Below are 72,089 nucleotides of genomic sequence, written 5' to 3'. Positions count from 1 at the left end.
GAAGCTGTTCTTGTGTTGGTTGGTACGCGACCTCAGACTTTTGTATCTTTTTCCCGATGAAAGAAGGTGGAAGAGAGAATGTCCGGGGTGCATGAGGTCCTTAATTATGCTGGCTGCTTTGCCGAGGCAGCGGGAAGTGTAGACAGCGTCATTGGATGGGATGCTGGTTTGTGTGATGGATTGGGCGACATTCACAACCTTTTGTAGTTTCTTGCGGCCTTGGGCAGAACAGCAGCCATACCAAACTGTGATACAACCAGAAAGAATGCTTTCTATGGTGCATCTGTAAAAGTTGGTGAAAGACATGTCAAATTTCCTTCATCTTCTGAGAAAGTAGAGGCGTTGGTGGGCTTTCCTAACTGTAGTGTCGGCATGGAGGGAAAAGACAGATTGTTGGTGATCTGGACACCCAAAATCTTGAAGCTCTCGACCCTTTCTACTTCGTCCCCATTGATGTAGACAGGGGCATGTTCTCCTTTACGCTTCCTGAAGTCGAAGACAATCTCCTTCGTTTTGTTGACATTGAGGGAGAGATTATTGTCACCGCACCAGTTCACCAGATTCTCTATCTCATTCCTGTACTCCGTCTCGTCATTGTTTGAGGTCTGACCCACTACGGTGGTGTCGTCAGCAAACTTGAAAGTCGAGTTGGAGGGGAATTTGGCTGCACAGTCAGAGGTGTATAAGGAGTATAGTAGGGGGCTGAGAACACAGCCTTGTGGGGCACTGGTGTTGAGGATAATCATGGAGGAGGTGTTGTTGCCTATCCTTACTGATTGTGGTCTGTGGGTTAGGAAGTTCAGGATCCAGTCGCAGAGGGAGGAGCCCAGGCCACAGAGTTTGGAGATGAGTTTCATGGGAATAATGGTGTTGGAGGCTGAGCTGTAGTCAATAAATAGGAATCGGACATAGGTGTCTTTGTTATCCAGGTGTTCCAGGGTTGAGTGCAGGGCCAGGGAGATGGCGTCTGCTTTGGACCTGTTGCGGCGATAGGTGAACTGCAATCGATCCAGGTAATCCAGGAGGCTGGAATTGATTCGTGCCATGACTAACCTTTCGAAGCACTTCATCATGATAGACATCAGAGCCACCGGACGATAGTCCAGGCTAATAGATTATTCTCAACTCCATTAGCTGTAAAATGTCTCCCACTTTCTATTCCTTTTAGCTTTGACAAAGGGTCATCTGGACTCGAAACGTCAGCTCTTTTCTCTCCTTACAGATGCTGCCAGAACTGCTGAGATTTTCCAGCATTTTCTCTTTTCTCTCTAAAAGCTAGTGGATAACTTTCATCCACTAGCTGTCATCTTGCCTGTTAACACTTGTATGGCACCTTATTCAGTGCCCTTTGGAAATGCAGGGCCAAAGATTTTATGTATAAAGTTTGGGCGCGTGCCCCACCCGAAACCACATTCCAACTTCACCGTGGCCTCAGGTGATTTTTCGGTCACCAGGTGCACGCGTGAGTCGGAAACACGTCCACCAACAATGAAGAAGCCAATTTAAATGAATGAAACAGCCATTGACTGCGATTCTATGTTGCTCACCTGCTTTTCCATATGGTGGATGGGCCGACTGGCCAGGCAGCCTTTACATTCCTGCTGCAACCCCACTCGAGGGTGGGATCATAGAGTCCCTACAGTGCAGAAGGAGGCCATGCAGTCCATCAAGTCTGTCCCGACCACAATCCCACCCAGGCCATCTTCCCGTAACCCCACACATTTACCCTGTTAACCCCGCCTGACACTAAGGGGCAATTTAGCATGGCCAATCCACCTAACCCGCAAATCTTTGGACTGTGGGAGGAAACCGGAGCACCCGGAGGAAGCCCACGCAGACACGGGGAGAACGTGCAAACTCCACACAACCAGTGACGAAGGCTGGAATTGAACCCGGGTCCCTGGCGTTCTGAGGCAGCAGTGCTAACCACTGTGCCATCGTGCCGCAGAGCTCAGAGCTCCAATAAAATGACAAATGCGTTTGGTGACTGAGTTTTGTGTATGATCTGGCTGCCCCGACACCCATTGTGCAGTTTTCCCTCTGAAATGTATGTTTCACAAGTCTGCAGCTCCCTCAGGCAACACCGTAGCGACTGCCCCCCACACTCCCCACCCACTCCCAGAGGGAGCACATTGGAAGCACCATCCAGCACATTCCCTTTTCTTGGCGCCCGCCCACCACACTACAGCGCTCAGCCTCTCACAGAGCTGATTTCACGGTGGATGGATGTTAATTGGCTAGCCAGCATAATATCACATGGACAACATGATCTCGGGTTTCACATTCACTTCCAACCACTGCCACTTTAAGCGCGGCCAGAAGGTAAGATTCAGGCCCTGGTATAGCAGCTCCCCTTCATCCATCTTACTAGTTACATCGTCCAAAATATGTCAAACACAAGTTCCCCTTTCTCAAAACCTTGCTGTGGTTTCCTCAGTGCACTGTTAAGATTTCCTCAATGATAGATCCCAGCACTTTCTCAATGACTAATTTCAGGCTAACTGGCCTGCAGTCCTGTTTTCATAGACTCATAGGATCACTACAGTGCAGGAGGAGCCCATTCAGCCCATCGAGTCTGCACCCACCACAATCCCACCCAGGCCCTATCCCCGTGACACCACGTATTTATCCTGCTAGCCCCCCTGACGCTAAGGGGCGGCACGGTGGCACAGTGGTTAGCACTGCTGCCTCACAGTGCCAGGGACCCAGGTTCGATTCCCGGCTTGGGTCACTGTCTGTGCAGAGTTTGCACGTTCTCCCTGTGTCTGCGTGGGTTTCCTCCGGGTGCTCCGGTTTCCTCCCACAGTCCAAAGATGTGCAGATTAGGTGAATTGGCCATGCTAAATTCTCCCTCAGTGTACCCGAACAGGCGCCAGAGAGTGGTGACTGGGGGATTTTCACAGTAACTTCATTGCAGTGTTAATGTAAGCCTTACTTGTGACTAATAAAATAAACTTTAACTTTAATTTAGCATGGCCAATCCACCTAACCCACACACCTCTGGACTGTGGGAGGAAACCCGAGCACCCAGAGGAAACCCACATAGACACAGGGAGAAGATGCAAACGTCACAAAGATAATGACCCAGAGGCAGCAGTACTAACCCACTGTGCCACCATGCCACCCTTTCTTTCTCCGTGCCTTCTCGAAGCTTTATTGCATCTGCTAAATTCCAATCTGCGAGAACCGCAATAGAATAGAGCGAATTTTGGGAAATCATAACCACCGTACACAGTCTCTGCAGCTACTTCCTCAGAAGCTGATATCAATGTCCTCACTATACTTATTCCCCTAGGCCATCCTTTTTAACAATTATATGAATTATGTTTCCTGCTTTGCATAAAAACAGATAACATCGGTTCCGTGTCTCTGTCATTTCCTCATTCTCCATGATAATCTCTCTGCCTCAAAGGGACCAATATTTCTTTAGCTATTCTCCATTTCACAGACTTGTAAAGGTTCTTTCAATCTGTTTTTATATTCCTGGCTCATTTACTTTCATATTGTATTATTTTCCTCTTTTTATCAACTTCTTTAGTCATCCTCTGTTGATTTTTTGTTTTTCAATGGAATATACTTGTGTTTAACATTTTAAATTGTTTCTTTATATGTTTCCTAATGTATTTTTTACCACCAAAGCAAACCCAGTTTGGAATTCGCCAGGGTCACTCAGCTCCTGACCTCATTACAACCTTTGTTCAAACATGGACAAAAGAGCTGAATTCCAGAGGTGAGGTGAGAGTGAGAGCCCTTGACATCAAGGCCGCATTCGACCGGGTGTGGCATTCAGGAGCCCTAGCGAAACTCAAATCAATAGACCATTGACCAGAAACTCAACTGGACTCACCACATAAACACAGTGGTTACAAAAGCAGTCATGATGTGGAGATGCCGGCGTTGGACTGGGGTAAGCACAGTAAGAAGTCTCACAACACCAGGTTAAAGTCCAACAGGTTTATTTGGTAGCAAATTTGCTACCAAATAAACCTGTTGGACTTTAACCTGGTGTTGTGAGACTTCTTACTGTACAAAAGCAGGTCAGAGGCTAGGAATACTACAGCGAGTAACTCACCTCCTGACTCCCCAAAGCCTATCCACCATCTACAAGGTACAAGTCAAGAGTGTGATGGAATACTCCCCACTTGCCTGGATGGGTGCAGCTCCAACAACACTCAAGAAGCTCGACACCGTCAAGGACAAAGCAGCCCCGCTTGATTGGCACCACATCCACAAACATTCACTCCCTCCACCACCGCTGCAGTGTGCAATATTTACAAGATGCACTGCAGCAATTCACCAAAGATCCTTAGACAGCACCTTCCAAACCCACAACCACTGCCATCTAGAAGGACAAGGGCAGCAGATACCTGGGACCACCACCACCTGCAAGTTCCCCTCCAAGCCACTCACCATCCTGACTTGGAAATATATCACCATTCCTTCGCAATCGCTGGATCAAAATCCTGGAATTCCCTCCCTAACGGCATTGTAGGTCAACCACAGCACATGGACTGCAGCGATTCAAGAAGGCAGCTCACCACCACCTTCTCAAGGGCAACTAGGGATGGGCAATAACTGCTGGCCAGCCAGCGACGCCCATGTCCCACAAATGAATAAAAAAAATTCTATCCCCTCAATCAACCTTAGCCAGTTCTGTCTATGTTGTTGGTTCCTAATTAAATTATATAACTGGGTCCTGTCCCTCTGTAATAATACACTTTCAGAGACTTCATTCATTAATAACAAAGTGTTTATTTCCATGAACCTACAAGAGCAGCAGCATGTCTGCAGCTAGTTACGGAATGCCTCCAGCCTTAGAGAACTCCTTTCCCTGGCGTGGTTCCCCACTCAGAGTCCCGATTGGTCACCCAGGTCAGGTGACCCTTACTCTGCTGTGTTTCCCTTAAAGGGGCAATCACTACAGCCTCCCACTCCAAGGTTTCTCCATCTTTGTGTCGATGTCCCTAACCCTGGCACCGAGCAGGTGATACAACCTCTCGGGTTCCCCATTGTGGCTTCAGGTAACACTATCGATTCCCCAATTAGACAATCTCTCTGCACTAACACACTCACCTTTGCTTCTCCCATTTGCCTGGCGACCTTGACCATGGTGCTACGGTCCATTTGTTTATCCACCCTGCAGTTTGGTTCTCATCCACACAGGGAGTAAGTACCACATACTCAAAATCAAAGCCAAGGATGCGGGTTCCTCCAGCACCCAACACTGGAACCCAAACTTGTCTGGCTGCTCCTGACAGTGAACTAACTCTAACATTCTGCCCAACCTAAAGGGCGTGACTGCCTCTTAGAACAGAGTGTCCAGGTAGAGTCATAGAGTCATAGAGGTTGACAGCATGGAAACAGGCCTTTTGGCCCAACTTGTCCATGCCGCCCTTTTTTTTTAAACCCCTAAGCTAATCCCAATTGCCCGCATTTGGCCCATAGCCCTCTATACCCATCGTACCCATGTAACTGTCTAAACGCTTTTTAAAAGACAAAATTGTACCCACCTCGACTACTACCTCTGGCAGCTTGTTCCAGACACTCACCACCCTCTGTGTGAAAGAATTGCCCCTCTGGACCCTTTTGTATCTCTCCCCTCTCACCTTAAACCTATGCCCTCCAGTTTTACACTCCCCCTACCTTTGGGAAAAGATATTGACTATCTAACTGATCTGTGCCCCTCAATCATTGGCTGTGCAGATCAGTTGATGTCTGCGGGTCAGTGTGGGAAGCAGGCCCGAGAGGAGAGAGCCATGAGTCGGATAAGCGTCTGAAAGAGAGATGTTAAAATATGGATAAAAAATAAAGCTTAAAAAGCTGGAGAAACAAAATGGGAAATGAAAAATAAGTGAACAAAATTGTTACATGGTCTATCTTTTAGGAGCATAGCATCAAAATAGAGGGATGAAGCTGGTGAATTTTGTTAGAGTTTGTTTCAACATTGCAGTGTGTGAATGTTTATTAAATGTTTATTAAAGAGTTGGCAGGGAGACAGACTTTCTCCTGATACTGTTGATAGCTCCTGTGCTGGTATCAGATCTGTCAGATCACATTTCAGGACACTTTTAACATTGAATGAGGAACATGCCTTTCCCTCAGTCAAACACAATGCACCATTGTTTATGGTTGGTTGAGTGTATGTCAAGTGCCTTCAGTGTGTACGTATGTATCATACTGCTATCATAAACACTAATCAATTTATAACTCTTCCTTTTGAACTGGCAACTCAGTGACGTAGCAATACGTGCAGAAAAAGTTATTCTTTATTTGATTTGCTTTCTTATTGTCACATGTATTGGCACACAGTGCAAAGTATTGTTTCTTGCATGCTCTACAGACAAGGCATACAGTACGTAGAGAAGGAAAGATGAGGGCGCAGAATGTAGTGTTACAGTCATAGCTAAGGTGTAGAGAAAGATCAACTTAATTCAGAAGTCTGATGGCAGTAGGGAAGAAGCTATTCTTGAATCAGTTGGTACGTGTCCTCAGACTTTTGTATCTTTTTCCAGGTGGAAGAAGGTGGAAGAGAGAATGTCCGGGGTGCGTGGGGTCTTTGATTATGCTGGCTGCTTTTCTGAGGCACCAGGAGATGTAGACAGAGTCAATGGATGGGAGGCTGGTTTCAGTGATGGATTGGGCTTCATTCACGCCCTTTTGTAGTTTTTTGCAGTCTTGGACAGAGCAGGAGCCATACCAAGCTGTGATACAACCAGAAAGAATGCTTTCTATGGTGTATCTGTAAAGGTTGGTGAGAGTTGTAGCTGACATGCCAAATTTCCTTAGTCTTCTGAGAAAGTAGAGGCGTTGGTGGGCTTTCTTAAATATAGCATTGGTGTGGAGGGACCAGGACAGGTTGTTGGAGATCTGGACACCTCAAAACTTGAAGCCTTCGACCATTTCTACTTCTTCCCCATTGATGTAGACAGGAGCATGTTCTCCACTACACTTCCTGAAGTCGATGCTGTACTGCCTGAACTCATCAAGATTGGGAAACCAGGACTCATGCAATATCTGCATAAACATCTCTGTGGATGCTGGAGGGAGGGGTAGCGCCTCAAAAATTGTGACCTGTACAAGATCAAGGGCAAACGCAGCGATCACAAAAATTATCATTGCCTCTTTGAGCATCATGGCAAAGGAATTTTCTCTTGTTGCCCTAATCAGACTGCAAGTCTTGGCTGAACACATCTATCCCCAATTTCAGTGTGGATTCCCAGACTAGCAGCTGCAAGAGAAATGGAATGAACAAGGGTGACCATTGTATGTTGGGGGCAATACTCCCAGCAGCGCAGTAGGCCAGGAAAAACAAGCGGATGCTATTTAGGGGGTTCCCCGCTGGGTGCCATGGTCTCCATGAGTCTCCGGCTGCTGGATTTCCAGCGCCGTCAACTCAGTGCCAGATATCGGCATGAAGCTGAATAAATTTTTATACTAATGAGGATTTTAATATCATTAGTGGGCCCAGGACTGAAATCTCACCTGCCAGAGTCTCCCCACCTGTGTCAGATATCCTTGGGTACCAGCAACCTTGGGCACACTTAGTCAACTCTTAATACAAACAGCACTAGACACCATGCATCCAATGAAAGCTCTTTAATTACTTGTGCACAAGGAGAATTCCTGCCCCCTCCATCAAAATGGCGAGAGTAGTTCTGACGTTACAGAGAAAAAGTTATAGTCAATTACAGCAAATCGGGAACATTTGTTCACATCCTTCCTTGACATACATGTTTGCCAATTAAATCCTGGCTTTTCGCCCTTTCTCATTTGATGAAAAATTGACTTCTGTTAATCCTTCACTTCCATAGCATATCCCCATATCTCGCCTTTGGTATTTGTTATGGGAAAAAATCTGGTCTCATTCACCCTCTGGTGAACGTCAAAAAGCAGAATGTTATGAGCCCTATGCAAAAAAAGACTAGTCTGAAAGTCTGCAACTGGTAACATTCTCGCTAGCTGTTATAGAGAAGGCAACCTTTTTTTAAAATCTGAGCAGGAGGTCAGGACTGCAGAAGAGGGGGTGGGGTGAGATCGGCACTGCCGGTGGGGGTGGCGGTGGCGGGGGGGTGTGGGGGGTTGAGGCCAGTGATCGGGGCATTGGGGGTTTGCACGGCCAGCAATGTGGGGTCACTGGGCTGGCCAACAATCGAGCTGGCCAGCGATCGGGAGGCCGGCAGTGCGGGGCCACTGCGCATGTGTCAATCTCGGCACTGACAGATTGGCGCATGCGCAGTGGCCCACTCAGCACTATGCTGCCGGCCCCTCCAGCGGGAATAGGCCCCGCCCCCTGGTTTTTCACGTGACTCACGCTAGTGCAGTGCACAGAGTGTGGGAGATTCATTTTGAAAATCCCGCTGAAAAAACCAGCGGGATTTACTCCAGTTTTGAATTGAAGGAAATTCAACACTTAGAATCTTTTTGGGAGAATCCCACCCGTTGTGTTCATTGATTTCAGCAGGAAAGTTCACCATGCGAGCAGAGACAGTTTATTCAGACTGCGGGAGACAATTGGCTGCCTACTGAAGCTGGTCAACGTGATCTCCTCACTGTAACAACATGATGGGTAAAGTCAGCCATGACAGAGCAACACCAGAACCTTTAAGGTCCGCAATGGGAACTGTGTTCTGGCACTGATGCTCTTTGGCATTGTCTTCTCTTTCTGGTTGTCAAGTGCCTTTGGGTCATTGACAGTGGGTGTAATTTAGACAATAGACAGAAAGCTGTTGAGCCTTGATCATCTGAGCTCCAAGACAAAGGTCCATCAAGTCCTCATCAAAGAATTGCTCCACATTGACAATGTTGCTATATACACATTGCATGTGGAGGAACACATTCAACAGTCTATCACTCCTGTAAAGAGTTTGATCTGGTCATTGGCATCAGGAAGTCAGATCTCATGGTCCAGGATGCTGCCATACCGATATCTATCAGCATTGACAATGCGATGGAAGTTGTTGACAGCATCGCATACCTCGTCTCCATAACCACCAGCAATCTGTCAATTGATGCTGAAATCAGTGCACACATCACAAAAGCTGCAGCTGTTATGTTCTAGATGAGTAAGAGAGCATGGAACGACAGCAAGCTGACAGAGAACACCAAGCCTACACCCTCAGCACACTGCCCTACAAATGTGAGGCCTGAACAACTTTTGCCATGCAGTGCAAAAACGACTGAACAATTTCCATCTTTGCTGTCTCAGGCAGATATTCAGCATCTCTCAGCAGAGCAAGGTAACCAACTCAGAGGACCTGGAGTATGCTAATTCCATCTGCACATGCTCATTGCTATGCTAATGCTGTCTGCTCCGGGGCTCTGCCACATTCATCAGATGCACGACAGCCATATACGCAAAGACCATCACCATCGGCACAATGAACTGGCCATGAGCTCAGACCTCCTGGTCATCCATAACATCGTCACAAAGACTCCTTCACGCGAGATGTAAAGATGGCAGATATTGCCATTTGGGAGAAAGTTGCTGAAAGCTATGACTTCTGGACTGCTTGGGAGGGCATTGGAAGAGGCGAGCTGAATTATTTTTGGAGTCCTATCACCAGAAGCCTCCTGGCAAACACAGCAGCAATTCAGAGATTAAGAAAGGCAGCAAATGTATTTGTCTAATTTCCACAGAGTTAGTAATAAGATGCATCAACTAATAAGTGGTAAATCTTGACTTGAACCACAAGTAAAATGAACTTTTCAGCATCAGGGTGAATTCTTGTTGTGTTACAATAAAGTTCACCTACTAAGGCATTACTGCAACCACATAAATGCAGCAGCCATTTTGGACTTGACAAGGCCTATGAAGAATGAGCAAGTAAGTTATTTTTGAGTTGGTTGGGTTAGGGTGCTGGACCAGAACCTCGGATTACATGAGGACACCAGACTGGACCCTGTGGTGAACCATAGTTGGTTACCACTATGAGTGCTGAGCCATGGATGGTCATCACTATGGGGGTTTGTAGATATGTTACTGTTGTCACTGTTGGGGTTAGGGTTGGGCTGTTCTACATGTTGATATTGTTCTGTGGTACACTCCAGTTGGCACCGCCTACCAGGGGAAGTATAAAGGTCACTGCACTGCCTGGTGACCCTTTCGTCTGGGATTGTATTGTATATAGTGTGCTCCATTCTTGTTAGTAATAAAAGCCTTTATTTCCTGGGTACAATCTAGCCTCCCGAGTGATTTAATCGCGCATCAATTTTATTACTAACAAAATTTTGGTTAAAAAAAACCATGGAGCAAATGTTGAAACCCGATCGGCTTACTTTAGATCCACGTGCGGCAGGAGCGTCGAACACTTTCGACCAGTGGTTAAAGTGTTTTCAAGACTACATCAATGCCTCAACAGCCATTCAAAACAACGCCGATAGACTGCGGGTCCTCCACACGAGGGTAAGCGACACCGTATACTCATCAATCCGCGATGCCCAAGACTACAAAGGGGCCATCGAACTACTTAAGAAACTGTACAACAAACCGCCAAACGAGATTCATGCTCGACACCTTCTAGCCACTCGACGGCGGCAGCCCGGCGAAACGACAGGACAGTACCTGCGCGAACTTCAGCAGCTAGCCAGAGCCTGCAACTGCAAGCCAGTGTCGGCGGCCCAGTATACGAATGACTTGATCCAAGATGCGTTCGTGGCGGGAATCGGCTCATCGTATATTCGCCTTCGGCTGCTAGAGCAAGGTAACCTAGACCTCGCTAAGACGGTAGAATTGGCTGACACAATGGAAATGGCCTCCAGAAGTCTAGAAACGTACCCCACTGACCACGTGGGAACATCGTGGCAAGTACAGCCACTGACTCAACTTTACCCAGCGGCTCTGAAAAACTGCGCGATTGTGCTTTCAACCTCGGACCTGATGACGGCGGCAGCTCCAGGAGGCCCGCGGTGTTACTTCTGTGGATTGGCGAAACACCCTCGGCAGCGATGTCCAGCTAGAACGGTATTTTGCTCCGCGTGTGGAAAGAAAGGGCATTATGCCAAAGTCTGCAGGACCAAACCACCATCCAAGCATTGCAGCGTGGCATGTGATTCTCCAGAGCCTGTCTCCTTGTCTCCAGCTTCTTCGAGGTCTTCCACCACGTGCGATTCCAGAGCGCCGCCATTCCTGACGACGAAGACGCAAGACACGTGCGACCTGCAGGGGCCGCCACTTTTAGCGCCACCGACCACGTGCGATCCATGGCGTTCATGTTCAACAACACGTTACGGGGTAAGATCAAAAATGATAAAATCTTGAGGTGGAGAATCGAACTCTCCACCTATAATTATGATATCATGTACCGTCCGGGGAAGCTCAATGAGCCCTCAGACGCCCTGTCGCATGGAACATGTGCAAGTGTGCAGGAGAATCGATTACAGGCCCTCCACAATGATCTCTGCCATCCGAGGGTCACTCGGCTCTTCCATTTCGTAATGGCCCGGAATCTACCCTACTCAGTGGAGGATGTCAGGTCCATAACCCGAAGCTGCCAGGTATGTGCTGAATGCAAACCGCACTTCTACCGACCTGACAGGGCACACCTCATTAAAGCCACTCGCCCTTTTGAAAGACTGAGTGTGGACTTTAAGGGCCCCCTTCCTTCGACAGATCGGAACGTGTACTTCCTCAATGTGATTGACGAGTACTCACGATTCCCTTTTGTCATTCCCTGTTCTGATACGACCACTGCCATGGTCATTAAAGCATTACGGGATCTTTTCACCCTGTTCGGTTACCCCAGCTATATCCACAGTGATAGGGGCTCGTCATTCATGAGTGACGACTTCAGGCAATACCTGCTCTCACTCCTGTGTACAGCAACCAACGCTACTCCACATGAGAGGATGTTTTCCTTCCCTAGGAAGTCTTCCTCTGGGACCTCATTACCGTCTTGGTTGACACACTCAGGACCTGTCCTCCTGCGGCGGCATGTTAGGACCCGCAAGTCCGACCCTTTGGTTGAACAGGTCCATCTCCTCCACGCCAACCCTCAGTATGCCTATGTGGCATATCCTGACGGGCGAGAGGACACGGTCTCTATTAGAGATCTGGCGCCTGCAGGGGACTTGGAAACCCCAGTCGCTCCCACACCCCTAGTTAGGGACCCCTTGACCTTTATCTCCCCTCCTGACACGGCGCGGGCAGTATCGGGACCACCACTTAGTCCTCTTACTCCCGTGTACAGCTTGCCTGAGTCCAGGAGATTGTTGCCACCTCGAGGCGTGCTCGATTCCAGTAGATTGTCGCCACCTCGTAGTCCACCTGTCCACGAGGAACTGGAGGAGTCACTGGACACCGTCTTGGAGAGAAGGTCACCACGGTCACCAGAACCGGCGTTACCGCCAGTGTTGAGGAGGTCGCAGAGACGGTGCGGTCCTCCAATAAGACTGAACTTGTGAATATATGAACAGTTGTTCTGTTTTTTTTTGCCCCGCCGACCTTTGTTTTAAAGGAGGGGTGAATGTGGTGAACCATAGATGGTCACCACTATGAGTACTGAACCATAGATGGTCAGCACTATGGGTATTTGTAGATATGTTACTGTTGTCACTGTTGGGGTTAGGGTTGGGCTGTTCTACCTGTTGGTATTGTTCTGTGGTACACTCCAGTTGGCTCTGCCTACCTGGAGAAGTATAAAGGTCACTGCACTGCCTGGTGACCCTTTAGTCTGGGATTGTATTGTATATAGCGTGCTCCATTCTTGTTAGTAATAAAAGCCTTTATTTCCTGGGTACAATCTAGCCTCCCGAGTGATTTAATCGCGCATCAGACCCCAACAACTTTTCTATTTTGGCATAAATGTGAGGATAAAATGCTTCACTCGAGGAATGATTCCACTGACAAATTAGGGATATTTTATCGTAAAACAAACTTTATTTAATGACAGAGTTTAAATATAACTCTAATACACAAAGTTATTATTGACTGTTGAACAATATTTAAACATGAAAAGAAACAATTTTAATTTTTAATTTATCACTATTTCAGTTCCAAGTAAGCATAATTTATCTTACAGACTTACAATATCATTTTAAATACAGTTAGCTCCAATAAATATACTTGCTACACTGAGCATAGACATTTTGAGGCTTTCCGAGAGAGAAAATTAGTTTCAGCAGTGTGGTGAACCATCGTTGGTTCCCACTGGATAGTACTGAGCCAGGGGCTGGCCAGTACTACAAGGATGTACATATGTTACTGTTGGGTTGTGCTATTGTTGCTGTTGGGGTTAGGGTGGGGTTGTTACACCTTTGTACTGTAGTGTTGTGGCGCATCCCAGTCGGGCTCCGCCTCCTGGGAGAGGTATAAGAGTCCCTGCTCTGGCCGGGACCCCTTCAGTCTGGGATCGTGTATATAAGTACTGGCTGCTTCATTACAGTAAATAAAAGCCTTTCATTTACCGAGCATCAAGCCTCGTGTTTGAGTAGCGCATCAAGCAGCTTGCAGACAGCCTCTGTCTCCAAACAATTCCCAGCCAGAACTGACAAAAACTATTTCTCTGTTACAGACCTAGCTCCTCACACTAACCACATCATCACATGATCCTGCATTGTGTAAAGGTCCTTCCACTCCACACAAAGACTGGTCTCGGATGCCACTGATAACTGTGGGTGTCTCTCTCCTGCCTGTGTTCAACTCACAACCCGGAAGTGTCACACTGGGACAGCTTCGCAAAAGAGAGGGAGAAAGACTCACTGTTTATCCCTGGCCAGTGAGCTCACCCTTATGCCACACGAGTTACCCTGGCTGCCACCTACGACTCTGTGTCTCTCTATCTTGCAGGTAGTAAAATACAACCCAGAAGTGCCACTGGGACAGCTTCACAAGAGAGAGAGAGACAGAGAGGGGCCATTGTTTATTCCTGACTAGTAGACCCCCTTGAGTGAGCAGTTTTGAAGTGCTTGGCTCCTTTACGGTTCTGTACACTGGATTTATGTTCTGGCTTTTTAGTGACTCACCAAGATGGACGATGAGAGAGAGAGAGAGACTAGAGAAAGTTAATTTAAAAATAATTTATTCAAGAATAACCCCAGCCAAACTCAGTCAGTAAAACACAGACACTACAATACTATGCTATGGAAAGAAAACTCTAATGGCACAATGTAAATTCTTAGCATTACGTGATTTACACAATTTACACAAAAACAAGAATAATCCTAGATCCCTCTTCAACCTTTACATAATTGGGGAATTTCTGAAGGCTCAGACAATATACTCACCGCTCCTCGGATCGTTTTAAAAGCAGAAGTCCTTGTTGCTGCTGAGAAAATATTTGATGTCTTGCCTTACTGCTGGATCTTCCTTGTTCTTTCCTCTGCCATGAAGTAGTTGTTTGGCTGGACACCTGAATTGACTGCTTCCTGACTTCACAGCCCTCTTGCCCCGAACTTCACAGAACTTCTTTCCGAGTAAACTGCTGAAAGGTCAACCACCTCTCCTCCTTGTGTGTCCTCCTTGGCCAGAGTTTGATATTATTTTAAAAGACAGTTCCTTAATTAAATTGGCTGACTCCTCCCATCGGTCAGTTTCAGAACAATGGGGTGCAAAGTGTTTATGGGAGTTTCAATGACAAAGAACCCAAACTGTTTTAGGAGGTATCTGATGGGCTGCTAAGTGTCCCAAGGTGGTTTCCTGGATCTGCTAAATGTTTTCCCATCAGTGGAGGCATTATTCTATATAGCTGGGGTAAAACCCGTCACCATTTCCATTGTCTCTCTTGTAGTTGGTCGGGGCTATCGACACCCCTCTGCATAATCTTGTCAGATAGTTTCGCCATGACTCATTGTTCACTCCTTGAATGGTCTGCTGGTATTGTGGTGAACCGTTGTTGGTTCCCACCAGGTAGTGCTGAGCCATGGTCTGGCCAGTACTATGAGTCTGTAGATATGTTACTGTTGGGGTTAGGGTTGGGCTGTTCTACCTGTTAATATAGCCCTTATGGTACACCCCAGTCGGCTCTGCCTCCTGGGAGAGGTATAAAGGTCACTGCTCTGCCTGGTGACCCTTTAGTCTGGGATCGTATACTGTATATGGTAGCTCTGTTATTGTTGGCAATAAAAGCCTTTATTTCCCGAGTACATCCAGCCTCTCGTGTGTTATATCGCGCATCAGGTATATATTCCGATGTCTGGTTTGCAGCCATTTTGCTTGAATGTAACCTTTTAAAATAATACAGTCTTTAAAATGTCCATTGTTCCACTTGAAATTGGCCATGCTGTGTCAGGTTTAACATAATGTCCGTGTATCCTATGGAGTTCACCCAAATGCTGGATTTGCTGCATCTTACAGATGCTCCCTTTGATACGATCAGATCCCAGTCAGACTGTATCATGAAAAATGATGAGCTACTCTATCAGCCTCAGAAACCGTAGTCCCAATGACCCCTTACTTCGAATCTAAAATGATAATCAAATAGAATAATAGTTCCTTATTTACACAGTAAATACATACAGGTAGGGCAGGTTTCATTATAGGGTAAAGCCCACGAGTTACATTGGTAAATGGATGCTTTAGACTGGCATAGTCCGCATAAGAGAAATTGACAAAGTTTATTTATAATGGTTTTAATCATATAGGCTGAGCTCTCTGTGTGGCTCAGTTAAAGGTTTTCTGAAGTTTCGCTGCCTTCCTCAGCCATTGGAATCTGCAATTTGCTTTTAACAAATATATTACAATTAACAATTTGATTTGATTTGATTTATTATTGTCACGTGTATTAACATACAGTGAAAAGTATTGTTTCTTGCGCGCTATACAGACAAAACATACCGTTCATAGAGAAGGAAACGAGAGAGTGCAGAATGTAGTGTTACAGTCATAGCTAGGGTGTCGAGAAAGATCAACTTAATGCGAGATAGGTCCATTCAAAAGTCTGACAGCAGCAGGGAAGAAGCTGTTCTTGAGTCGGTTGGTACGTGACCTCAGACTTTTGTATCTTTTTCCCGACAGAAGAAGGTGGAAGAGAGGATGTCCGGGGTGCGTGGGGTCCTTAATTATTCTGGCTGCTTTGCCGAGGCAGCGGGAAGTGTAGACAGAGTCAATGGATGGGAGGCTGGTTTGCGTGATGGATTGGGCTACATTCACGGTCTTGGGCAGAGCAGGAGCCATACCAAACTGTGATACAACCAGGAAGAATGCTTTCTATGGTGCATCTGTAAAAGTTGGTGAGAGTCGTAGCTGACATGCCAACTTTCCTTAGTCTTCTGAGAAAGTAGAGGCATTGGTGGGCTTTCTTAACTAAAGTGTCGGCATGGGGGGACCAGGACAGGTTGTTGGTGATCTGGACACCTAAAAACATGAAGCTCTCTACCCTTTCTACTTCGTCCCTATTGATGTAGACAGGGGCATGTTCTCCTTTACGCTTCCTGAAGTTGATGACAATCTCCTTCGTTTTGTTGACATTGAGGGAGAGGTTATTGTTGCCGCACCAGTTCACCAGATTCTTGATCTCATTCCTGTTCTCTGTCTCGTCATTGTTTGAGATCCGACCCACGACAGTGGTGTCGTCAGCAAACCTGAAAATCGAGTTGGAGAGGAATTAGGCCACACAGTTATTGGTGAATAAGGAGTATAGTAGGGGGCTGAGAATACAATTGGAAGGCAACTAATAAATGGGAGGTGATTGTGGTGGACCTCAGTTGTGCCTTTGTCCTATATGGACCACCGTTGTGTGTGTTTGTCATACCTGGACACATCCCCTTCCAGTTTGGTTCCTCCCCTCAGCACCTAGTATAAAGGTGGCTGTCTCCTCCGCCTTGTTCAGTCCAGGTCGGTTAATTGTTGGGATCTGCTCCTGATTCTGTTGTGAATAAAAGCCTACACTTATATTGGCATATCGGTAGTCTTTCGCCTTATTGATAGCGCATCAGTGATTTGAATCCAGGCTGGGATTACCAACCACGCCTCCAAGTCCCACTAGTCTCGTGTCTTAATATTTTCTAAATACTTTGCTATGTCTATATCCTTCTGTCCCAGTGTGTAGGAATGTTTCTGTGACAGCTCGACTGCAGCCAACAGTTCTGTGAGCTTTTCCTTTAAGGGGGGAATGTCATACCCAAAGTGAGCAACGTATTCTTGTAAATTGGTGAAATTTTCACGTACCGTGATGTGAATTGAAGAAGGTTCTGGGATGGTTACTATTTGTTGGTGTGTCACATGAACTTCCACTCTGGGTTTCAAACAGAAACTGCTGTGCGGTATTGGGCACCACTGCTGTAGTCCTTGCTGATACCGCCAGGCACTGGTGGTGACACAGTAGGTCCCACTCCCTATATATGCAACCTGTGGGGGGACATGGCTGGTGGCCAGAGCTTCCATTGTTCAATTTATAGGCTCTGCCCCAGCAGTCCTGAACCCACACTGAGGTCTTGCATAGGCATTCATCTGCTGGGGACACAGCATCACTTGTGCTCCCCTGCTCTGACAACCGGAGAGGTCGGTGCCTGTCACCGTGTGCTCCCACACTATGGCATATGGCGGGACCTTTCTGTAACAAGCATGTACGCCCCCACAAATGACTCTCACATTCTCAACGCGGTACAGAGGTGCTGGCTGTGTGGATGTTCCCATCACCGGCATTCTTACAAGCACCCCCATAATTGTGTGGTTGGTCTTCCCACAATCAACTGGCATTGGGTACGCCTCTGAGGCCACACAAAGCTGGCAGGGACTCAATGTGCTGTTGTAAGGGTGTAATGCCGCTAGGTGCTGGTCACTGATCCATGAGGGGACCTGCCCCTGTCTCAAATCTTCCAGATTGTTTCGTCCCTCTCCCAGCAACCAAGCCCCATATAGCCCACACACCTCATTCTGGGCAGTTTGATCGGATGCATTCCGATCCTCTCTAATCAGTTCATTCATCGTTTTAGCATGGGTCTCCAATTGTGTTATGATTTGTTTTAGATGTAGAGTCATCACTACCTCTTCATGTAACCCCGAGCCCACCACAATGTTTTCATCCCCCAACACTTTTCTGAGCTGACTTTTTAATCTGTCAATCTGTAGAGCCAGTTCAACATCATCCATGCTGTTTATCATAGATATGCCAGTGTTAAAAGCCATGAACCCGTCGTTAACAACCCCTCGCCACTGCTTCCCTGGTCCCTCAGCAAAATCATACTTAAATTTATACGAATCACGAACATTAATATCACCAAAATCTAAATTGTCGCATTTGCGGCACATTTCTCTCAATAAGGCTTGATACAACAATTCTGTTTTTTGAGGACACCATGCAGGTAACCGTACCTCCGTTAAATTTAAAACTACTGATGCCACCGTGTAATGCACCCCCTGGCACAATAGCTTCTTAGTCGGGACTAATATCAACCCATTCCTGGATCCCCGAGTGGTGGTCAGACAGTTGTGAAGGTTGATCGGTTGGGCTGTGGGTAGGGGCTTCTTCACCTGAACCAGCAGTTTGGTGGCTTTTACTGACATCCCTGAATGGGGGGCTACACATGCTTCCCCGCTACGATCCCAAACTATACCGTCCCCGGCGTCCAGCCACCACCTTACGAGTGCAATCGATGCCCCTTCGGGACACACCTTGACAGACCCCCACAAATACAGCCCCTGGTCATATGCCCACCATTTCTCCCAACATACCGTGACTCCTCCTGGTGACCCCGTGATGGTCCGGTAAGGGTCATTGTCTAATCGTACCCAGTCCGAGGACCGGTCCCTCATGTCCAGGCTCAGCTTCCTGAGCCACCACCATCTCCCAAAGGGTACGTCCCCATTACAAGTTAAACACACCCTCCTGCCCTCAGGCACCCTAACCCTGGCAGTCACTACTTTGATTTCGGAACAGGGAACCGATGCTTCTCCATTAGTGAAGCTCTCATGGCTGGAGAATCTGGTGGAGTTCGATCCCAGCTATCCATGCCATCTCCCCTCATGGACGTAACTGGCCAGGCCGTCCGTGATTGGGTTCCCCTGCCCGGTGGTCACAAGGGGTGGCCTGCCCCCCCCCGGAGCACCCGTAGACAGGGACTCCTCAGCGTCCCCGTGGCGTCCGGTGCAGATTTCCAGACAGACCGCCAGTATCACCTACATTGTCGGGTTTCTCAGCTCCATCCTGCAAAACAGATCTAAAAAAACCTCGCCTTCCAAATTCTACCTACCCCCTATCCCAAAACGCACCCACACCTTATTTAAAGAATATACTGAAATCATTCTCTCCAGGGAATACTATATACAATGCCACCTGTCTCCAGGTGGCCAGTTTCAATCCTGTTTTCACTCAGGCGCGGCCAGTCGTCTGGCTTGCCGTGCCCTGCTGGCCTGGATTCTCCTTTCTGTGAGGTCTGTTTGCCCCTTTCCCCTTCTTCCATTATTAACTCTTGGGATCCCCATGTGCCCCACATTTAGGCTGGAGCCCCCCCTTCAGCACCATACAGTACCTTGACTGTTTCTTTTCCTGTGTCACCCCTGTCATCCGTTGATCTGGTCCCAGCTCCAGATGTCAGATACACTGGGGACCACACTTACTTTAGGCTTTATTACCCTACTGCTCCTTCTTCTAGCTGGGGGTTCCCACACCAGGGGTGACACTTCTGGTTCCCCTAATTCCTCAATGTATGTTGTACCTGTCTCCCTATGGCAGTTTACCCTGCCTGCTTGTGGGAGGCTGGGGTCAGTCTTATTGCAAGGGCTTGCAGCCGGTACTAAAACTCTTTAAATTCTCCATCTAACCCTCGGACTGTCTGGCAGTGGCAACAAGCCATCTTGGGCTGTAGGACGGCAGGGCTGGCTGCCTCATCTATGGTTTCCACATCCATAGGAGCCTCCTCACTGCCCTGTTCCCGTGTCCGTACCTCTCGTTTACTTTTTGGGTCAAACAATTTACACTGGTTGATGCGGAACCACTTTACCCTGCGGCAAAGCTGTATCACATAGACCATTGGACTGGCTTTGCCCATTATGCTGGACGGACCGGCATACAAAGGTTCAAAAGGTTCTACTCGGGCATAACTCCGAACCATGACCTGATCACCCACTGCCCACTCGTGATGGGTGCGGGGCTCCAGTAACAGTTTATTTCTGCGGTGTTGGACCCCCATATTCCTGGCAGCCTGCCAGTGGATTTGACTGAGCTACTCAAACAGTCTTTTAGCAAACCGGTCCCGATGTACTTCTCTGATCCGGCCTGTCAGGGTTGGGATCATTACATGCACAGGAGTTCTCATGGCTCGACCAGTCAGATGTTGGTGGGGAGGATACCCTGTGCTTCTGGGCTGACTGGCTCCAATCCCCATTAGTACCAAAGGTAAAACCTCCACCCAACATGTGGCTGAATCACCTGTCTCTTTTCCCAATCGTTCTTTAATTGTGCGGTTTAAACATTCTACAGGACCTGATGATTGGGGATTAAATGCCACATGCCATTTGGCTTTTATGCCCAGCACCTTAAGGGTAGGCTGCATTACTTGTCCTGTGAAATGGCTCCCCTGGTCAGATTCTACAAACCTGTAGGAGCCCCCATCTGGAGAATACTTCCCACGTCAGGATTTTTGCCGTGCCCACTGCGTTGGCTGTTTGGCAGAGGAAGGTTTCCACCCATTTGGAAAATACATCGACTAGTACTAAACAGTACTTATAAACCCCTTGGGCGTTTGGTAGAGGTCCGAGGCTTTTTATACATATATAAAGAGCAAGAGGGTAGCCAGGGAGAGGGTTGGCCCACTCAAGGACAAGGGAGGGAATCTATGCGTGGAGCCAGAGGAAATGGGCGAGGTATTAAATGAGCACTTTGCGTCAGTATTCACCAAAGAGAAGGACTTGGTGGATGATGAGTCTGGGAAAGGATGTGTAGATAGTTTGAGTCATGTTGAGATCAAAAAGGAGGAGGTATTGGGGTTCTTGAGAAACTTTAAAGTAGACAAGTCCCCAGGGCCTGATGGGATATACCACAGAATACTGAGAGAGGCCAGGGAGGAAATTGCTGGGGCCTTGAGAGAAATCTTTGTATCCTCACTGGCTACAGGGGAGGTCCCAGAGGATTGGAGAATCGTCAATGTTGTTCCTTTGTTTAAGAATAGTCAATGTTGTTCCTTAGCAAGAATAATCCAGGTAATTACAGGCCGGTGAGCCTTACACCAGTGGTAGGGAAATTATTGGAGAGGATTCTTCGAGGCAGGATTTATTCCCACTTGGAAATAAGTGGACGTATTAGTGAGAGGCACATGGTTTTGTGAAGGGGAGGTCGTGTCTCACGAACTTGATCGAGTTTTTCGAGGAAGTGACGAAGATGATTGATGAGGGTGGGGCAGTGGATGTTGTCGACATGGACTTCAGTAAGACCTTTGGCAAGGTCCCTCATGGCAGACTGGTGCAGAAGGTGAAGTCGCATGGGATCAGAGGTGAGCTGGCAAGGTGGATACAAAACTGGCTCGGTCAAAGAAGACAGAGGGTAGCAGTGGAAGGGTGCATTCCTGAATGGAGGGCTGTGACAAGTGGTGTTCCTCAGGGATTAGTGCTGGGACTTTTGCTGTTTGTAATATATATAAATGATTTGGAGGAAAATGTAACTGGATTGGTTAGTAAGTTTGCAGACGACACAAAGGTTGGTGGATTTGCGGATAGCGATGAGGACCATCAGAGGATACAGCAGGATATAGATCAGTTGGCGGCTTGGGCAGAAAGATGGCAGATGGAGTTTAATCCGGACAAAAGTGAGGTAATGCATTTTGGAAGGTCTAATACAGATAGGAAATATACAGTAAATGGCAGAACCCTTAAGAGTATTGATAGGCAAGGGGATCTGGGTGTACAGGTACACAGGTTACTGAAAGTGGCAACGCAGGTGGAGAAGATAGTCAAGAAGGCATACGGCATGCTTGCCTTCATTGGCCGGGGCATTGAGTTTAAAAATTGGCAAATCATGTTGCAGCTTTATAGAACCTTAGTTAGGCCGCATTTGGAATATAGTGTTCAATTCTGGTCGCCACACTACCAGAAGGATGTGGAGGCTTTGGAGAGGGTACAGAAAAAGTTTACCAGGATGTTGCCTGGTATGGAGGGCATTAGCTATGGAGAAACTTGGTTTGTTCTCACTGGAGCGATGGATGTTGAACATAGAACATAGAACATAGAACATTACAGCGCAGAACAGGCCCTTCGGCCCACGATGTTGCACCGACCAGTTAAAAAAAAAAACTGTGACCCTCCAACCTAAACCAATTTCTTTTCGTCCATGAACCTATCTACGGATCTCTTAAACGCCCCCAAACTAGGCGCATTTACTACTGATGCTGGCAGGGCATTCCAATCCCTCACCACCCTCTGGGTAAAGAACCTACCCCTGACATCGGTTCTATAACTACCCCCCCTCAATTTAAAGCCATGCCCCCTCGTGCTGGATTTCTCCATCAGAGGAAAAAGGCTATCACTATCCACCCTCTCTAAACCTCTAATCATCTTATATGTTTCAATAAGATCCCCTCTTAGCCGCCGCCTTTCCAGCGAAAACAATCCCAAATCCCTCAGCCTCTCCTCATAGGATCTCCCCTCCATACCAGGCAACATCCTGGTAAACCTCCTCTGCACCCTCTCCAAAGCCTCCACATCCTTCCTGTAATGTGGGGACCAGAACTGCACACAGTACTCCAAGTGCGGCCGCACCAGAGTTGTGTACAGTTGCAACATAACGCTACGACTCCTAAATTCAATCCCCCTACCAATAAACGCCAAGACACCATATGCCTTCTTAACAACCTTATCTACTTGATTCCCAACTTTCAGGGATCTATGCACACATACACCTAGATCCCTCTGCTCCTCCACACTATTCAAAGTCCTCCCGTTAGCCCTATACTCAACACATCTGTTATTCCTACCAAAGTGAATTACCTCACACTTCTCCGCATTAAACTCCATCCGCCACCTCTCGGCCCAACTTTGCAACCTGTCTAAGTCTTCCTGCAAACTACGACACCCTTCCTCACTGTCTACCACACCACCGACTTTGGTGTCATCAGCAAATTTGCTAATCCACCCAACTATACCCTCATCCAGATCATTAATAAATATTACAAACAGCAGTGGCCCCAAAACAGATCCCTGAGGTACACCACTTGTAACCGCACTCCATGATGAATATTTACTATCAACCACCACCCTCTGTTTCCTATCCGCTAGCCAATTCCTGATCCAATTTCCTAGATCACCCCCAATCCCATACATCTGCATTTTCTGCAGAAGCCTACCATGGTGAACCTTATCAAACGCCTTACTAAAATCCATATATACCACGTCCACTGCCTTGCCCCCATCCACCTCCTTGGTCACTTTCTCAAAAAACTCAATAAGGTTAGTAAGGCACGACCTACCTGCCACAAAACCATGCTGACTATCACCTATCAATTCATTACTCTCCAAATAACTATAAATCCTATCCCTTATAATTTTTTCCAACATCTTGCCGACAACAGAAGTGAGACTCACCGGTCTATAATTCCCGGGGAAGTCTCTGTTCCCCTTCTTAAACAATGGGACAACATTCGCTAACCTCCAATCTTCTGGTACTATACCAGAGGCCAACGACGACCTGAAGATCAGAGCCAGAGGCTCTGCAATCACTTCTCTTGCCTCCCAGAGAATCCTTGGATAAATCCCATCCGGACCAGGGGATTTATCTATTTTCAGACCCTCCAGAATATCCTGCACATCCTCCTTATCAACTGTAATACTGTCTATTCTACTCCCTTGCAACCCAGTGTCCTCCTCAGCTATATTCATGTCCCCTTGCGTGAACACCGAAGAGAAATATTGGTTCAATGCTTCACCAATCTCCTCCGGTTCCACACATAACTTCCCTCTGCCATCTATAAGGGGAAACCTGATAGAAGTCTACAAGATTATGAGAGATATCTATTGAGGGGAAACCTGATAGAAGTCTACAAGATTATGAGAGACATGGACAGAGTGGATAGTCAAAAGCTTTTTCCCAGAGTGGAAGAGTCAATTACTAGGGGGCATAGGTTTAAGGTGCGAGGGGCAAGGTTTAAAGGAGATGTACGAGGCAGATTTTTTACACAGGGAGTAGTGGGTGCCTGGAACCCGTTGCCGGGGGAGGTAGTGGAAGCGGATACGGTAGTGACTTTTAAGGGGCATCTCGACAAGTACATGAATAGGATGGGAAAAGAGGGATATGGTCCCCGGAAGGGTAGGGGGTTTTAGTTAAGTCAGGCAGCATGGTCGGTGCAGGCTTGTAGGGCCGAAGGGCCTGTTCCTGTGCTGTAATTTTCTTTGTTCTTTGTTCTTTGATGTAGCTGATCTGGATCAACTGCCATGGTCCCTCCACCCTTCTGATATGACCCATGGACACCTTCCTTTTCTGTGGCTCCGGGTTGTTAGCTGCACAAACCGGACAACCCGCACAGAAGTGGCAGACGTCTTCTCTGAGGCCTGGCCACCATCCTACCCTCTCCACCCGTTGCCAGGTGGTTTCTGGCCCGGGATGTCCAGCCCCTGGACCCTCATGGGCTAGTTGCAGGAATTCTTTATGGTACAGGGATGGCACTATCCACTTATCCCCATTAAATAGCATGCCCTCACATTTGACTGTAGCTCCATACGGATCCTCGACTTCCTCCTGTTTACAAATAGCAGCCAAGGTAGCCTTCAGGATGGGAACCTGCACCTGGACCGTGCCAGGTTCTGGGGCCAAAGCCACCCCTAAGCTCCCTTTTTCCCTAGGCTGTTCCCTGATGGCCTTTGCTTGACCCTCCTTGTAATGGTCCAGGCCATATCGGTCCTTGCTCCCTCTTTTGCCAAGTGGTCTGCCCGCTGATTCCCCTCAGCCCTGTGCTCAGTTTTAGAGTGTGCTTTGACCTTGTGAATGTACCTGTCTCCTCCCTCCCCTACCGCTACTGCAATTCTCTCTCGCAGGGGTTTGGTTACTAAAGGCTTCCCATCCAAGGAAATGTACCCTCGGCAGGACCAGGTGGCTAGGTACTCGTTACACGAATTACAGGTAAACATACTCTCCGAGCAAATTGTATATGGGGTGGGAAAAATCCCGGGGTGAGTAACCACATACATTCCAGCTGCTAGTTCAGCCTGCTGAGCACTTAAAGTAGAGGGAAGTTTAAGAGCCAACTTTTACAGATGCACCATAGAAAGCATTCTTTCTGGTTGTATCACAGCTTGGTATGGCTCCTGCACTGCCCAAGACAGCAAGGGACTACAAAAGGTTGCAAATGTAGCCCAATCCATTACGCAAACCAGCTTCCCATCCATTGACTCTGTCTACACTTCCTGCTGCCTCGGCAAAGCAGCCAGCATAATTAAGGACCCCACGCACCCCGGACATTCCCTCTTGCACCTTCTTCCTTTGGGAAAAAGATACAATAGTCTGAGGTCACGTACCAACCGACTCAAGAATTCAATTCGCCCCAGTGTCAGGGGGATTAGCAAGGTAAATGTGTGGGGTTACGGGAATAGGGCCTGGGTGGGATTGTGGGTCAGTACAGACTCGATGGGCTGAATGGCCTCCTTCTGCACTGTAGGAATTCTATTATTAAACTGTCAATTCTAGAATTTTGTTAAATTCAAATTTCAGCATTGGCTTTGGTGGGATTCGAACCCTGGCCTCCAGAACATTATGTGGAGTCTCTGGGTTACTAGCCCAGTGACAACACCATTACATCATCACCATCCTGATGCAATGAACAATGCTCATTTTAACAAAAAACACTATTGAAGGGGTTGAAAATACCTTTAGTCACTGGAAGTTGACAAGTGAATTGGGTATTAAAAGTGTACATTAAAAACATGATGTATAAATACTTTCAAAACTTCAGTTTTGGAGCTATACACCTGATTCATTAAATATGATCAGGTGACGGTTGGAATAGTGTCATAAAATTGGTTTTGCAAGCGGACAATACAGGGTTGTGAAAGAAGATAAACATCAAGATAAAGTATTCAAAGTTCATCTGTTAAAAATAGAACTCAGAGTATAGTAAACAAATTAATTCCCACACAAAAGCACACAGCGGAAGGTGGAATCACTGGTGATTGATTGGCAGCGAGATTGCTAACTGCCCCATCACTAACCTGAGTACTCCCACTGTTATTTTTGAGATCAGCACTACACAGGAGTAGAGGCATCCTGGTCAACGAAAGCCAGCAGATAATGTAATCATTGACCTGGGTTCAATTCCAGCCTCGGGTTACTGTCTGTGTGGAGTCTGCATATTCTCCCTGTTTCTGCGTGGGATCCCTCTGGGTGCTCCAGTTTCCTCCCACACTCCAAAGGTTTGCGGGTTAGATGGATTGGCCATGCTAAATTGACCCTTAGTGTCAGGGGATTAGCAGGGTAAATATGTGGGGTTATGGGAATAGGGCCTGGGTGGGACTATGGTCGGTACCGACTCGATGGGCTGAATGGCCTCCTTCTGCAGTGAAGGGATTCTATGGGATTCTATCATTCACTAAGCCATCAAGGAACTAGAAACATAGAATCACTACAGTTCAGAAGGAGGCCATTCAGCCCATCAAGTCTGCACCAACCACAATTCCACCCAGGCCCTATTCCCGTAACCCCTCATATTTACCCTGCTAATCCCCCTGACACTACGGGGAAATTTAGCATGGGCAAGGCCTAACCTGCACATCCTTGGACTGTGCGAGGAAACCGGAGCACCCGGAGGAAACCCATGCAGACACGGGGAGAATGTAAAAACTCCACACAGACAGTAGCCCGAGGCCGGAATTGAACCCAGGTCCTTGATGCTGTGAGGTAGCAGTGCTACCCACTGTGCCACTGTGCCGCACCTTGACTCTTGAGTCTTTTTGTTTCAGGCTCATAACCTTTTGTGACCAATCTGAGGAAGAAGCCAAGGAATATAACATTCTTTATCTGGTAAAATGAAGTCTCTATTGCAAACATGAAGGCTTCTGTATCCGAATATCTTCCAATGACAAAGACAACCATTTGGTTGTATACAATGAGCTCAGTGTATTCAGGAGCAAGTGCTGTTACTATAACAAACAACTGAACATTTCCTCATAGAATCCTACAGTGCAGAAGGAGGCCATTTGGCCCATCGAGTCTGCACTGACCACAATCCCACCCAGGCCCTATCCCCATAACCCATGCATTTACCCTAGCTAGCCCCCCTGACACTACGGGGCAATTTAGTATGGCCAATCCACCTAACCCGCATACCTTTGGACTGTGGGAAGAAACCGGAGCACTCAGAGGAAAGCCATGCAGACACAGGGAAACACCACATAGACAAAAACTCAAGGCCGGGAATTGAACCCAGGTCTCTGGCGCTGTGAGAAAGCAATGTTAACCACCGTGCCACCGTACCGCCCAACCGAGCACATCAGCATATTAATTACATCTCACTTTATGATAGCCTCAAAATGCTTCGCCCATAACGACATGTGGGGGCTGTACTGAGTTTAATACGGTGGGCCTGTTAGAATATGAGCTCCCTGATTGAGGCGGTTAATGTTGTCCAATCCAAGAACCCTGCAGTGGTGTTCAATGTGGAGTGTCCAGGTTACCGGCACTCAGGATGTATTCTTGGTCCAGGGAAGTACCCATCTGAGTATTACTAAATATTGTAAATCAATCTCAGTTTGGTGAACAGACACTGGCCTCAGTGGAGTTATTTCAGCAGCCATTTTACACACAAGATCCACTCAAAAAAAAGGGATAAATTATTAGTTCTGTTTCTTGCTTGGCAGTGGGTGAGATAGAAGGTTGGCCAAAAGCTCAAACATTTAGTCTTCATCAAGCAATGGTTTCTCTAACGCCCACCTGAAACCCAACAAATAGAAAAACTCTCAATTTTAACCTGAAAACCAGCAGGGGTGAGATTCTCTGGCCTCCCAGCCCCGTGTTTCCTGCTGGCGGGAGGTGGCATGTTATTTGCTAGCGGCGGGATTCTCTGGTCCCGGCGTTGTCAATGGGATTTCCCATTGATGTCACCCCACGCCAGCGAAACCCCGTGGGCCGGGGTGCGCTGCTGGCGGGACCGGAGAATCCCGTCGGCGTGAACGGCCGAAGAATTCCGGCCCATCGCTGATAATGCAGTACGCCTCAGTGCCACACCAAAGCATCAATCACAAGCCAAAAACATGAGTACACTTTTCAATCACATTCCTCCGAAAGAATATTATCAACTGAGCCAGACAAGCTCAACAGTGATATTGGACTATACTCCTCAACATCGAAGAATCTTTCTTTAAAGTTAACTGTGAATGAAAGGCTATTAGATGGCACCTTTGTTGAACTCTGTTCAAATTATTGCTGCGGTTGTTTCTTCACTCTGCCAGTTGTAGCAATCAGGAGTGAAATGTGTTTCGGTCCAATGAGCATGAATCTTTGCTTTGATTTGATTTGATTTATTATTGTCACATGTATTAGTATACAGTGAAAAATATTGTTTCTTGCGTGCTATGCAGACAAAGCATACCATTCATAGAGAAGGAAACAAGAGAATGCAGAATGTAATGTTACAGTCATAGCTAGGGTGTAGAGAAAGATCAACTTAATGCAAGGTAAGTCCATTCAAAAGTCTGACAGCAGCAGGGAAGAAGCTGTTCTTCAGTCGGTTGGTACGTGACCTCAGACTTTTGTATCTTTTTCCCAACGGAAAAAGGTGGAAGAGAGAATTTCCAGGGTGCATGGGGTCCTTAATTATGCCGGCTGCTTTGCCGAGGCAGCGGGAAGTGTAGACAGAGTCAGTGGATGGAAGGCTGGTTTGCGTGATGGATTGGGCTACATTCACGACCTTTTGTAGTTCCTTGCGGTCTTGGGCAGAGCAGGAGCCATACCAAGCTGTGATACAGCCAGAAAGAATGCTTTCTATGGTGCATCTGTAAAAGTTGGTGAGAGTCGTAGTGGACATGCCAAATGTCCTTAGTCTTCTGAGAAAGTAGAGGCGTTGGTGGGCTTTCTTAACTGTAGTGTGGGCATGGGGGGACCAGGACAGGGTGTTGATTGTTTCTATCACAACAAACTAGTGTGGTTGTACCAGTGGTTGCCATTAACTTGACTGAGAGTTTAACCAGTTAGATAGAGTGGAGATGGAGTATTCGCCTTTAGAGAGGAGAAGGCTGACTGAGAGGAAGGTTGGTAAAGGTGTTCAAAATCAGGAGGGACTCCAAGAGGGGAAGAGAGAGAGAGACACTCTCCACAGAGAAACTTTCCATCGGCAGTAAGGCCGAGATCCAAAGGATACGGATTTGAAGTGAAGTAAAAGGGTCCATGGCAACATGAAGAAGGGACTTGAAACAAAAAACAGAAAATGCCGGAGAAACCCAGCAGGTCTCAGCAGAACTCTGGTGAGGCCACAGCGAGAGTACTGTGCGCAATTCTGTTCGCCACATTAGAGGAAAGATATGATGGCACTGGAGGGTCAGAGGAGATTTACCAAGGTGCTGGCTGGGATGGAACCTTTAAGTTATGAAGAGAGGTTGCCTCGGCTTGGTTTGTTTTCATTGGAGCAGAGAAGACTGGGTGACCTGATCGAGGTGTACAAGATTATGATGGATATGAACAGAGTGAATAAGGAGCAACTATTCCCTTTAGTTGAAGGGTCAGTCACAAGGGGACAAAGGTTCAAGATGAGGGGCAGGGGGTTTCAGGGGGATGAAAAAAAAGACATTTTTACCCAGAGGGCGGTGACGGTCTGGAATGCGCTGCCTGGGAGGGTGGTAGAGGCGGGTTGCCACACATCCTTTAAAAAATACCTGCATGAGCAGTTGGCACACCATAACATTCAAGGCAACAGGCCAAGTGCTGGTGGATGGGATTAGGTGGAAGTTCAGGTGTTTCTAATGTATGGGTGCAGACTCGATGGGCTGAAGGGCCTCTTCTGCACTGTATGATTCTATGATTCAATAAAGTCCAACAGCATCTGTGGAGAAAGAATAGAGCTAATGTTTCGAGTTGAGACATTGGCTCTATTCTCCCTCCACAGATGCAGTCAGGCCTGCTGAGCTTCTCCAGCATTTTCTGTTTTTGTTTCAGATTCCAGCATCTATGGTATTTCCCCTTTATGAAGAAGGGCTTCTTTATGTGGTAGGTGATTAAGATCTGGAATGCAAGGTCTGCAGGGTTGTAGAGACAAATTCAATTGTGACATTTACAAGGGAATAGAATAAGCGCCTGATGAGCTGGCAAGGGCTTGATGGGCTAATTAGCAGCTGCCTTCTCTGCTGTAACCATTCCATGATTGATTCTATGGTGCAGAGAATTCTGGACTGTTGCGACAGAGGGTCAGGATAAAGCACATTGTTGAGATATTGTAATAATATCATTTCTGTGCATCTGCGTCATGCATACCCATCATGGAAGTGTTGGATGCCACATTTTCGTTGCTAAATGTTCGGAAGCAGCTCTGACATCATTCCCCGATACATATTCACAATATTTTATGACCGAAAACTGCATTCTCAAGTTCCTCAGGAACTTGTTCCTGGGGAGATTAGATCTCTATTACATCAACAAATTGTTCTTACAAGCTCTTACAGGGTGTGACAGGATAGGTGTCGATGAGATGTTTGTCCTGGCAGGTGAGTCTAGAACCAAGAGATATCATCTCAGAATAAGGAGTGGGCCATTCAAGACTGTGATAAGGAGTCTTCACACTGAGGGTGGCGAATATTTGACATTACCAGACCCCAGGGGGCTGTGGAAACTCAATTGTTTCTCTTCCGGAGCTGCCTGACCTGCCGAGTATTTCCAGTGTTTTCTCTGTTTTTGTTTCAGATTCCTAGCATCTGCAGTGCTTTACTTTTGGTTTACAGTTTATTTATCATCATAGAAATCATAGAAACCCTACAGTGCAGAAAGAGGCCATTTGGCCCATTGAGTCTGCACCGACCACAACACCACCCAGGCCCTACCCCCATACCCCTACATCCCTACATATTTTACCCGCTAGTCCCTCTAACCTACGCATCTCAGGACACTAAGGGGCAATTTTAGCATGGTCAATCAACCTAACCTGCACATCTTTGGACTGTGGGAGGAAACCGGAGCACCCGGGGGAAACCCACGCAGACACGAGGAGAATGTGCAAACTCCACACAGACAGTGACCTAAGCCGGGAATCGAACCCAGGTTCCTGGAGCTGTGAAGCAGCAGTGCTAACCACTGTGCTACCGTGCCGCCCATGTCTTATACCCTCATGTCTTAGAACATAGAACAGTACAGCACAGTACAGGCCCTTCGGCCCACGATGTTGTGCCGAACCTTTTCCGAAACCAAATGTCTTGGTAACTTTGATAACAGGGGTTGGTCAAGGTTCTCAATGAATATTTCTCCTCTGTGTTTGCTGTGGAGAAAGACATGAAGACTTGGGATCCTGGGAAAGTTAGTGGTGGTATATTGGGGACAGTTTGCATTACAGTAGAGGAGGAGATGGATGTATTTAAATATATGAAGTTGATAAATCTCCTGGCCCTGACCAGGTATATCCAAGAACACTGCATGAGGCTAGAGAAAAAATTGCGGGAGCCCTGGCTGAGATATTTGCACAGTAAGAAGTCTCACAACAGTAAGAAGTCTCACAAATATCACAGATATTTGCGTCATTATTAGCCACGGGTGAGGTATCAGAGGACTGGAGGGTTTGCAAATATTGTGCCCTCATTTAAGAACGGCTGCAAAGAAAAACCTGGGAATTATAGACCGGTAAGCCTAACATCTGTGTTGGTAAGGTACTAGAGAGGATTCTGAGGGATAAGATATACAGGCATTTGGAAAAAACAGGGTTTGGTTAGGAGTAGTCAGCGCGGCTTTGTGCATGGGAAATCATGCCTTACAAATTGGTTAGAGTTCTTTGATGAAGCGACCAGGAAGATTGATAAGGGCAGGGTGGTAGACATAGTCTATATGGACTTCAGTGAAGCCTTTGATAACGTCCCACATGGTAGGCTGCTCTGGAAGGTTATCCAGGGAGAGCTGGCAAACTCAATTTACAATTGGCTTGACGTTAGGAAGCAGAGAGTAATGGTGGAAGGATGCTTGTCGGACTGGAGGCCTGTGAAGCAGAGGGTAATAGTGGAAGGATGCTTGTCGAACTGGAGGTCTGTGACTAATGATGTGCCTCGGGGCAGTGCTGGGCCCATTGCTGTTTGTTATCTATATCAACAATTTGGATGAGAATGTATAAGGCATGATCAGTAATTTGCAAATGACACTTAAATAGATGGCGTTGTAGACAGTGAGGAAGATTATTAAAAATTGCAGCAGGATCTTGATCAGCTGGGGAAGTGGGCTGAGAAATGGCAAATGGAGTTCAATACAGATAAGTGTGAGGTGTCGCATTTTGGAAAGTCAAATCAAGGTAGGACTTTCACGGTGAATGGTCGGACCTTAGGAAGTATCGTGGAACAGAGGGACCTTGGAGTTCAGGTGCATGGTTTTCTAAAGCTGGAGTTACAGGTAGATAGAGCAGTGAAGAAGGCTTTTGGCATGCTGGCCTTCATCAGTCAGAGCGTTGAGTATAGAAGTTGGGAAGTTATGTTGCAGTTGTACAGGACGTTGGTGAGGCTGCACCTGGAGTATTTTGTTCAGTTTGAGTTGCCTTGCTATAGGAAAGATATTATTAAACTGGAAAGAGTGCAGAAGAGATTTACAAGGACGTTGCCAGGACTCAAGGGATTGAGTTATAGGGAGAGATTGGACAGACTAGGACTTTTTTCTTTGGAGCGTAGGAGACTGAGGGGTGATCTTATAGAGGTGTATACGATCGTGGGAGGCATGGATAGGGCGAATGCACTCAGTCTTTTTCCCAGGGTTGGGGAATCAAGGACTAGAGGGCATAGGTTTAAGTTAAGAGGGGAAAGAATTAATGGGAACCAGAGGAGCAACGTTTTTACACAGAGGGTGGTACATATGTGGAATGAGCTGCCAGAGGAAGTGGGTGAGGCATTGACAACATTTAAAAGGCATTTGGACAGATACATGGATAGGAATGGTTTAGAGGGATATGGGCCAAATGCAGGCAAATGGGATTAGCTTAGATGGGCATTTTGGTCAGCATGGACCAGTTTGGGCCAAAGGGCCTGTCTCCATGCCGTAGATTCTATGAACATATGCTCTTCTTGTCTTATGAATCCCTGATGTAGGCAATAATCACACTTTGAGAGCTCTTTTTCATTAACTTGCCATATATTTTGCCTTGTATGTTAGAAGAACTGGTTTGAACTGGTTCTGTTACACATCATATGAGTCTCCACTGAAACCATGAAATGTATCCCTCTGAACACTTGCACATAACAATTAGTTCCTAGCTAATTAATTCCTAGCTCTATACCATATAGTTACAGATAATACAATATATACTAACTCTCCTGTACCCATTTTTTTGCTGATGTAAACATTCCAGTTATTGAGTTCATTGTTATATAATATGTTGTTTTAATATTGTTACAAAATTATAGGGGCACCAATTCCAGAATTAAGACTCAGAACTGTAACTTCTGCCTCGTGGTGATGAAATGGAGATGGTCAAGGATTTCAAGTTTCTATGTGTCCAGATCACCAACAATCTGTCCTGCACTCTCCACGCCGATATTATAGTTAAGAAAGATCACCAATGGCTCTACTTTCTCAGAAGGCTAAAGAAGTTCAGCATGTCCATGACAACTCTCACCAATTTCTACAGATGCACCAGAGAAAGCATCCTTTCCAAATGTATCACAACTTGGTATAGCTCCTGCTCTGACCAAGACTGCAAGAAACTGCAAAGGGTTGTGAACGCAGCCCAGTCCATCATGCAAACCAGCTTCCCATCCACTGACTCCGTCTACACTTCCTGTTGCCTCAGGAAAGAGGCCAGCACCACTTTACTCACAGACCTACATACTCCTGACATATTCTCTTAAGAACCATAGAGATTTACAGCATGGAAACAGGCCCTTTGGCCCAACTTGTCCATACTGTCCAGTTTTTACCACTAAGCTAGTCCCAATTGCCCGCATTTGGCCCATATCCCTCCATACCCATCTTGGCCATGTAGCTGTCTAAATGCTTTTTAAAAGACAAAATTGTACCCACCTCTACTACTGCCTCAGGCAGCTCATTCCAGACACTCACCACCCTCTGAGTGAAACAATTACCCCATTTGTATCTCTCCCCTCTCACCTTAAACCTACGCCATTTAGTTTTAAATGCCCCTACCTTTGGGAAAAGATGTTGGCTAGCTACTTCATCTATGCCCCTCATTATTTTATAGACCTCCATAAGGTCACCCTAAGCCTCCTACGCGCCAGGGAAAAGAGTCCCAGTCTATCTAGCCTCTCCTTATAACTCAAACCATCAAGTCCCAGTAGCATCCTAGTAATATTTTCTGCACTCTTTCTAGCTTAATAATATCCTTTCTGCAATAGGGTGATCAGAACTGTACACAATATTCTAAATGTGGCCTTATTAATGTCTTGTACAACTTCAACAAGACATCCCAACTCCTGTATTCAATGTTCTGACCAATGAAACCAAGCATGCTGAATGCACTGTCCACCTGTGGCTCTACTTTCAAGGAGCTATGAACCCGTACTCCAAGATCTTTTTGTTCTATAATTCTCCCCAATGCCCTACCATTAACTGAATTGGTCCTGCCCCGATTCGATCTACCAAAATGCATCACCTCACATTTATCTAAATTAAACTCCATCTGCCATTCATCGGCCCGCTGGTCCAATTGATCAAGATCCCATTGCAATCCTAGATAACATTCTTCTATCTTCTTCTGTCGGGAAAAAGAAACAAAAGTCTGAAAACACATACCAACCTCTCAAGAAAAGCTTCTTCTATGCTGCCATCAGACTTTTGAATGGTCCTATCATACATTAAGCTGGTCTGTAACTGCAACACTATATTCTGCTCCCTATCCATTCCCTTTTCCCCTATGTACTTTGTGAATGGTATGTTTTGTCTGTATAGCGTGTATCTGGCATTCACTGTATCCGGCATTCACAACATGCTTGCCTTCACTGGCCGGGGCATTGAGTTTAAAAATTGACAAGTCATGTTGCAGTTTTATAGAACCTTAGTTCAGCCACACTTGGAATATAGTTTTCAATTCTAGTCGCCACACTACCTGAAGGACGTGGAGGCTTTGGAGAGGGTAAAGAAAAAATTTACCAGGGTGTTGCCTGGTATGGAGGGCATTAGCTATGAGGAGAGGTTAGAGAAACTTGGTTTGTTCTCACTGGAACGACAGAGGTTAAGGGGCGACCTGATAGAAGTCTACAAGATTATGAGGGGCATGGACAGAGTGGATAGTCAGAAGCTTTTCCCCAGAGTGGAAGAGTCAATTACTAGGGGGCATAGGTTTAAGGTGCGAGGGGTAAGGTTTAAAGGAGATGTACAAGGCAGGCTTTTTACACAGAGGGTGTTGTTGCCTGGAACTCGCTGCCAGGGGAGGTAGTTGAAAAGCAGATACGTTAGTGACTTTTAAGGGGCATCTTGACCAATGAAACCAAGCATGCTGAATGCACTGTCCACTGTCCCATGAATAGGATGGGAATGGAGGGATATGGTCCCTGGAAGGGTAGGGGGTTTTAGTTAAGCCAGGCAGCATGATCAGTGCAGGCTTGGAGGGCAGAAGGGCCTGTTCCAGTGCTGTAATTTTCTTTGTTCTAGGTTCTTTTTCCCAGTACATATGACAATAATAAATTAATTCAAACCAAAAACAGACAGGGAACGCTATGCCATTACACTCTGGGTCCATTAAAGTCATTGGGTGAGATTTTATGGCCTCGCTCGTCCCGAAACCATAAAATCCAGCCCCTTGCCCACTCCGATTCCTGTGGCGGACGGGGCAGTAAAATTCCAGCCATTGACTCCAATCTTCCGATTAGCTTCAAGCCACTGTGGCCAATGTATAAAAGTTCACACATACCTGGACATGTTTAAAAGGCTCCGACTCCTGAAGCAGCAGTCAGAAGATCTCCCTCAGCGCAGGAATCCACGTTGAGAGCAGTGAAGTTAAACAGGGCATTAGGCACACCCCTTTGAGTGGTAGAGTGGAAGGTGGTAGGTTGCTAGAATGGCAGATGGGTAGGTGGGTCAATGTGTAGTCATGCCAAGTCGAAAGCTAGTCAGGTCAGGTGATGGGGGTTTGGGAGCAGTGGGGATAAATTGCATAATTACCCAGAAATTAGATTAGGTTTTTTCTGTTTCATATTTCTTGGTAACTAGTCAGCTAAGTACATCAGAACTGGCTAAAGTCTCAGCCTCTAGGTCAGAGTCAGAGCATTCTCAGAGGGTTCTGGGGAGCATGGGAATTTCCTATCAGAAGTTGACAGTTTCTACGTAATTCCCATGGAGTCAGCATATTGGGACTTTAAGGGATCATAAGTCCAGCCTTTGACAGTCCAAAGACTGGAAAATCTGGGCCTTTGGAGTGGAAAACCAAGGTTACCAAAACAATGTAGCATTTCCACATCGTGGCTACCTTGTGATGAAGCCGGGATAAGTCTTTCATTTGGCAATTCCTATCTGGGTTAATTGTCTACCACCATTCACACCAAAGATGCCATAGTTGGGAACTGGTGGTGGCAAGGAGATTCACTGGTATCCAGCCCCCAACTCCCCCAGCATTGCAATATACCCTTACCTTCCAATAAGAATGTGGCAGTTAAGTGGATTGGCCACACTAAATTACCCCTTAGTGTCCAAAGATGTGTAGGTTAGGCGGATTGGCCGTGCTAAATTGCCCCTTAGTATCCAAAGAGGTTTAGATTAAGTGGATTGGCCATACTAACTTACCCCTTAGTGTCCAAAGAGGTTTAGGTTAAGTGGATTGGCCATACTAAATTACCCCTTAGTGTCCAAAGATGTGTAGATTAGGTGGATTGGCCATGGCAAATGTGGGGGTTTATGGGAATAGGGCAGAGATGAGGGACTGGATGGAATACTCGGCGAGTCAGTCCAGATTCGATGGGCCGCATGGCCTCCTTCTGCACTGTGGGAGTCTATGGAGTTGAGCACTTAGAAATCTACCCAAACATCTGGTTATGTGGAGAGACTGGAGAAACTGGGGTTGCTCACCTTAAAGCAGGGAAGTGAAAGAGTAGCTTTGATTGAAGTGCTCAAAATTATGAATGGTTTTGATAGATTAAACAAAGAAGAACTTTCTAGTGGCAGAAGTGTTGATAACAAAAGGACACATATCAGGTGATTTGCAAAAGGTCCCGCGTCGACATAGCGAAACATGTTTTGATATGGTGAATTGTTGTTATTTGACAGACTTTATCTAAAGAGATGGTGGAAGAGAGTTAAATTGTAAACATGTGAAGGAGAATTAGATAAGCAGTTGAAGGAAGAAAACCATAAGAGGTCTGGGTAAAGAGTGAGGTGAATTGCATCTCTATCATAGAAATAATCCCAAAACAATTAGTCAAATCGCCTTCTCTGTGCAGCATCATTTAAGGATTGTAGAATAGTAACACATTTCACATGTCTCCCACTTTACAACTTGCTCTCTCATTTTTGTTTTCATAGGCAAATTCGTAACGACTCTCGATAAACGCAAAATACTGCGGATGCTGGAATCTGAAACAAAAACAGAAAAATGCTCGAAAATCTCAGCCACGTTACAAAGGGTCATCCGGACTCGAAATGTTGGCTCTACTCTCTCTCCACAGGTGCTGTCAGGCCTGCTGAGATTTTACAGCATTTTTCTGTTTTTATGTCACAATTACTCTGACTGCCCCCAAAGCCCCTCTCCAATCAACTTCCAACACAAGTCAAAAATCCTTCCACTCTAATTTTCCAGATAACCTGTGGTATGAACCTGATCAAGTTCCTTTTGAAAGTCCAGATAACATCGATCAAATTAAAATAATCAGAAATCCCTTCAACTAATTCAAGAATGTCTTTTATAAAATCATTTTAAGCCATGCTTGAATTACCTTGGTTGAGTCTGGATTGAGCTGTCAGTGTTCAAGAAGCAACAATGGGGTCAATGTTTACCCTGGCATTGGGGTGAACACAGTAAGAAGTCTCACAACACCAGGTTAAAATTCAAGAGGTTTATTTGGAATCACAAGCTTTCGGAGCGCTGCTCCTTCATCAGGTGAGTGTGAGACCTTCACATGGTGTTGTGAGACTTCTTATTGTCCTCACAAGGTGGCCAGCATCACAGATTCACTCTACATGATAGCAAGGAACAGCCGAAGGTACTGGATATGGCAAAGGCAATGGACTCACCAATATTTCAGCTGTGGTTCTTTAGTACTTTGTTGCAAAACTAGCCACAACATTAGTCAAGCAGTTGGAAATATATGCCAAAAATGGGGAAAATTTGGGGACCTAGGTTCAAATCCTGCCATGGCAGATAGTGAAATTTGAATTCAATCTGAGATTAAGAGTCTAATAATAACCATGAAGCCATTGTCAATTGTCCTAAAAACTGGTGCACTAATTTCTTTAGGGAAGGAAATCTGCCACCCTTACCTGGTCTGGCCTATATGAGACTCTGTGGTTGATTCTCAAATTTCCCCTGAAATGGGAGGCAGTTAGGGACGGGCAATAAGGGCCAGCCCAGCCAGCAATGGTTACATCACATAAATGAATAATTTTAAAAATTAAGCACAGTGGCTCAAAGAGCAGGTCAGAGTCTTTGATTTCAACTCCTGGATGTCCAACAGCTACAGGGTTAAAATCTGAATGTACAATGAAAGTTCCCCACTTGCCTGAGTGAGTGCAGCTCCGACAACAGCCAAGAAGCTCGACACCATTCCAGACAAAGTAGCCCGCTTGACCTGCATTCCATCCACCCAGGCAGCAATGTATACATTTACAAGTTGCACTATAGCAACTTGTCAATCCTCCTTTGACTGCACCTACCAAATCCACAACTTGAGCCAACCATGATGCAGAAAGACACCTGACGCATGGTAACGCCACTACCTGCAAGTTCCCCTCCAAGCCACTCACCATCCTAACTTGGAGACGTATCGGCTGTTCCTTTACTGTCGCTGGGTCAACATCCTGGAACTCCCTAACTAGCAGCACTGTGGGTGTACCTACACCAAATGGACTGCAGTTGTTCAAGAAGGTGGCTCACAAGGGTAACTAAGGATGGCTAACAAATGTTAACCTTGTCAGCGATGCCCAGATCCCATGAACAAACATAAACAATGACCTGTTAAGACTCGCATTCCAACCATTATCTTGTAATTGAGTTTGTGTCTATATATGCCTTGTTTGTGAACCCAACTCTTCACTCATCTGATGAAGGAGCTGCGCTCCGAAAGCTCATGCTACCAAATAAACCTGTTGGACTTTAACCTGGTGTTGTGAGACTTCTTACTGCGCCCACTCCAGTCCGATGCTGGCATCTCCACATCATGAACAATGAAGTACGCTGACTGTAATGTGACACAGAGGAACCATTGCAAAATGCAGTACAGCTGCATTTTTGCAGTGACTGAAATTGACTGACCTTTTGATTTGGAAGAGAGGCTATACATCAAAACAAAAAAGGGAGGTGTCAACTTACTCAAAATAACTGTACAGGTGTTATGCAACTTGTCCTGCCTGAGGCATCTGATAATTATCAGAATGCTATTTCTTTTCATAACTTTAACTGTCGTTATTTACCCAGAGCAAGATTTCAAATAGCTCAGCAAGAAACTCTATGTAATAAACCTAGGGCAACTCGATGGAGCTTCATTGTGAACACAGCAATTAACTATATACACAAATAGGGTCTGACAGAAGGTAATGTCACCATAGTCACAGATGACCAGACGCTTCTCTCCCCTTTTGAGGGGGAGAGTTGACTGGTGGTGATTGTGGTGAACCATCGTTGGTTCCCACCAGGTAGTACTGAGCCAGGGTCTGCCAGTACTATGAGTCTGTATATATGTTGCTGTTGGGGTTAGGGTTGGGTTGTTCTACTTGTTACTGTTGGGGTTAGGGTTGGGCTGTTCTACCTGTATTATAGTTATTATGGTACATCCCAGTCGGGCTCCGCCTCCTGGGAGAGGTATAAAGGTCACTGCTCTGTCTGGGACCCCTCAGTCTGGGATCGTGTATTATATATGGTAGCTCTATTGTAGTAGTTAATAAAAGCCTTTATTTCCTCGAGCATCTCTAGCCTCGTGAGTTATATCGCGCATCAGTGATTTAACCTGAGGATCACAACACCTCAGGCAAAGTTGGGGCCTTCGCGACTTACCTCAGCCGGTACAGGAATTGAACCCACGCTGTTGGTATCCCTGTGCATCACGAACCAGCTGTCCAGACAACTGAGCTAACGAACTACCTAATGAAATAGCTAAGCAATTGCACACTAACTGGCTCTAACTGCTGCTCCTTCCCAACCTGGGATATGTGCCCTTGCATTCAATACACCTTGCATCTGAAATACACAGAGAGTCATAGAGGTTTACAGCCTGGAAACAGGCCCTTCGGCCCAACTTGTCCATGTTGCCTCTTTTTTATTAACGACTAAGCTAGTCCCGATTGCCCGTGTTTGGCCCATACCCCTCTATACCCATCTTACTCATGTGACTGTCCAAACGCTTTTTAAAAGACAAAATTGTACCCGCCTCTCCTACTGCCTCTGACAGCTTGTTCCAGACACTCACCACCCTCTGTCTGAAAAAATTGCCTTTCTGGACCCTTTTGTATCTCTCCCTTCTCACCTTAAACCTATGCCTTCTAGTTTTAGACTCCCCTATCTTTGGGAAAAGATATTGACTATCTAGCTTATCTGTGCCCCTCATTATTTTATAGACCTCTATAAGATCACCCCTAAGCCTCCTACTCTCCAGACAAAAGTCCCAGTCTATCCAGCCTCCCCTTATAACTCAAACCATCAAGTCCAGGTCGCATCCTAGTAAATCTTTTCTGCACTCTTTCTAGTTTAATAATATCCTTTCTATAATAGGGTGACCAGAGCTGTACACAGTATTTTCTATAATAGGGTGACCAGAACTGTACACATAATTTCTATATCGCAAGCTTATTGAGAGTGTTCTCCCTGACACTGAAAACAAACTTCTGTCTTTGATGCTGGATCCCTTTTATTAGACTCTTCAGTATCTGGCACGGTGGCACAGTGGTTAGCACTGCTGCTTCACAGCGCCAGGGACCTGGGTTTGATTCCTGGCTTGGATCACTGTCTGTGTGGAGTTTGCATGTTCCTCTGTGTTTGCGTGGGTTTCCTCCGGGTGCTCTGGTTTCCTCCCACAGTCTGAAAGACGTGCTGGTTAGGGTGCATTGACCCGAACAGGTGCTGGACTGTGGTGACTAGGGGAATTTCGCAGTAACTTCATTGCAGTGTTAATGTAAGCCGACTTGTGACTAATAAATAAACTTTATTTAGATTGGCCTTCACAATAACTGTTTTCCACCACAAGCGGTTTACTTGGTTTGGCACACCTTGTAATTTGCTTACACGCTGCTCTGCACATTCAGTCACCTGGGCCAGATCCTACAGCTTTCTCCAGAGAAATTTTGGTTTCTGCCAAGAACTTATTTTGTACAATCAGGCTGTTTATATCACAGACCAAACAATCCCTCACCATTTCTCCTAAAGCTGGACTGAATTTGCATTGCTCTGCTTATCCTCTCAATCAGGCCACTCAGCCTGAGACTGTCTCCTCTGAATCTCGGGCTGCTGAGTGAAGTTTGTACCTCAACATAATGATTGAGGGCCGCGGGTGGAAATGATTCCTCATCAGCTTAATTATCTGATCGGAAGATTGGGTGTCTGGAGCATTAGACGGTGATAAATCTCTGATTAAATTGTAAGTCTGTGGGCCACAAAATTGTGAGCAGAATAATCTTGCCCTTTTCTTCAGATGTTATCTCACTCGCTATAAAAAGGTAACGCAGTTTCTCAATACACTGTTTTCTACTTTGGGGACAACATGTTCTAATTCCCCCATTATAGACATTTTAATACTGTGCCTGTACCTTACTTTTTCTTATCTTCGATGATCCAGTCTCTTCCCCCTCTAGCTGTGCATTGTGATCCCCAAGGAACTTGGGAAGGTTTTCCTCGTCGCCAGTGCAATAAATTGAGGGCGACTCGATGAGGCTTTGGAACACAAAGACTTTATTACCAACACAACAATTAAATATATATACCAATAAGGCCTGACAGAATAACTATGAGACTTCACATTACTCTTCCCTGGCTCCAGCTGCTGATCCTTCCTGACCTGGGATACGCGCCCTCACACTCAATTTGCTCAGCTTCCCATCTCAACACTCCATAGGGTCTGGCCCGACCATATGGCCCTGAGGAAACACCTCCTTAAAGGGGCCATGCTACGCCTCCTGATTGCTTAAATTGGTGCTTCCAGTTAGTCGTAGGGAAGGATGGTTAGGCTTTCGAGACAAGGCTGTGGGTTGGTGGAGGATTTAGACGACATGGGTGGAATCAGGAAGCAAAGTCAGATTATCCCATTCTCCAGAACTGTTAGGAAGGTTATTGGAAAAAACTTAATGGACAAAAGAGAGGACGTTGAGACAAAAACAGAAAGTGCTGGAAAATCTCAGCCTGTCCATCATGACACTTCTTCAGAGCTGAAGAGAGGTAAAATGATTTTTGCTGTTGAAAAAGTGAGGGAGGGTTAAGTGGGGCAAAAGACAAGGTCAGGGATAGGTTAGAAAGTGAGGGAGCTCAAATGAAAAAGATGTAATGGAAGGAAAGGCAAAGGCAATGGTATGGATAATGGTAAAGAAACAAAGCATTGGTCTAGGGGAGGTGTAAATAGCAGAATAAACGTCAGCACCGTCTGAAATCAAAGATATGAGAACAGGATACAGTCTGGCACTTTGCAGGGGGGAGAGGGGAATCAAATAGACGTCAAGCTCATGGTCTGAAATTGTTGAACTCAATTCTGAGTCCTGAAGGCTGTAAAGTGCCTCGTCAGAAGGTAAGATGTTGTTCCTTCTGCTCACTCTGGACTTGATGGGAATATTGCAACAGACCAAGGACAAAAATGTGTTGTGTCCATTCATTCATTTGAATAGATGAGGGGACAGCACTGGTACGAGTTTTCAAATGGTTTTCTTTTATTGAAAAGAACTTAAAGAGTTAACACGAAAGAAGCAGAAAGCGAACTTGGAGACTGGCTTCTCACCAGGCAAGAACTGAACTGAACTGAACTTGAACTGCCACACACACTCTAAAGCCAAAATATATTTCAATCCTTATCTCATTATTGGATGTGTTTTCCACATGTTGTCTCCATCTATAAAAACAATCCTCACAGCTGCTATTATGGGAAACTGTTGTTTGCCTGCATTGTGTACCCTTCAGGAATGCAGTCAATTTTTAGCTAACCCATCATGCCTTCTGATTCTACATGTAGTCAAGCTAGCTATAATTAGTCAGCTTAGCAGAGTTAGTTAACCCCCACAGTCTACATTTAATTGTGCATAGGCAGAAATATCTTAAAATGAAGTCTTTGCATAAACTGAAGCAAACAGGGCTACGCATACACAGGATCCCTCAAACCTGAACAAGGTGGTGAATTAAGATGCCAGATCCGGGCCATGCTTGCAGACTGAGTTCCGCAAGTGGTCACCCAATCTGTGTTTCGTCTCCTCAGTGCAGAGGAAGGGGCAAAGGTTTAGGGATGATTGCATGGGAAGGTGCCGTGGGAAGGGAATGAGGTGCTGAGGTGAAAGATGAGTGAATCAGTGTGTTGTGGAGGGAATGGTTTCTACGGAAAACTGACTCTGTCGACTCCTATCATTGACACTCTATCTTTCAAGACCTGTTGAGATTTTCCAGCATTTGCTGTTTCATTGCAGATCTCCATTATCCACGAGCGTAACCAATCCTCCTGTAATGGCCATGAGCCCACTGGATTCACCATCAATCTCCCCGATGGCTAGTAAAAGCAATCTGGGGGATTTTCAAACAATATTTTAAGCAAACTATGTTCATTCGCGCATAAGCTCTCTGGGCAGACAGACCATTCGATGAACATGGCGGGCGGATTGCATTTCCAGTCGCGAAGCCATAGAGTGAAGATGCACACCCATATACTGCGCTCACAAGCAACACTGCGCTGGGGCTGTTTTCCTGCTGACACCGGGGAGAGGCCACAAGAACTAAGATCAGGAAAACTAGGGGTGGAATTTTCTCACTCTTCCTGCCGGCAGAATCTTCCAGTCCCACCAAAGATGACCACCAAAGGCTCCCTGGCAGCGGACAGGCCAGCCACACACAATGTGGTAGACATCGTTGGTGGCCAATGACGAGCCACCTCTGTTGTTGGAAAACAGGCCACAAGGGGAGTAGGGGAGTGGGGGGGAAGGGGCCGGTGGTGGGGGGGGGCTAGAAATTCCCATCCTGAGGATGAACGTTACTACACCCGAACTTGCAAAGGCAAGGAAAATTCATACTATGCTGCCTAAGCCAGCGTAGAAAGCTGAGAGTCCTGAGTCTCGAGGTAAGGTAGCATTGTTGCCTACTGTTGGGCTTGGGAAATTATGTTCAGCGGCATGATGGCACAGTGGTTAGCACTGCCGTCTCACAGCTCCAGGGACCTGGGTTCAATTCCCAGCTTGGGTCACTGTCTGTGTGGAGTTTGCACGTTCTTCCCATGTCTGCATGGGTTTCCTGGTGCTCCAGTTTCATCTCTCAGTCCAAAGATGTGCGGGTTAGGTTGATTGGCCATGCTAATTTGCCCATAGTGTCCCGGGATGTGTAGGTTAGAGGGATTTGTGGGGTAAATGTGTGGGGTTGTGGGGATAGGGCCTGGTGTGGGATTGTTGTTGGTGCAGACTCGATGGGCCGAATGGTCTCCTTCTGCACTGTAAGGATTCTATGATTCTAAAAGCCCAGAAACAAGCTTCCTTTCCTGCAGAGACTTGTCTCAGACTCACTCAAGTGAAGGTAAGAAGAAAGCTAGTCTAATAATATATACTTGTGGACTATTACTAAACAGACTAATAGCAGGAATGCAGTGAAGGCGACACAGCTCTGTGACTGAAGTTCCATATTGGATGACTCACAGAATACTGTAATACATAAATGGAATGAAATCGAATGAGCCTCTATTTCCTCTTTAGTGAATTGCTCCTTCGATACACTGTCCTTTGCTTTACGGCATTCAAGTTACGATGAACAGATGGCACGGTGGCACAGTGGTTAGTATTGCTGTCTCACAGCGCCAAGGACCCCCAGTTCGATACCCAGCTTGTGTCACTGTCTGTGCGGAGTCTGCATGTTCTCCCCGTGTCTGCGTGGGCTTCCTCCGAGTGCTCTGGTTTCCTCCCATAGTCCAAAGATGTACTGGTTAGGTGCATTGGCCATGCTAAATTCTCCCTCAGTGTACCCGAACAGGCGCAGGAATGTAACGACGAGGGGATTTTCACAGTAACTTCATTGCAGTGCTAATGTAAGCCTACTTGTGACTAATAAATAAACTTTATAAGTTGACACCCTATTTCGACTGCACCAGTCTCAACTTTACGATGCCACACCCTGTGTGCGTATTGACATTCTGCACAACACGTCTCTTATATTTTTATTATATATTGGACCGCTGACCCTGAACGAGCCCAGGGAAGTGGAGGAATCTACCTCTGAGCATTCGGCCCCCAGGATCCTACGGTCAGTGGGCAACTGTGAGCGGAACTGACACCCAGAAACAAGGAAATGGCTTTTGGCCAATAATTTTGGTGCCCTGCGCCCAGGCACTTTGATGCACCGGAGGGTGTTAGCTGGATGCTGCTGACACTAAATGTCCCCAAAAGCAAGTCTTAAACCTGCAGGAAATTGAGTGGTGATTTGCCACTGAAGAAGTGTCCTTGCCCCACTGGAAGCTTGCCCATTGATTACAATGTGACGCTAGCCCCTGCCGTCTGACGCTTTTGCTCTGGAATTGTGTGTCCGATATAGGCTGGGGATTGCATGGTTGGTTCTTGGGGAGCTCTGAACTGAGCACCTGTTCCCTCCTGCTACCCCGTTCATCACACAGCTCTGTTACTGGCACCACAGATGGTGATGACAAGCAGTGAATGGTTGGTGAGGGAGCCTGGCGAGTTGAGCTGGACAATATTTAACTCTCCCCCATAGGTTGCTGCACCAGCCAGTAACCTGGACGGCATAGTGGCATAGCGGTTAGCACTGCTGCCTCACAGCGCCAGGGACCCGGGTTCAATTCTGGCTTCAGGGTCACTGTCTGTGTGGAGTTTGCACATTCTCCCCGTGTCTGCGTGGGTTTCCTCCGGGTGCTCCAGTTTCCTTCCACAGTCCAAAGATGTGCGGGTTAGGTTGATTGACCATGCTAAATTGACCCTAGTGTCAGGGAAATTAGAAGGGTAAATATGTGGGGTTACGGGAATGGGGCCTGGGTGGGATTGTAGTCAGTACAGACCCCAATGGGCCGAGTGGCCTCCTTCTGCACTGTGGGGATTGTATGTTCAATTAGTTAGAGAGAGAGTGAATTGTTAAAGTTGTAAAACTTTAAGCCTTTTACTGTTTGGAATAAAGTTGTGAATTGGTTATTTACTATTGGTTAATGTGCATAGTCCTTTTGCCTGATATATGCAGAGATGTTTCAGTTAATTACACCCAGTGCTGGTTGAGTGAGTCGGCAGGATACAAGAAATACCCAGGACAACAGTTAAAAATCCTGAAAACTGGGCAAAAAGTACGTTATCATTCACCAAATTATTGAACATAAACTCCTGAGATTTAATCGGAAATGAGAAATGGGTAACCAGTAATTAGGGTATCAGGTCTGGCTGTTTTTAGTTCATTTATGGAACATGGGTGTTGCTGGCCAGCCAGCATTTATTGCCCATCCCTGGTTGCCCTTGAACTGAGTGGCTTGTTAGGCCATTTCAGAGGGCAGCTGTGAGTTAACTACATTGCTGTGGTTCTGGAGTCACATGTCGGCCAGACCAGGTAAGGGCAGCAGATTTCCTTCCCTAAAGGACAATAGTGAACCAGACGTGTTTTTCTGACAATAGACAATGGTTTCATGGTAATCATAGAATCTCTACAGTGCAGAAGGAGGCCATCTTGCCCCATCGAGCCTGCACCGACAACAATCCCACCCAGGCCCTATTCCCGTAACCCCACATGCTTACCCTGATAGTCCCTCTAACATTCGGGTCAATTTAGCATGACCCACATCATCAGTAGATTCTTAATTCCATGGTGGGATTCCAACACGGGTCCCAGAACATTAGCTGAGTTTCTGGATTAATATTCTAGCGCTAATACTCCTGAGCCACCGCCTCCCATGAGCCAATCCCCCATTTGTAACTTTATTCCAATGGGAAAATTGGTTCCAACTTAAGGTTCATGAACCAATTGTGTCATAAGTCTGAGCACTGTCTGTATTTTACATTAAAACATAGACATTGGTGAATTAAAAGAGAATACAGACAATCCTTACACTCCTCACCCACACATAATATAAAAGGACAGTCACAGTTTAATCATCCAGCATCCGCGGTATTTTGCTTTTATTTCAGAGGACGTTGCAATATGAGTCAAGTTTGAATCAGTTTTTCTTAAGAAAGTTTAAAAATATATATTTATTTACTCGTGTCACAAGTAGGCTTACATTCACACTGCAATGAAGTTACTGTGAAAATCCCCTAGTCGCCACACTCTGGCGCCTGTTCGGGTACACTGAGGGAGAATTTAGCATGGCCAATTCACCTAACCTGCACATCTCTTCTCTCTTCCAACTTCTTCCATCGAGAAGATGTACAGAAGTCTGAGGTCACGTACCAACAGACTCAAGAACAGCTTCTTCCCTGCTCAAGAACAGCTTCTTCCCTGCTGCTGTCAGACTTTTGAATGAATTTACCTTGCATTAAGTTGATCTTTCTCTACACCCTAGCTATGACTGTAACACTACATTCTGCACTCTCTCGTTTCCTTCTCTATGAATGGTATGCTTTGTCTGTATAGTGCTCAAGAAACAATACTTTTCACTGTATGTTAATACATGTGACAATAATAAATCAAATCAAATCATCTTTGGAGTGTGGAAGGAAACCGGAGAACCTGGAAGAAACCCACGCAGACACGGGAAGAACGTGCAAACTCCACATAGACAGCGACCCATTTATTAGTCACAAGTAAGGCTTACATTAACACTGCAATAAAGTTACTGTGAAATTCCCCTACTTGCCACACTTTGGCACCTGTTCAGGTCAATGCACCTTATCAGCACATCTTTCAGACTGTGGGAGGAAACCGGAGCACCCGGAGGAAACCCATGCAGACTCGGGGAGATCTCCACACAGACAGTGACCCAAGCCAGGAATCGAATCCGACTCCCTGACGCTGTGAGGCAGCAGTGCTAACCACTGTGCCACCATACGGATAAAAAGATCAATTATGTTAACATTCATGTGACAGTCAGCCCTGCCCCAACAGAGAAAACTTAAAAATACACATGAAAAAATACAAAGAAGAGAACAGAAAGATAACTGGGGGGAGAAATTCCTGGATGATGCAGAGGGGCACCCCTTAATCTACGGCCACTGGCACCAGACAAGTGACAAGGAAAATGTAACCATAGAAACAGATGCAAATGTATGCTTTGTCTGCCTCTTGTGCCAAGTTGCATAGGAAAGAGATGAGGTCAGAGATTGTAAGATCAACTTCCAAAATAAACAGTTTGTTCTAAATTTAGAACTACTGGGAATATACTGAAGGTTAATGTACAGAATACAAGATGACCTCATAACATACCTGGTTTCTATTTTAGGATATGTTCTTCAGTAACAATAACAGGAGTGGTTGCAACATTTCTCCATTCAGTTTCTGTACCAACTTTCTTTCCCTTGAAAGAGCCGGTGAATGATTGCCCATTCACAGGGAGCCCATAGAACATAGAACAGTACAGCACAGAACAGGCCCTTCGGCCCACGATGTTGTGCCGAGCTTTATCTGAAACCAAGATCAAGCTATCCCACTCCCTATCATCCTGGTGTGCTCCATGTGCCTATCCAATAACCGCTTAAATGTTCCTAAAGTGTCTGACTCCACTATCACTGCAGGCAGTCCATTCCACACCCCAACCACTCTCTGCGTAAAGAACCTACCTCTGATATCCGTCCTGTATCTCCCACCACGAACCCTATAGTTATGCCCCCTTGTAATAGCTCCATCCACCCGAGGAAATAGTCTTTGAACGTTTACTCTATCTATCCCCTTCATCATTTTATACACCTCTATTAAGTCTCTCCTCAGCCTCCTCCGCTCCAGAGAGAACAGCCCTAGCTCCCTCAACCTTTCCTCATATGACCTACCCTCCAAACCAGGCAGCATCCTGGTAAATCTCCTCTGCACTCCTTCCAGCGCTTCCACATCCTTCCTATAGTGAGGTGACCAGAACTGCACACAATATTCCAAATGTGGTCTCACCAAGATCCTGTACAGTTGCAGCATAACCCCACGGCTCTTAAACTCCAACCCCCTGTTAATAAAAGCTAACACACTATAGGCCTTCTTCACAGCTCTATCCACTTGACTGGCAACCTTTAGAGATCTGTGGATATGGACCCCAAGATCTCTCTGTTCCTCCACAGTCTTCAGAACCCTACCTTTGACCCTGTAATCCACATTTAAATTTGTCCTACCAAAATGAATCACCTCACATTTATCAGGGTTAAACTCCATTTGCCATTTTTCAGCCCAGCTTTGCATCCTATCTATGTCTCTTTGCAGCCTACAACAGCCCTCCACCTCATCCACTACTCCACCAATCTTGGTGTCATCAGCAAATTTACTGATCCACCCTTCAGCCCCCTCCTCTAAGTCATTAATAAAAATCACAAAGAGCAGAGGACCAAGCACTGATCCCTGCAGCACACCGCTAGCAACCTGCCTCCAATCCGAAAATTTTCCATCGACCACCACCCTCTGTCTTTGGTCAGACAGCCAGTTACCTATCCAATCGGCCAACTTTCCCTCTATCCCACACCTCCTCACTTTCATCATAAGCCGACCATGGGGGACCTTATCAAACGCCTTACTGAAATCCATGTATATGACATCAACTGCCCTACCTTCATCAACACACTTAGTTACCTCCTCAAAAAATTCTATCAAATTTGTGAGGCACGACTTGCCCTTCACGAATCCGTGCTGACTATCTCGGATTAATCCGCATCTTTCTAAATGGTCGTAAATCCCATCCCGAAGGACCCTTTCCATCAATTTACCAACCACCGAAGTAAGACTAACCGGTCTATAATTACCAGGGTCATTTCTATTCCCTTTCTTAAACAGAGGAACAACATTCGCCATTCTCCAGTCCTCTGGCACCATCCCCGTGGACAGCGAGGACCCAAAGATCAACGCCAAAGGCTCTGCAATCTCATCCCTTGCCTCCCAAAGAATCCTAGGATACATTTCATCAGGCCCAGGGGACTTATCGACCTTCAGTTTATTCAAAACTGCCAAGACATCCTCCCTCCGAACATCTATTTCCTCCAGCCTATTAGCCTGTAACACCTTCTCTTCCTCAAAAACATGGCCCCTCTCCTTGGTGAACACTGAAGAAAAGTATTCATTCATCACCTCGCCTATCTCTACTGACTCCATACACAAGTTCCCACTACTGTCCTTGACCGGCCCTAACCTCACCCTGGGTCATTCTTTTATTCCTCACATAAGAGTAAAAAGCCTTGGGGTTTTCCTTGATCCGACCCGCCAAGGACTTCTCATGTCCCCTCCTAGCTCTCCTAAGCCCCTTTTTCAGCTCATTCCTTGCTAACTTGTAACCCTCAATCGAGCCATCTGAACCTTGTTTCCTCATCCCTACATAAGCTTCCCTCTTCCTTTTCACAAGACATTCCACCTCTTTTGTGAACCATGGTTCCCTCACTCGGCCATTTCCTCCCTGCCTGACAGGAACATACCTATCAAGGACATCCAGTATTTGTTCCTTGAAAAAATTCCACTTTTCATTAGTTCCTTTCTCTGACAGTTTCTGTTCCCAACTTATGCCCCCTAATTCTTGCCTAATCGCATCATAATTACCCCTCCCCCAATTGTAAACCTTGCCCTGCCGTACGGCCCTATCCCTCTCCATTGCAATAACAAAAGACACCGAATTGTGGTCACTATCTCCAAATTGCTCTCCCACAACCAAATCTAACACTTGGCCCGGTTCATTTCCCAGTACCAAATCCAATGTGGCCTCACCTCTAGTCGGCCCATCCACATATTGTGTCAGGAAACCCTCCCGCACACACTGCACAAAAAGTGCCCCATCCAAACTATTTGACCTACAAAGGTTCCAATCAATATTTGGAAAGTTAAAGTCCCCCATGACAACTACCCTGTGACCCCCACACATATCCATAATCTGCTTAGCAATTTCTTCCTCCACATCTCTATTACTATTTGGGGGCCTATAGTAAACTCCTAGCAACGTGACCGCTCCTTTCCTATTTCTAACTTCAGCCCATATTACCTCAGTGTGCAGATCCCCCATGAAGTGCCTTTCCGCAGCCGTTAAACTATCCTTGATTAACAATGCCACTCCTCCACCTCTTTTACCAGCTTCCCTACACTTAGTGAAACATCTATACCCCGGAACGTCCAACAACCATTCCTGTCCTTGTTCTACCCACGTCTCCGTAATGGCCACAACATCGTAGTCCCAAGTACCAATCCACGCCCCAGGTTCATCTACCTTGTTCCGGATGCTCCTTGCATTGAAGTAGACACACTTCAACCCACCTTCCTGTCTACCAGTACCCACCCTTGACCCTGATACCTTCCCCAATACCTCACCACCCTCACTGACTTCTGGACTACAACTCCCTTTCCCACTCCCCTGACAAATTAGTTTAAACCCCCCTGAAGAGCCGTAACAAATTTTCCTCCGAGGATATTGGTGCCCCTCTGGTTCAGGTGCACCCCGTCCTGTTTGTACAGGTCCCACCTTCCCCAGAACGTGTTCCAATTATCCACGTATCTGAAACCCTCCCTCCTACACCATCCCTGCAACCACATATTTAACTGCACTCTCTCCCTGTTCCTCAACTCGCTATCACGTGGTACCGGCAACGTACCAGAGATGACCACATGTTTCGTCTTGGCTCTCAGCTTCCAGCCCAGCTCCAAAAATTCCTGCTTTAAATCCCCGTCCCTTCTCTTACCTATGTCATTGGTACCAATGTGCACCACGACTTGTGACTGTTTCCCCTCCCCCTTCAGAATCTGGAAAACACGGTCTGAGACATCACGGACCTTGGCATCCGGTAGGCAACATACCCACATGGTCATTACTTTCGTGTGGTCCATGACAATGTGTATAAGCAGGTCCAACTATGGGGAAACGTCACATCTGAGTTCAGCAACTCTCCTATCCAAGGGTGCATGTCCTGATCGGGGCTTGCCTTTTTCCTAAATTGCCACACTGTAATCTCATAAATTGGCAAGTTCTTTTTAAGAAAAATTGCTGACAGTCGAAATCATCACTGCTGTAAAACTCAGTGATGGGGTTTGAGAGAGTGTAGCTATGATGTTCCAATGCTGTTCCATCAATGGAGAGGACAAAGGATTGGAGTCCTCAGCCAGGAAAAGGAGGGACACAGGCTGGAGAGTGATTGACTAATTCGGGTAATGAAAGGTTGTGTACAGATTTATAAGGGACATTTGAATTTGATGGGTTGATGGATAGGAAGCCAATGAGGTTGAATATGGTTAGAATTCTATAAAACACTGATGAGGCCACAACTGGAGTATTGCGTGCAGTTCTGGTCACCACATTTACAGAAAGCACATAATTGCTTTGGACAAAGTGCAGAAGAGGTTTACAAGAATGTTGCCAGGGTTCTATGAGAAGAGATTGGATAGGTTGGGGTCATTTTCCCTGGAAAAAAGAAGTCTGAGGGATGACTTGTAGAGGCGTACAAAATGATGAGGGAAAGACAGGATAATGGATAATATAGTTTCCCTTAGGGGAGAATTCTAAAACCAGGGGACATAGATTCAAGTTAAGTGACAGTAAGTATAGAGGGGACATGAGGAAGAAGATTTTTACACAGAGTTTAAGTTTATTGATTAGTGTCACAAGTAGGCTTACATTAACACTGCAATGAAGTTACTGTGAAAATCCCCTAGTTGCCACTCTTCGACACCTGTTCGGGTACACTGAGGGTGAATTTAGCATGGTCAATGCATCTCACCAGCACGTCTTTCGACTGTGGGAGGAAACCGGAGCACCCAAAGGAAACCCAGGTAGACACAGGGAGAATGTGTAGGCTCTGCACTGACAGTGACCTAAGCCGAGAATCAAACCCGGATCCATGGCACTGCAAAGCAGCGGTAATAACCACTGTGCCGCCCAAAAGGATAGTGCGTGTCTGGAATTTGTTGCCCCAGTTGGTGGTGGAGGCAGAGACACTAAACTCTTTTAAAAACTACCTGGATCAGGTGCAAGAAAGTGGGATTAAAATAGGCACCTAGATGTCCTCGGGCTGGCATGGACAGGATGGGCTGAATGGCCTCCTTCTGTGCTGTAACTTTTCTGTGGTTTCTATGCTTAAGAGAAATGGGCAGCTGGATTGAGGGTAGGACAGGATGCAGCTGGAAGAAGTTTGGACATTGCAATCCTTGTATTGAAGAGGAGATAAATGAAGGCACATGAATGCATGGTTTGCAGTATTTGGGCATTTGTGAATTTCTTTGAACTGTGAAAGTGAAAGGTTTATTTTCAGGTGGGGCTTTCATGCCTTGGAAAAACTGGTTTGTGACATTTGATTTAATGTGGTTCAAGACTTTTGAATTATCCTGTGCTAGTAACTAATTGGTTGTAAACTGTTTTTAGATGTCCCCTAACAGATATTTTAACATGGCATATGGGTGCAACTCTTTCTATTAGCAAAATATTAGTCTTGGTGTATATTTTATAAAAAGGATAGAGAGGCATTGGAGAAGGTACAAAAAAAACTATTCAGAACTGAGAGGGTGTCCCTATCAGGAAAGATTGACAAAGCCATGTTTTTGTTCTAGAAAAGTGAAGACTGATGGGTAATTTAACAGAGATATTAAATATGAGGGTCTGAAAGAGTAGACATTGGCATGGTGGCACACTGGTTAGCACTGCTGCCTCACAGCGCCAGGGACCCGGGTTCAATTCCGGCCTCGGATGACTGTCTGTGTGGAGTCTGCACTTTCTCCCCATGTCTGTGTGAGTTTTCTTTGGATGCTCCGGTTTCCTCCCACAGTCCAAAGATGTGCAGATTCGGTGGATTAGCCATACCAAAAAAAATGCCCCTTAATGTTAGGGGGATTAGCAGGGTAAAATATGTGGGTTACAGGGATAGGGCCTGGGTGGGATTGTTGTCAGTGCAAACTCAATGGGCCGAATGGCCTCCTTCCGTACTGTAGGGATTCTTTGATTCTGTTCTACGATGGAGGTGTTTTCGATTTTCAGGTGTAGTTCAAAAATGAATGTAATATATTCACTAAAAGATCCAAAATAAAAACAGAAAATGCAAGATAAACTCAGCAGTATCTGTGGAAAGTTCGTTGACTCTTCTGCAGAACTGAAAAGGGACAGAAATGTGATGAATTATATACTTGGAAGGGGTGTTTGGGTCGAATGGAATGACAGTGATAAGTCGGAGTTAAGAAGAAGTTGACAAAGGTGTCATGGACATGAGATAAAGGGGTTGTTAACTGCACCATTATGGCCTCAAAAGAGTCAGTAGTGGCAAAGGTAGGATAGCATAAAGTGTTAATAGGAGAACAGAGGTAGAGGTCAGCGAGAGCAACACTGAACAACAAGAGACAATGGCCATGTGGGAGAGGGGTGGGGTGGTGTTGAGATAAGCAAGGGGAATGAAGCATATCATTCATCACATTTCTATCCCTTGACGAGAAGGATGTATGGTTTGCAGTAATGGAAGCATTCATAAATTTCTTTGAACTGTGAAAGTAAAAGGTTTATTTTCAGGTAGGGCTTTCATGACATTTGCCTTGGAAAAACTGGTTTGTGAGATTTGATTTAATACACGTCAAGACTTCTGAATTATACTGTAGGAGGGCCATATGGATTCGAAACACTAACTGTGTTTCTCTCTCCACAGATGCTTCTGAGTTTGTGGTTGGTGCAGATTCGATGGGCTGAATGGCCACCTTCTGCACTGTAGGGAGTCTATGATCACTAAAGTTCTATTCTGTGATCACTCGTTGATTCATTCACTACATTTGCTACATTCACGACCTTTCGTAGTTCCTTGCAGTCTTGGGCAGGGCAGGAGCCATACCAAACTGTGATACAACCAGAAAGAATGCTTTCTATGGTGCATCTGTAAAAGTTGGTGAGAGTCGTAGCTGACATGCCAAATTTCCTTTGTCTTATGAGAAAGTAGAGGCGTTGGTGGGCTTTCTAAACTACAGTGTCAGCATTGGGGGGGGGGGGGGGCAAGATAGGTTGTTGGTGATCTGGACACCTAAAAACATGAAGCTCTCGACCTTTTCTAGGGTTCTTGGTGGTTGGTGACCTGCTGGCTACAGGCTGAACTCGATGCTCCTGCTGCTTTCAGCATTCAGATACTTTAAAGATGTTGACAGACAATGTGGACAATAAGGATGTTGACAGGCAAGGAACTACGAAAGGTCATGAATGTAGCCCAATCCATCACACAAACCAGCCTCCCATCCATTGACTCTATCTACACTTCCCGCTGCCTTGGCAAAGCAGCCGGCATAATTAAGGACGCCACGCATCCCAGACATTCTCTCTTCCACCTTCTTCCTTCAGGAAAAGGATACAAAAGTCTGAGGTCACGTACCAACCGACTCAAGAACAGCTTCTTCCCTGCTGCTGTCAGACTTGTGAATGGACTTACCTTGCATTAAGTTGATCTTTCTCTACACCCTAGCTATGATTGTAATGCTACACTCTGCACCCTCTTGTTTCCTTCTCTATGAACAGCATGCTTTGTCTGTATAGCGCGCAAGAAACAATACTTTTCACTGTAAATACATGTGACAACAATAAATCAAATCAAATTTATCTGTTCTTCTGTAGACTACAGCATTACATTGAATCCTTTTTAAAATTTCTGTCTGCAGCAACTAGTTACTAAAAATTAGGGGGCTGGGTTTGGTTGCATGTTGGATGGAGAGAGAGAAAGAGAGAGGAGGCCGCCCAGAGACTTGTTGCTTCAATTTATTAGCTGCTTATTCAATTCTGCAGAGAAAACAGTGCATCTAAACACACAAAGAGTTGGCTTGTCACATGACCTTCTCTCTCCAACTGTCCAGTGACCCAAATAGGATCATGGCTACTTAATTCCTGTTACCTCATGTTAGATCATGGCTGGGAATTTTTTACTGTAAAGGCTCGCATTCCAACCATTATCTTGTAAATTGAGTTTGTTAACCTGTTTGTGAACACAAGTCCTCACTCACCTGATGAAGGAGCCTGAGACTCCGAAAGCTAGTGCTGCCAAATAAATCTGTTGGACTTTAACCTGGTGTTGTGAGACTTCTTACTATTCTTTACTCATCCAGTGTCCCATTGTCCAAGTGATTACGTTTAATGGTTTGCCTCCACCTAGTTGGCTACCGAGGTGATTGTCTGGACACTTTGCTAATAGGCTGGGACATGGCTCCCATTCATTGCTTTGAATGCAACTTTTCCCAGTACGGCTTTGCAGGCAGGTTGCCTGAACTTCAGTAGTGTTAGAGTGCGGAGGTATCGTGATGAAAATGTAGAGCCATCTCTGGCTGTGATAATAAGTCTCTGGAATATGGCTTCAGTCTCTAAAAACAAGAATAGGGGTTTCCAGGGGTGACATTTAAAAAGCTGTTTTTAATATAAAGCATGGTTTCACAACACTGCTGCGTAGTTGCAATTCAGCCCAAAGATCTGTAAAAGGTCAACTGCTCCAACTGAATGTTAATGCCCTGAAGTGTGAATACTCAACATACTTGCTCCTTACAGCTTGCAGAAATCATACAATCATAGAATCTCTATGGTGCAGAAGGAGGCCATTTGGCCCATTGAGCCTATACCGACAACAATCCCACCCAGACCCTATCCCCGTAATCCCATGTAATTATCCCGCTAATCCCCCTGACACTAAGAGTCAATTTAGCATGGCCAATCCACCTAACCTGCCCATCTTTGGTGCTTGCAATGATCACACATTTGCTGTTTAAGGATCTTTAATCAATAAGAAATCATTGTTCGTGCCACAGCTCTCCCAATATCTCCTCTCCTCAGTGCCCTGCTTTTGCTGTGCCACTCGAAATGAGAGTGATAGGACATGGCAGCACATGGACAGACTACTAGTGTATCTGAGCTGCACTGATTGACTTGGGCGAGCTCTTCAATTAGTTGACCTCTTAAAAATTTACTTTAAAGTTTATTTATTAGTGTCAGAGGCAGGCTTACACGAACATGCAATGAAGTTACTATGAAAATCCCCTAGTCGCCACACTCCGGCGCCTGTTTGGGTACACTGAGGGAGAATTTAGCACGGCCATGCACCTAACCAGCACGTCTTTCAGACTGTGGGAGGAAGCTGAAGCACCCAGAGGAAACCCATGCAGACACGGGGAGAATGTACAGACTCTGCACAGACAGTGACCCAAGCTGGGAATTGTCCCTAGTGCAGTGATGCAGCAGTGCTAACCACTGTGCCACCCATCAAATATGGAACGCATCACGAATTTGCATGTCGGGCAGTTTTATAGCTCGTCTATAATTCGGTCTGTTTGGCCATTTGGAAAAATGTGATCCAGACCTACTTAGCGATCCTTCTTGAGAATATTAAGAGTTGCGGGAAGGTAAGTAGTCCAGGCAAGAATTAGCTTGACTCAAGGCCTTCAGGAGTGAGGCAAGAATGTAGGGAAAATTGGAAATAATTCTGCAATATTAGCAACCAATTGCATGTTGTCTTTTTGGCTTGTCACTGACATCAAATTATGTCAGTCAACAATACAACATGTCTCGTAAACAGATTAGTAAGTGACCTATTTAACCTTTTCTAATGCGAGTCTGCACAGCAGTAATTTAATGGAAGCTTTGTGTAAGGTCTCTTCATTCTAAAGATACATTTTAGGGTGCAACCATGACACATTTTATCGAAGCCATTCCCTTAAAGGGCAGGAAATTCCGGTTACCTCTATGTTGTAACTCAAAGCTAGCAGGTTTGAGCCATTTTCATCCTTATTTCCTACCAAGGATTCCCTTGTGCGGGCATTTGAGCCTTGCAAATTGTCTCTTTAATCACTTTCAATTCATTCCACTTGTATCTCAGTACTGTGGCCTTCCCCGATGCCCATACACTCTTTTCTTCCAGCCTGACTGAAATGATTTTTAGCTGTGGTGGAAGGATTCTTCTTCTTGTCTTCAATGTCCCAAGGTAGCTCTTTGCTTCACGTAATCGTAGCAAAGTGGCACGATCTTTCGCTACAAAGAGACAAGCTCTGTGCCTTCCTCAGCCAGAATGGGATTTGAACACTCTACTGTTGTCTTTAATCTCAACCATGCACTAGCTGTCTAGCTAACTGGGGAGGCGGTGGCAGAGTGGAGTCATCAATTGACTGGATAAAAGCAAATTACTGCGGATGCTGGAACCTTTTGATTTGATTTGATTTATTATTGTCACATGTATTAACATACAGCGAAAAGTATTGTTTCTTGCGCGCTACCATTCATAGAGAAGGAAACGAGAGAGTGCAGAATGTAATGTTACAGTCAGAGCTCGCGTGTAGACAAAGATCAACTTAATGCAAGGTAAGTCCATTCAAAAGTCTGACAGCAGCAGAGAAGAAGCTGTTCTTAGAACATAGAAACATAGAAAAACTACAGCACAAACAGGCCCTTCGGCCCACAAGTTGTGCCGAACACATCCCTACCTTCTAGACCTACCTATAACCCTCCATCCTATTAAGCTCCATGTACTCATCCAGGAGTCTCTTAAAAGACCCTATTGAGTTCGCCTCCACCACCACTGACGGTAGCCGATTCGACTCGCCCACCACCCTCTGTGTGAAAAACTTACCCCTAACATCTCCCCTGTACCTACCCCCAGCACCTTAAACCTGTGTCCTCTCGTAGCAGACATTTCCACCCTGGGAAAAAGCCTCTGAGAGTCCACCCGATCTATGCCTCTTAACATCTTATACACCTCTATTAGGTCTTCTCTCATCCTTCGTCTCTCCAAGGAGAAAAGACCGAGCTCCCTCAGCCTATCCTCATAAGGTATGCCACTCAATCCAGGCAACATCCTTGTAAATCTCCTCTGCACCCTTTCAATCTTTTCCACATCCTTCCTATAGTGAGGCGACCAGAACTGAGCACAGTACTCCAAGTGGGGTCTGACGAGGGTCTTATATAGCTGCATCATTATCCCCGGACTCCTAAACTCAATCCCTCGATTCTTGAGTCGGTTGGTCCGTGAACTCAGATTTTTGTATCTTTTTCCCGACAGAAGAAGGTGGAAGAGAGAATGTCCGCGGTGCGTGGGGTCCTAAATTCTGCTGGCTGCTTTTCCGAGGCAGCAGGAAGTGTAGACAGAGTCAGTGGATGGGAGGCTGGTTTGCATGATGGATTGGGCTACATTCACGACCTTTTGTAGTTCCTTGCGGTCTTGAGCAGAGCAGGAGCCATACCAAGCTGTGATACAACCAGAAAGAATGCTTTCTAACTAAAAGAGAAAATGCTGGAAAATCTCAGCAGTTTTGGCAGCATCTGTAAGGAGAGAAAAGAGCTGATGTTTCGAGTCCAGATGACGTTTAACAAAGGGTCACCTGGACTCGAAATGTCAGCTCTTTTGTCTCCTTACAGATGCTGCCAGACCTGCTGAGATTTTCCAACATTTTCTCTTTTGGTAGTCAACAGACTTGTAATCTAGAGACCCAGGGCAATGCTCTGGGGACCCAGGTTCAAATTCCATCAGGGCAATGCAGATGATGAAATTTGAATGAAATAAAAATCTGGAATTAAAAGTCTAATGACGATCATGAAACCATTGCCGATTGTCGTAAAAATCCATCTGGTTCACTAATGTCCCTTAGGGAAGGAAATCTGCTGTCCTTACCTGGTCTGGCCTACATGTGACTCCAAAGCCACAGCAATGTGGTTGGCTCTTAACTGCCTCCTCAAGGGCAATTAGGCATGGGCGGTAAGTGCTGGCCCAGCCAGCGACGTCCATGTCCCTGAGTTTCCTATTACCTATCTTATATTCATGGCCCCTGATTCTATCTGCTTGTGGAAACTTTACCCTTTGAAACTCCTTCCATAATCTTGAAAACTTCTATTGGATTGCTCTCAGCCTTCTATTTTCTGAAAAGATATTGGGTGTGATTTTCCAGGCCCGCTGTGCTGCTCATCCCACTTGGCACTTCTGCCTGACGATTGTTGCACTGATGTCCTGGGTTTATCCATCATTGAGGATGGGGATACATATGGAGCCTCCTTCTCCAATGAGTTGTTTATTTGTCCACCACCATTCACGGCTGGATGTGGCAGGACTGCAGAGCTTAGATCTGATCCATTGGTTGTGGAATGGCTTATCTCTATCTATCACTTGCTGCTTATGCTGTTTGGCACACAAGTAATCCTGTGTTGTTCGGGGAGGCAATGGCCTATTGGTATTAACGCTACAAAGAACAAGGAACAAAGAAAATTACAGCACAGGAACAGGCCCTTTGGCCCTCCAAGCCTGCACTGACCGTGCTGCCCGACTGAGCTAAAACTCCCGACCTTGCCCCTTGCACCTTAAACCTATGCCCCCTAGTAATTGACTCTTCCACCCTGTGGTCGCCACACTACCAGAAAGATTTGGAGGCTTTGGAGAGGGTACAGAAAAGATTTAACAAGATGGTGCCTGATATGGAGGGCGTTAGCTATGAGGAGAGGTTGGAGAAACTTGGTTTGTTCTCACTGGAATGACGGAGGTTGAGGGGCAACCTGATAGAAGTCTACAAGATTATGAGGGGCATGGACAGTGTGGTCCTCTGCCTATCAATACTCTTAAGATTCTGCCATTGACTGTATATTTCCTATCTGTGTTAGACCTTCCAAAAGGCATTACCTCACATTTGTCTGGATTAAACTCCATTTGCCATCTCACTGCCCAAGCCTCCAACTGATCTATATCCTGCTGTATCCTCATTGCTATCCGCAAATCCACCGACTTTTGTGTCATCCGCAAACTTGCTAATCAAACCAGTTACATTTTCTTCCAAATCATTTATATATATTACAAACAACAAAGGTCCCAGCACTGATCCCTGAGGAACGCCACTTGTCACAGCCCTCCATTCAGAAATGCACCCTTCCACCGCTACCCTCTGTCTTCTATGACCAAGCCAGTTCTATATCTATCTTGCTAGCTTTCTTCTGATCCCATGCAACTTCACCTTCTGCACCAGTCTGGCATGAGGGACCTTGTTAAAAGCCTTACTGAAGTCCATGTAGACAACATCCACTGCCCTACCCTCATCAATCATCTTTGTCACTTCCTCGAAAAACTCGATCAAGTTAGTTAGACACAACCTCCCTTTCACAAAACCATGCTGCCTCTCACTAATACGTCCACTTATTTCCAAGTGGGAATAAATCTTGTCTCAAAGAATCCTCTCCAATAATTTCCCTACCACTGACGTTAGGCTCACCGGCCTGTAATTACCTGAATTATTTTTCTTAACCAAAGGAACAACATTGGCTTTTCTCCATTCCTCGGGAATTTCCCCTGTAGCCAGTGGGGATACAAAGATTTCTCTCAAGGCCCCAGCAATTACCTCCCTTACCTCTCTCAGTATTTTGGGATATATCCCATCAGGCTCTGGGGACTTGTCTACCTTAATGTTTCACAAGAACTCCAATACCTCCTCCTTTTTGATCTCAACATGACTCAAACTATCTACACATCCTTTCCCAGATTCATCATCCACCAAGTCCTTCTCTTTGGTGAATACTGACGCAAAGTACTCATTTAATATCTCGCCCATTTCCTCTGGCTCCACGCATAGATTCCCTCCCCTGTCCCTGAGTGGGCCAACCCTCTCCCTGGCTACCCTCTTGCTCTTTATATATGTATAAAAGGCCTTGGGACTTTCCTTAATCCTGCTGGCCAATGATTTTTTGTCACGCCTTAAAGCCCTCCTTACACCTTGCTTAAATTTCTTTCTACTTTCCTTGTATTCCACACTTGCTTTCTGTGTTCCAAGCCTCCTAGCCTTGCCAGATGCTTCCTTTTTCGCTTTGACGAGGCTCACAATATCTCATGTTATCTAAGGTTCCCAAAACTTGCCATACTTATCCTTCAAGGAATATGCCTGAATCCTTATCAACTTACACTTGAAAGCCTCCCACGTGCCAGATGTTGATTTTCCCTCAAACATCTGCTATTTCAGTTCCTGTCTAATATTCATAGAATCATAGAAACCCTACAGTACAGAAAGAGGCCATTTGGCCCATCGAGCCTGCACCGACCACAATCCCACCCAGGCCCTACCCCCATGTCCCTACATATTTACCCACTAATCCCTCTAACCTACGCATCTCAGGACACTAAGGGCAATTTTTAGCATGGCCAATCAACCTAACCTGCACATCTTTGTACTGTGGGAGGAAACCGGAGCACCCGGAGGAAACCCATGCAGACACGAGGAGAATGTGCAAACTCCACACAGACAGTGACCCAAGCCAGGAATCGAACCCAAGTCCCTGGAGCTGTGAAGCAGCAGTGCTAACCACTGTGCTACCGTGCCGCCCCATGATTTGAACCCCTGAATATTGTGGTGAACCATAGATGGTTACCACTATGGGTACTGAACCATAGATGGTTATCACTATGGGTACTTGTACATATGTTACTCTTGTTACTGTTGGGGTTAGGGTTGGGGTGTTCCACCTGTTAGCATTGTTCTGTGGTACACTCCGTTTGGCTCCGCCTGCCTATAGGAGTATAAAGGTCACTGCACTTCCTAGTGACCCTTAGTCTGGGATAGTATTGTTAAGCAGTATGCTCTATTCTTGTTGCGAATAAAAGCCTTTATTCCCGGGTACGATCTAGCCTCCCGAGTGGATTAATCGCGCATCAAATATTAGCTGAGTTTCTGGATGAATGGTCTAGCGATAATACCCCACTAGGCCATCAACTCCTCTGTATTGAATTTCCAATATTGTTGTTCTAGACTATTATTCTAGACTATTAATCCAGAAATTCAGCTAATGTTCTGGGGACCCTGTTTCGAATCCTGCCACGGCAAAATTTGAATTCAATTTTTTAAAAAATCTGGTACTAAGAATCTACTGATGACCATGAAATGATTGTTGATTGTCGGAAAAACCCATCTGGTTCGCTAATGCCCTCAAGAGAAGGAAATCTGCTGTCCTTACCCGGTTTGGTCTACATGTGACTCCAGAGCCACAGCAATGTGGCTGATTCTCAACTGCCCCCTGAACAAGGGCAAGTAGGGATGGGCAATAAATGCTGGCCAGCCAGTGACGCCCATGTCCCACCAATGAATAAAAGAAAGCTCCACCAGGTCGACACCTCATTTTCAGGTATGGTTGGTGTTGCTCCTGGCAAGCTCTCCTGCACTCTTCGTTGAACCAGTGTTGATCCCCTGGCCTGGTGGTAATGGTAGAGTGGGGGATACGCCGGGCCATGAGGTTACAGATTGTGACTGAGTACAATCCACAGCAAATCATCGATGTCCAGTATTGAGCTGCTCGATCTGTTTGAAGTTTATCACCATTAGCACGGTGTTAGTGCCAGTTAACACAATGGAGGGTACCCTCAATGTGAAGATGGGATTTCGTCTCCACAAGGATTGTGGTCACTTCCACCAATACTGTCATGGACAAATGCATCTGTGACAGGTAGGTCGGTGACAATAAGATCAAGTATGTTTTTCCCTCTTATTGTCGCAGTCCCAGACTAGCAGCTATGTCCTTTAGGACCCAGCCAGCATCTTGGTCTGTGGTGCACTTCCGAGCCACTCTTGGTGATGGACATTGAAGTCCCCCACCCAGAGTATATTCTGTTCCCTTGCCATCCTCAGTGCTTCCTCTGAGTGGTGTTCAATATGGAGGAGTACAGATTCATCAGCTGGGAGTGTTGTGAGGGGGTGGGGGGTGTGGGGGGAGCGGTAAGTGATAATCAGCAGGTGGTTATCTTGCCCATGTTTGATCTAATGCGATGAGACTTCATGGAGTCTAGAGTGGTCAGAAAAATTTTAAAAGCACCTGAGAAATAAAAAGGATGTAATGAAGGACAAATTTCCAAAACTGTCCTTTCTGCCAGCGTAAAGTTAATTTACTAGTGTCACAAGTAGGCTTACATTAACACTGCAATGAAGTTACTGTGAAAATCCCCTAGTCGCCACACTCCGGCACTTGTTCGGGTACACTGAGGGAGAATTTAGCATGGCCAATGCACCTACCCTGCACGTCTTTCAAACTGTGAGAGGAAACCGAGTACCCAGTGGAAACCCACGCAGACACGGGGAGAACGTGCAAACTCCACACAGACAGTAAGCCAAGTCAACAATCGAACCCAGGTCCCTGGCGCTGTGAGGCAGCAGTGCTAATCACTGTGTCACCGTGTCACCCAAGTAAACAGATTGGTCTTCTGGATAGTTCTTGAAGGGCCTGTACATGTAAGGTTACACTAGAAAGACCTACAACACCTTTGTGTAGCTCAGCTGACCTATAACTGAAATACAGTTTGCTGTACTGACTTTGCTGTTGCACCCTGTAGTTGATTCGATTCACCTGTATATGCTTCAAGTTCCTCTGCCTTAAAATTAGATTCTGATTTCAAAATTGTAAACTTTGATTTAAATACTGAAGAATGTTTTCACTCTCTGTACTCCGTATTTTAAGCTGTGGCATTCTTTTTTTCTCTGCCCCAAGCCAAAAGCAATCATCCAAAGACTTCATACGGAAACACAAATGAACTGTAACCATAAACCTTCCTCGGAGTGACAGCTGGACTCAATTGTTATTACCCTTAGCTGTGAGTCAGAGGCTATAGATTCAATCCTCACATCAGGATTTCTCAGCGCAGTCCAGATTGACATGAGGAGATGCTCACACTGGCAATTTAAAGCTATAATATTATAGATGTTGATGCTCATTTTTCCAGTGCAACCCAGTTCGATTCCTGCCTTGAGTGTCTCTCTGCGGCATAGTGGCACAGTGGTGGGGCGACACGTTAGCATAGTGGTTAGCACTGCGGCCCCACAACACCTGGGACCCAGAATTGATTCCAGCCTTGGGTCACTGTCTGTGTGGAGTTTGCACATTCTCCCCGTGTCTGCATGGGTTTCCTCCGGGTGCTCCGGTTTCCTCCCACAGTCCAAAGATGTGTAGGTTAGGTGGATTGTCCATGCTAAACTACCCCTTAGTGTCCATGGATGTGTAGGTTAGGTGGATTAGTCATGATAAATGTGTGGGTTTACAGGGATAGGGTGGAGGGGAGAGCCTGGGTGGGATGCCCTTTTGGAGAGGCAGTGCAAACCCAATGGGTCAGATGACGTCTTTCTGCACTGTGGGATCCTATGGTACTAACATTAGCAGAGATATCAGAGATCAACCTGAAGCTAGCATTGATTTTTTTTCAGTATGAACCAATTGGGAATCCAGTCATGACCCACATTACAAGGTGATGTGGAATGAACTTTAACATCACAGCTTGCATCACCATTTGTGAATATTTTAGAATCATAGAATCCCTACAGTGCAGAAGGAGGCCATTCTGCCTATCGAGCCTGCACTCGATCCCACCTGGGCCTCATCCCCATAACCCCACATATTTACCCTGCTAATCCCCTGAACACTAAGGGGAAATTTACATTGGCCAATCAACCTAACTCACACATCTTTGAAGTGCTGGAGCAAATACGGGGAGAACGTGCAAACTCCACACACACAGTCACCCGAGACTGGAATTGAACCCGGTTTCCTGGTGCTGTAAGATAGCATTCTAACCACTATGCGCACTGTGTCACCCTCATGTTTTGTCAGATTATATTTTACAAATTACCTTGTGTGCTATTGTCGTACAAGTGCAATGTGTTTATATCAAATTCCATTGCTTACCTCGGCAACTGAGGAGTTAACCATTTAAGATAATTCTGTCGGGGGTGACAATGCTGTAGTGTTAACATTACGGGACTTATTACCCAGAGATCGAGGCTTCTATTTCAGGGGCAGAGGTTCAAATGGCAGCTGGTGGAATACAAAACCAGTTAATTAAAACAAATCTGGAATTGATAGCTAGTGCTGACCATGTAGCTAAAAACCCACCTGGTGCCTTTTAGGAAAGGAAATCTGCTGTCCTTACCTGGTCTGGCCTATAGGCAGGCTCTGCCAGTGCCCAGATCGGTTGTCGGTACACTTCTTTGCAGTAATCCGTTCTGTTCAGTATGACAATGGCCCCCCCTTTGTCTGCTCGTTTGATGACAATGTTGCGGTTGGTCTTGAGAGCGTGGATGGCGTTGCGTTGTGCTTGGGTGATGTTCGGGGCTGTCTTGTGAGTGCGGCTGATGAATTTGGTGTTGATGCACCTCCTGATGGCTTGGGCATACATGTCAAGTCGAGGGCAGCGGCCTTCCGGAGGAGTCCAATTCGACTTTTTCTTTTTCGGATGCACTGCGGATCTCTCTGTCGGCTGTTCCGGTTCATTGGCTGTCTCATTGTGTTCACTGTTGGCCTCTTGGGGTTTGTGGAAGAACTCCCGCAGCCACATCAGCGCCCAGATCCACAGCAAAGCAGTTGTTTCTTAACTAACCTTTGAAATGGCCTAACATTTCATGTTCACTCAGTTCAATTAGGGATGAGTAATCAATGCTGGCCCAGCCTGTGACGTGGTTTTCCTGTGAAGGGAACAAAAGTATTAATGACTTTGCAAACAGAGGCAGCCAAAAGAATTTAATCTGAACACAATAAGGCTTCATGCATAATTTTCTGCTTTATATTTATTGTCTTTATTTCCTGAGGCAATGATGAATAATTCTGTTCTTCCTTTATGTTTAAACATCATGCCCTGTGATCAAAACACAAATAGGCTGCTTAAGAGATAACAATTGATGATAACATTCTTTGTAAAGCCACACCAGTTATCGAAATACGTCAGTTATTGAAATTCCTCAATGATAAGGAGATATATTTTATTCCAGAAACCTACAATATTTGGACATGAAACGTGAACTCTGTTTCTCTCTCCACAGATGTTGCCAGGCCTGCTGAGTTTTTCGAGCAGCTTGTTTTGTTTTTATTTCAGAGACTTTACTTTGTTGCCTTTATTAAGACCGTGTTGCTCTAAAGAACCCCCTTGGTAACGATTGAAAAATGTATTGAACAGAAGCTTCCAAGAGTAAAGGTTGGATGAATCCACTTAATCTTAAAAGAAAGGGGCGACACCGTGGCACAGTGGTTAGCACTGCTGCCTCACAGCTCCAGGGACCTGGGTTCAATTCCCAGCTTGGGTCTGTGTGGAGTTTGCACGTTCTTCCCGTGTCTGCGAGGGTTCCCTCCGAGTGCTCTGGTTCCCTCCCACACTCCAAAGATGTGCGGGCTAGGTTTATTGGTCGTACAAAGTTGCCCCTTAGTGTGCCAGGATGTGTAGTTTGGGGGGATTAGAGGGGTAAATGTGTGAGGTTATGGGGATAGGGCCGGGGGTGGGATTGTTGTTGGTGCAGAGTCGATGGGCTGAATGGCCTCTTTCTGCACTGTAGGGATTCTATGATTCTATGGAAGTTAAAATATAGAGAACAACGTATAAGAAGGGAAGTCAGCCAAAGGTTTAATAATTAAAGGGTAATCAACTGTGGAATAATGTTCCAGGAAAAAACATTGAAAACCAACATTTGTTGCTGATCCCTAATTGTACTTGAACTGAGTCACTTGCTCGGCATTTCAGAGGGCTTTTAAGAGTCAACCACATTGCTGTAGCATGTCACATGTAGGCCAGACCAGGTAAGGACGGCAGATTTCCTTCCCTGAAGGCCATTGGTGAGCCAAATGGGTTTTTCCAACAATCTACAATGGTTTCACGATCATCAGTAGATTCTTAATTCCAGATTTTTAAAATTGAATTCAAATTCAAATGTGCTAGTGGGATTCAAATCCAGGTCCTAGAGCATGACCTTGGGTCTCTGGATTACTAGCCCAGCAACGATACCAATATGCCATTGCCTACCCTGTGTAGGGACCATGGGTTAGAGGCAGAATTTTCCCTTCCGAAACTACATCTGAGGGCAGGGGCAGGGACAGAGATGTTGGAGGCTCTCAACCGGGTGGCATACAAGGTGGAGGAGTCCATCCGTGCGCAGGTTGGTGGAAAGGTGCCAACCTGTGCACACATGGAGGTCGGTGTGTCTACACAACGTGGACAGTTCAAGAAGGTGGCTCACCATCACCTTCTCAAAGTCTATTAGAAATAGGCAATTAATGCTGGTCTGGTCAGTGGTACCTACATCCAAGGAATGAATAAAAGAAAACTCAACAGGAGATGCATGCAGACCTACACTCCATCACTGGAGCCTCCACACTGGCTATGCGAGAGTGGGACAGGGCACCTCAACCTCCTGCCAGGTGCCCCTTCCCACCTGGCTCCCTGAGGTCTGAGGGTGTCCAACAGCTGCTGCTATTCCCAGGACGAGAGGATGTTGGACACCCCGAGACCTCTACTCAGGACTCTCTGAGAGTGCCCTGCCCTTCAGAGTCCCCCTTGCCTGTGACCCCTTCAGCCTTGCCCTCTGTGACCGCAGAGGGAGCAGCTGCCTACCCCTCGACAAGACAGCTGAAGTGGGATGGGGCCCTCCAGGCCTCAGGTCTCCAGAGGATGGCCACCAAAGTCCTCCAAGACAACAGGGCAAACATGTCAGCAGGCTGCCTCCGCCCCTGCTGCGCATGTCGGGGGAACACTTCGAACCAATGTTAGGGAAAGGAAAATTAAGCAATCCTGATTTCACAAGTGCTCGATGAGAGTTACATTGATCAGACTTCTGTAAATGTAGTTCAAGCGCACTTTGATCATGTATTCTGTGGTTTATCTATGATGGTCCTTAAACCTGTGTGCGCTCACGGACACCCTCCCCCATCAACTTACTCCCTGTATGGATGAACGTAGAAATCCCGTACCTTCCCAAAAATACCACCCCCATTAGGATAGACAAGGAGCAAAAGAACAAAGAGCAAAGAAAGTTACAGCACAGGAACAGGCCCTTTGGCCCTCCAAGCCTGCACCAACCATACTGCCCAACTGAACTAAACCCCCTACTCTTCCGGGGACCATATCCCTCTATTCCCATCCTAGTTATGTATTTGTCAAGATGTCCCCTAAAAGTCACTATCGTATCTGCTTCCATTACCTGCCCCGGCAGCAAGTTCCATGCACTTACCACCCTCTGTGTAAAAAACTTGCCTCGTACATCTTCTTTAAACTTGCCCCTTGCACCTTAGGCCTGTGCCCCCCAGTAATTGACTCTTCCACCCTGGGAAAAAGCTTCTGACTATCCACCCTGTCCATGCCCCTCGTAATCTTGTAGAATTTTATCAGGTGGCCCCTCAACCTTGGTTGTTCCAGTGAACAAACCAAGTTTCTCCATGTCCGCCTCATCCTTCCAACCCCCACTGAATCAGCGTTACCTTCATCACCCCCTCCAGCAGCCCTCAGCACCCCTTCCCCTTCAGAACTGCACTCTCATCCTCATAGAATCCTACAGTGCAGAAGGAGGCTATTCAGCCCATCAGGTCTACACCGACCACAATCCCACCCAGCCCCCATCCCCACAAGTCCACGCATTTACCTTAGCTAGTCTCCCTAACACTAAGGGGCAATTTAGCACGGCCAATCAGCCTAACCAGCACATCCACCAAACCAGCACACCTCCCAGCCTATCATATCCGACTGCCCTCTTTAACCATTCCTTCCTATCACCAGTACACTGAGTATGCTCCTATTGACTTCACTGACCTCTCCTTCTGAACTCCTTTCCCCTCTGCTCCCACCCATGCCCCTTCATACTTACATGAACCCCCCTCCGCACATACTCCCACACTCCCACTCTCGACGCGCTCATTCATTGCACAACCCCCACTGAATCTCCTTCTTGCCCCTACCACCACAAAACTCCCCAAACTTCCCTGTAGGCCAGCACACCCACCTCCACCCCAAGCACATGTCCACCAGCTGGTTGAAGATCCAAACTCTGGGTGAAGTTGCTGCACCGAAAGCAAGCACCTCCTGGAGGCTGCTGTGCAGAGAAGATCAACGTGATTAATTCTCCAACTACCCAGTGCTGCACATGCTATTCCAGGGCCCGGTCGCTGGAGGCCTCCATCTTCTCCTCATCTCTGTCAGCAGCCCCAGGCCCTCTTCAGATAAGTGCCGACAATAACATTGTATTCTGGACCAGCGTGATTTCTCACTGGCAAAGCAGACTATTGGGCGGGTAGAGGCATGATTTCAGTCAGGCCTTACATCTGGATCCCGTTAGTGGGATGCAAACCGTTTGCTTGCCGTCCCTTGGCTGGAATGGCGACCAGCCATGGCTGGTGTGACCGGAAGATTCCGCTGTCATTTTGTGTCATGTTTGAGCTCCCACTGCATTGTTGTCCTCTCCCATTACCCGCCATTATTTTTAAAAATTCATTCATGGGACATGGACGTCGCAGCCTGGCCAGCATTTATTGCCCATCCCTCGTTGCCCTTGAACTGAGTGGCTTGCTAGGCCATTTCAGAGGGCATTTGAGAGTCAACCACATTGCTGTGGCTCTGGAGTCACATGTCGGCCAGACCAGGTAAGGACGGCAGATTTCCTTCCCTAAAGGGCATTCCTGAACCAGATGGGGTTTTCCGACAATCGGCAATGGTTTCATGGTCATCAATAGATTCTTAATTCCAGATTTTTTAAAATTGAATTCAAATTCCACCATTTGCTATGGCGGGATTTGAACCTGGCTCCCTAGAACATTAGCTGAGTTTCTGGATTAAAAGCCTAGTGATAATACCATTAGGTCATCGCCTCCCCATCACCTCAAACCCATTGTGGGGGAGAATGGAATATTCCACCCAAGGTACATAATGAGAAGTCTCACAACACCAGGTTAAAATCCAACAGGTTTATTTGGAATCATGAGCTTTCGGAGCGCTGCTCCTTCATCAGATGAGTGCAGTGCTCCGAAAGCTCATGATTCCAAATAAACCTGTTGGACTTTAACCTGGTGTTGTGAGACTTCTTACTGTGCCCACCCCAGTCCAATGCTGGCATCTGCACATCTTAGGTACATAGAACAATACAGCACCGGAACAGGCCCTTCAGCCCACGATGTTGTGCCGAACATGACGCCAAATTAAACTAATCCCTTCTTGCCTGACCTTGGCCCATATCCCGATATTCCTCGCATATTCACGTAATTACAACTAGTCAGTGCGATGCTAACATATTGGTCTTAAAATTGATACTCAGACACCAGTGTGTGCACATAACCAAAACCTCAGATGACCTATGTGATTAGAATCAGAAACTAAATTTATTGATGTTGGAACAGAGCCCCACCTCACAAACACAGCTTCTCATTGTTACTTCCCCATTTAAATCCAGTGAACCATGTGAAGTTCCTGAATAAACATAATATAGATACGAAACCAAACTGCTATAGAAAGTTCAGTCACTTCATGTAAAAAAAAACCTTTAATGAGGTACTAAGTGTCAATTACTTTCAGTAGGCCACTGAAATTTAGCTATTGGAATCCCAATGCTTCAGTTTTTAATTGTTAGAAATTATTTTAAGTTTTTATTTCTGTTTTCTATTTTTTCACCTGTTCTTTCTTCCCTTAAATAAAAACAGAAAAGTGCTTTAAAAACTCAGCAAGTCTAACAGCCTCTGCGGATTGAGCTAAAGTTCACATCTTGAGCCCATATTACACTTCTCAAGAAGATGGGGGAGGCCTTCTTGGATTTGGACATGGATATTTTCCGTATCTGAGGAGTCGTGAATAGTGCTGAACATTGTGCAGTCTTTAGCGAATATACCCACTTCTGACCTTGTGATGGAAGGAAAATCATTGATGAAGTAGCTGAAGGTGGTTGGGTCTCGGACACTGCCCTGAGGAACTCTCGTCGTGATGCCATGGAGCTGAAATGATTGATCT

The sequence above is a fragment of the Mustelus asterias genome, chromosome 17 (genome assembly GCF_964213995.1).
Source record: "Mustelus asterias chromosome 17, sMusAst1.hap1.1, whole genome shotgun sequence".
Taxonomy (NCBI): domain Eukaryota; kingdom Metazoa; phylum Chordata; class Chondrichthyes; order Carcharhiniformes; family Triakidae; genus Mustelus; species Mustelus asterias.
This window is presented reverse-complemented; position numbering follows the sequence as displayed.